Here is a 72,089-nt window from a genome sequence, read left to right on the forward strand (position 1 = left end):
GGTGAAGTCTTGGAAGATTTTCTCTCTTCCCTGGTCTGGGTTAGTCAGGGGTCTTTGTGCTGAAGTGTGTAATCCCTAATGATTAGGGGTCAGATTTAGTATTTCTTCCCCCACTATTTTATTACCTGATGTTCTCCAGCCTGGTCTGGCTGCTGGAAGGTGAACAACAATTGTGTCCAGAGATGAAGATATTCTCATCTACAAAATGGGGATAATAAGAGCTTTTCTTCACTGTGTCTTTAGTAAGATAAGTGTCTTAGTCCATTTGGGTTCCTACAACAGAATACCATTAACTGGGTGCTTCTAAGAAAAAAAAAAAAAATCTTATGTCTGGTGGCCAGAATCCAAGATCAGGTTGTCACCAGATTCGGTGTCTGGTGAGGGTCTCCTTCCTGGTTCTTCTCTCTGTGTCCTCACATGGCGGAAGGGGCAGAGGAGCTCTCTGTGGTCTCTTTTAATCCCACTCATGACCTAACCACTTCCCCAGGGCCCCACTTCCAAACACCAACACATCAGGAATGAGATTTCAACATGTGAATTGATGGGGGAAGGGGCCCAAATCTTCAGTCCATAATGATAAGCCCAGGCACGTTGTAAGATGTAGTTTCCTCAGATGCAAGATGTAAGGCAGTTTGCTACCTCATGATTTTCACATCATCTTGTTTATTTTCATCATAGCATTTATCATCCTCTGAAATTATCTTGCTCAAATTCTGTTTGTTGTTTATTGTCTGCCTTTCTTTCCCCAACACCAATCAAAATATAAAATCTAGAGTTAGGCAATTCTGGATTTCCAGATTCTGACTACGATAGATTAGGTTGTAGTAGACCCGTGCTCTCTCTGAGAACAACTAAAAATGTCACGTTAAAAAAAATCTATTTAAAGGCAGAAATATACTGAGGCATGCAAGACTGGAGGTCCAAAATACCCCAGAAGGAGAAACCTCAGGGATGCGACTCAACATGCTACAGCTCTTTTTCCCCTTAAGGTACTTACTGATTCTGGGCTTAAAACAAGAGGCTGAGAATTCAGATGAAGGTCTTGGGCGGAAGACCAGTGCTAAGATGCACAAAAATAAGCAGCCCTTTTGGCTTTCTTCAGGAGCTGGAGAGACAAACATTAGAAATTTGAGGGACCTGGATCAGAAGAAAGGCTACAGAATTGAGTCTAACATACTTGGCCAGTTTCGATCAAGACATTTGCCAAAATTTGAGATTTCAGGGATGGAGGCTAAGAACCTTAACAGAAAGCCTTTGAAAAACAGAACAGGGTGTTCAGGATGTACCAGTGTGAAAGGTACCTGGTACAAACTTCTGGCTCTCAACTGGGACCTTTGAAGAGCAACCAGAACTAAATTGAGCCTTACTAAAATTGCAATCCCTCCTTAAGGGGATTGTGTTGAGGTATCAGCTCCACACTCTGCCTCACAGAGGAAAGAATAAACCCTCTTAGGAAGAATATAACTTCATTTAGGGCTACTACAACTTATTATTTTTGGTGTCATGCAGCCAGTAAAATATTGTCAGGTATGCCAAAAAACAGGACCGAAAACTGAGAAAAAAAAGTAGAAAATTCCAGTATTCAAATCACTTCTAGGTCTTTCTCAGACAAGATCTTTAAAATAACTAAATAATTAAAATATTTAAAAAAAAAACAGGAAAAGAGCAACAAAAATAAAATTTCAGTAGAGGACTTGGAATTTAACTTTAAAATATCAAATGGTGTGGTAATAGTCATTCAATTCTATACAAGTGATAAAAATTTCCAGAAACATATACATGTGCACACACACACACACACACACACAATCTGAGTAATTTCTTTACTTTATTAATAGTTAATGGTATTGTTCCAACATCATTGTCTGGTTTTGATAATGTGTTTGAGTATGTAAGATATTATTATTAGGTATATAGGAACTCTGTACTATTCTTGCAATGCCTTGTGAATCTTAAACTCTTTTAGAATAAGAAGCTATGACATGAAACAACTGAACAAAATCACATGTAAATTCTAGACTAAAAAATATAATTGCTGAAATTAAGAACTCAATAGATAGTTTTAACATTAGATTTGACACAGCAGAAGAGAAGGATAGAGGTCAGTAGGAAATATCCAGACTGAAGCACTGAGGAAAAATTATTAAAATACAGAGAAGAGATTAAGGAACATATTGAACACAGTAAATCTAAGATAATGTAATTGTAGTCCCAGAAGTAGAAGAGCATTAGAATGACTTATAAAAATATTTGAATATTTGGTAATTTTTATGAGCTGATAAAAAGCAGCAAACCACAAACTCAAGAATCTCTATGAACCCCAGCAGGATAAGTACAGGCACATCTCAGAAATATTGCAAGCTCAGTTCCAGACCACTGCAATAAAGCAAATATTGTAATAAAACAAGTCAAATGAATTTTCTTTTATTTCCCAGTGCATGTAAAAGTTATGTTTACACTATACTGGAGTCTGTTTAGTGTGAATAGCATTATGTCTAAAAAACAATGTATAATCTTTAATTATACCTCAAAATATTCTATTGCTAAAAAATGTTACCTTTCTTCGCCATATCAATTGACTCTTCCTGTCATGAATGATTTCTCTGCAGCATGCGATGCTGTTTGATAACATTTTACTCATAGAACTTCTTTAAAAACTGGAATCAATCTTCTCAAACCCTTCTACTGCTTTATCAACTATGTTTACATAATATTCTAAACCCTTTATCATCATTTCAATAATCTTCATAGTATCTTCACCAGAGGTAGATTCCATCTCAAGAACCATTTTCTTTGCTCATCCATAAGAAGCAATTCCTCATCCATTAAATTTTTATAATGAGATTTCAGCAATTCAATCACATCCTCAGGCTCTACTTCTAATTTTAGTTCTTTTGCTGTTTCCACCAAATCTGCTGTTACTTTCTCCACTGAAGTCTTGAAGCCCTCAATGTCATCCATGATGGTTGGAGTTAATTTTTTCCACACTCCTCTATTAATATTGATATTTTGACATCCTCCCATGAATCATGAATGTTCTTCATAGCATCCAGAGCAGTGAATCCTTTCCAGAAGGTTTTTAGTTTACTTTGCCCAAATAAGAAGAATTATTGTCTTTGGCAAACATAAGCTTAGGAAAAGTTCTTCTTAAATAATAAGACTTGAAAGTAAAAATTAATTCTTGCTTTATGGGCTGCAGAATGGATGTTCTGTTAATAGGGATGAAAATAGCATTCATCTTATTTACATCTCCATCAGAACTCTTGGGCTGCCAAGTGCATTGCCAATGAGCAGTAATATTCAAAAAGAATACTCAAAAAAGAATATATATATGTGTGTGTGTATATATATATATATTTTTTTTTTTTTCTGAACAGTAAGTCTCTACAGTGGGCTTAAAATATTCAGTAAACCATATTGTAAAGAGACATGCTGTCATTCAGGCTTTGTAGTTCCCTTCATAGAGCACAGCAAAATAGATTTAGCAAAATTGGTAAGGCTTTTAGGATTTTGAAAATGGTAAACAACAATTGGCTTCAGCCGAAAGCCAAGAGCTGATAGAGTGTCAACGTTAGTCCTTTGACTCTTTGAAGCCAGACATTGACTCCCTAATTGTGAAAGTCCTAGATGGCATCTTCTTCCAACAGAAGACTACTTGTCTATTCTGAAAATCTGTTTTCTAGTGTAGCCCCCTGCATGAATGATCTTAGCTAGAACCTTTAGATAACTTGCTACAGCTTTCACATTAGCACCTGCTGCTCCACCTTCTACTTTTATGTTATGGAGAAGGCTTCTTTCCTTACAACTCATGAACCAACCTCTGCCATTTTCAGACTTCTTCTGCAGCTTCCTCACTTCTCTCCGCCTTAGAATTCATAGAATTGAAGAGAATTAGGACCTTGCTTTGGAGTAGATTTTGGCTTCCTGGAATGTTGTTGCTGGTTTGATCTTCTATCTAGACCACAATAACTGTCTCCACATCAGCAATAAGGGTGTTACACTTTTAAAAAAATATTTTATTTATTTATTTGAGGGAAAGACAGGGGATGAGTTGGGGGGAGGGGCTGAGAGAGAAGGAGAAGCAGATTCGCCACTGGGCAAGGAGTGTGAAGTGGAGCTTGATCCCAGGACACTGAGATCATGATCTGAGTCAATGGCAGATGCTTAACTGACTGAGCCACCCAGGCACCCCAAGGCTGTTACACTTCCTTACTGTTTGTGTGTTCACTGGAATAGCACTTTTAATTTCCTTCAGGGACTTTCCCTTTGCATTCACAACTTGACTACTCTTTGGTGTGAGAGGCCTAGCTTTCAGCCTATCACAGCTTTTGACATGCCCCCCTCACTAAGCTTTTGATTAAAAGGGAGAGACATATGACTTTTCCTTTCACTTGAACACTTGAGACCATGGTAAGGTTATTAATTGGCTTAATTTCAATATTGTCCTGTTTCAAAGAATGGAGAGCCTAGAGAAAAGGGAGAGATGGGGCAACGGTTGCTCAGTGGAACAGTCAGAACACACATTTATTGATTAAGTTTACCCTCTTATATGAGTGCAGTTCATAGAATCCCAACACAATGAAAATAGTAACCTTAAAGAGCACCAATCAGAGATCACCATAAGAAATATAACAATAATGAAAATGTTTGACATCAAAATGTAACACAGAGATACACAATAGGCAAATGCTTTGGGAAAAATGGTGCCCATAGAATTGCTAAATGCAGGGTTACCACAAACGTTCAATTTGTAAAACAATGCAGTATCTGTGAAGCACGATAAAGCAAAATACAATAAAAGGAGGTATACCTGTATAAAGAAACCTGGGCTCGGGTCGCCTGGGTGCCTCAGTTGGTTAAGCAGCTGCCTTCGGCTCAGGTCATGATCCCAGCGTCCTGGGATCGAGTCCCACATCGGGCTCCTTGCTCGGCAGGGAGCCTGCTTCTCCCTCTGACTCTGCCTGCCACTCTGTCTGCCTGTGCTTGCTCTCCCTCTCTCTCTCTCTGTCAAATAAATAAATAAAATCTTAAAAAAAAAAAAAAAAAAAGAAACCTGGGCTCATTATAGTAAAGCTACATAAAATTAAAAAAAAAAAATGAAAATCTTGAAACCAAAGGCAAGTACATTTTACCTTGAAAGAGCAGCAAAAGACTAACAGCTAACTTTTCAATGTGAAAATGTAAGTCAGAAATTAACAGAACATCTTTAATATGCCAAAATAACAAACAAACTCCAAATAACCCTATTCATCTAGAATGATGTATGTAAAAATTATTCTTCAAAGCTTAAATAAAGACAGTAATAAACAAAATCTAAAACAATTTGTTAACAGCAAAGGTGCACTAAAAAAATTTCTTCATATGAAAGAGAAATAGCCCTAGGCATAAGTAGGCAAATATAAGAAAAAGAACAACAATAAAAAGTGTTAATATGTGAGTAAACATAAATAAATCTTACTTGGACAAAGTAATAATAATGTTTTCTCTTGTGGATTTAAAAATAGATATAGGATTAAAGTGTATATCAATTAAAAATGAAATTTGGGAACAGACATACTAGATTTTAAATATACTAAGTTTCTAGAATTGAAGGGAAGTGTCAGAGCTAATAATTCCTATTAGAATATAATTAAAGATGTATATTTTAATTTCTAGGATCACTTGCAAAAATGTAAAACTAATAAGCTACTAAAGAGAGGTTGTGTAATAATTAACTGTATTAAACAAATAATCAGATATTAATTTAAAAGATAAAAGCAGGAAATAAGAATATAAAAACATAAACAGATTGGTCAAATAGAAATAAACAGTAATCTGCCAGATAGTAATTTACATCTTTTAGTAATTACTTTCAATGTCAATAGACTAAATGTTCCAAGTAAAATACTAAAATTGTCAGACTGAATATATGCTACTATGAAGAATGTGCTTCAAACATAAGAACAGAAAGTCTGAAAGTAAAAGAATATAAAAGAATGAACATACAAACAGAAGATTAAAATAATTATTGGTTTGTATTAAACACTCAATTAATAGTTAGATAAAATACACATTATTTTCAAATATTGATGGTAATGAATAATCTCAAGTATTTTATATGACTTTTTTTTTAAAGATTTTACTTATTTATTTGATGGACTGAGATCGCAAGTAGGCAGAGAGGCAGGCAGAGAGAGAGGAGGAAACAGGCTCCCTGCTGAGCAGAGAGCCCGATGTGGGCTCCATCCCAGAACCCTGGGACCATGACCTGAGCTGAAGGCAGAAGCTTTAACCCACTGAGCCACCCAGGTGCCCCTTTATATAGACTTTTAAAATGACATATTTGATTTTAAAAATAGTGTTTATCAGCTGTATCAGTGATCAGAGATGAACATCCTAATGCAGATATTTTATAAGGTTTATAGTGAAACAAAGTCTTCTTGATAGTCACAGGTTTGTACTATCTAAACATTTAGCTGTTAAAGATGGTAATTAAAAAAAAAAGATGGTAATTTATTTGTTTACTATCACTTCTGGTCCACCTGGCATCGCTGCTTGATTATTAGCTCTGAAAGGCAGAATTAGATTCATACTAGTTCCAGAGACCCTCTACAGCTCATCTAGGGCCAATGTCCATGGGTTGCAGTGAGGATGGTAGTAGACACATAGGAAGTAAAAATGAATGAGGAATCTCTGAAGGAGTGACTGTATGCTGAGGTGGCCTAGAAGAATAAATGTTTCTTGGCTTCTGCAAATATATAAAGCTCAACTAAAATTCCTCTATCTGTAGTGTCATACAAAAATTTTATAGTAATTTAAAAATAGACTTGAAAATGTAGTGATTTTCTGAATGGATTGATTTATGAAATTAATTTATAAAAAGGCAGTTAATTATGATTTTTCTTGTTATCATTAAGAATAATTCATCCACAGGTACCTGGGTGGCTCACTGTATTAAGCATCAGACTCTTGATTTCAGCTCTGGTCATTATCTCAGGGTCCTGAGATCAAGCCCCACCTGGGTCTTCATGCTTAGCAGGGTGTCCGCTTGGGATTTTCTCTCCCTCTACCTCTGCTCCTACCCCTGCTCATGCACTTCTCTTTCAAAATAAATAAATAAAATCCTAAAAAAAAAAAAAAAAAAAAGCAATTCCTTCAGTGAAATTCATCCAGTAAGTTACCTAGAGAAATTTATCTGCTAATTTATCCTTCTTCACAGGAATTTTTCCTTGTTTCTGTTCCTCATTCCCAATCCAGTTCCATCCTATTTATTCAAAATAACCATAGGAATGATGGGAGATGGTTTGGTAGAGGTCAAGAATCACTTGTTCAAAGTCTTAGGTATTAAGATTGAGATTCTAATGTTCAGACACTGAAATACCATGTCTCCCTTTCACCCATCTTACCCTAACCTCTATGTCTTCAGACCTTTTTCTCTTTTTATTTTGTTTCAGTATTAACACAAGCCAGCTACTGTTTTCTTTATTAAGAGCGCTTTGTATCTTTAGGGTAAATGCTGTGTAGACCAACAGTTGGTCATTGAGCAATTATGCATAATGTTTGCAGTGATGAATAGCAGATAATAATATGTAATCTGTGGTTGAGCCAGGGTGTATTTTACTGTACTGTTACTTCATGGATTACTTGTTTGCAACTGACCCTGACATGACCTCGTCTTTAAAATAGATCCAATAGCAAACAAAAGAACAAGGACTGCTATGTAAGCTATCCTAAAATTCACAGATTGAAAAAAAAATTTCTTAGTGGTTTTGAATATTTTGTGGTTAAAATCTGAGGAAAACTATAAAAAAGCACTCCTTAAACATTAATGGGCATATAAGACAAATTATTTATGCAATTTATAAAAATGCAGATTCTATAGATTCAGTGTTTCCAGTAAGTTTCCAGGTGATTCAGATGCTACTGGTTCTCAGGTTGCAATTTAAATAAAAAAGCTTTAGACTAGTGATTCTCAAACTTGGCTGCACATTAGAATCGAATGGAGAACGCTACAAAAAAATCCATGCCCGAATGTCTGAGCATGGGACTTGCCATCTTTTAAAAATCTTTCCATGGTGGATACAGAGTTTGGAACAGAAAATATAGATCCTCTCTCCACAAAAGTTCATATACATGATATTTTTCATGCAACTTCTGGGGCATCGAGGATCACCAGAAACCAGTATATAAAGATATAAGAACCTATGCTTCAGAAGAAAAATCCCTTAAGGAAATTACACAGGGCACACTCTTCCCCATACATTCCTGTTATGGAATGAATTGTTTCCCCCTAATCTTCATATGTTGAAGCCATGACCCTCAATGTGACTGTATGTATTTGGAGTTAGGGACTTTAAAGAGGTAACATTTTAGACGGCGTCTTAAAGTTGGGGCTCTAGTCCTACAGGACTGGTATCCTTATAAGGAGAAGAAAAGATACCAGGGATGTGCAGGCCCAGAAAAAAGGCCATGTGAGTAGTAAGAAGAGAGAAGTGCAGGCCAAGTAGAAAAGCCTCAGGAGAAATGAAACCTGTCAGCACTCTGACATTGGACTTCCAGCCTCCAGAACTATGAGAAAATAAATTTCTGTTGTTCAAACCACCCAGTCTGTGGTATTCTGTTATGGGGGCCCTAGTGGAGCAAGGCAGATTTTGCTAACTAGAAGTGGGGTCCTGGTACAACAAATTACTAAAAATGTGGAAGTGACTTTGAAACTGGCTAATAAGTAGAGTCTAGAAAACCTTTGAAGCACTTGTTAAAAAAGCTGAGATTGCCTTGAAGAGATTGTTGGTAGAAACATGGACATCAAAGATGGTTTTTGTGTGGTCGCACATGGAAATGAGGAACACATCATTGGAAATTGGAGGAAAAGTAATTTTTGCTGTAAAGTGGTGAAGACATTGGGCCAAATTGTTTTCTAGTATTTTTGTGGAAAGTAGAAACTGTAATTAATAACCTGCTATATTTAGCTGAGGAGATTTCTAAGCAAAGTATTGCAAATGGATAGAATTCCCACAGGAATTTTCTCTCCATTTTCCAGACAGATGTCCATATCTACAATTAATTAATTAAGTGTTAAATTAAGTGTTGCATAACTACTGCTAATTTAGGCATTTTGTGAGTAAACTGAATATACAAATTCAGAGATGTAAGAACTTAATGCTATTTCTAAATGGTGTGCAAATAAATAGTGACTTCCTTGACATGCTTTAGAGACTCTGTGAATGAAAGAGAAACCCAAACTTTACCTCAGTTCTGCTTGCATGTCTTACGATGTTGGCCAAAGAGCTGAATCTGTGTCTGCCTGGCCAACTATTGGATAGATAGGGACAGGAAGTTAAAGATGGGACTCAATGAAAAACATTTCCTTAAATTCCTCATTTAATTTCAGAATTTGATTGGCATAGTACAGTGTTTTCCAAACTGGGCTGAGGCTCCTTGGGTGCTACAGCAAATTCACAGGGACACCATGATTTATTTTTAAGGAAATAAAAGTAATTTTGAGGAAAACTACTGGGCATCTATCAGACATTGTAAAAACCACAAGTTCAACATAGTTCACAATGTTAATAGTGTGTCACATTTATTTTAATGATTTAATACCATACAAGTCTTGGGTTTTGGTGATTCCTATGATAAAATAAAACAAATATTGCACAAAAGTTATTGTGGAATAGGAAACACATGTTATGGCATCCAGTGTGTCTAATTTGATTTGAGGTTTGAGAAGTTGTGTAGTGCCCAGGAGGTGTATGTGTACCATGAGTAATTGTACTTATTTAGGAATTAAACAAAAGTATATTTTTTCAATGTATGGGTTTTAAAAAAAATAGTTACTAAAAATTATTAGGAAATAAAAGCTTATCAATTTGTTTGATGTAACTACTTAATAAATGGGCCATTATGGTTTTTTTTTCCCTTTGTTTTTTGTGTATGGTTTATTCTGACCAAGGGACATTGTAAAAATGATACTGAGACACCGTCAGTGCTGTGGACTGAGGAAATGCTGGAACCTCTGGTATGGTAATTTATGTGGACTTCTTAGAAAGATCACTCTGGGAGAAGCCAACCACCATGTAAGAAGCCTAGCTACCCTGAGACTGCTGTGATCTGAGGAGGTGCAGGATAGCCATGTGGAAAATCTGCAGGAAGGGACAGAAACGCCCAAGAAACCAGCCCTCCTAGTTGTTTACACTGAGTACAAGAGTGAAGAAACTCTCAGATAGCTCGGGTTTCAGCTGCTATCTGATCACAGTCATCTGACAGCCAGGTGACAACTATCAAGATGAATCTATCAACTCTCAGAACCATGAGAGTTAATGATATATTATTATTTTAAGTCACTAAAGTTTGGAAATTTTTTTTTTCTTTTTCTTTCTTTCTTTCTTTTTTTTTTTTTTTTTTGCATTGGCTTTAAGTTTTAGAGCAGTTTGAGGTTCACAGCAAAATTGAGAGGAAGGTAGAATGATTTCCTATATGTCCCCTACTTCCAAACAATCACAGCCTGCCCCATTATCAATATCCACCACTAGAGTGGTCCCTTTGTTACAACTGATGAAACTAAGCTGACACACCATAATCAGCCAAAGTCCATAACTTGCAATATGTTTACTCTTGGTATTGTACACTATATAGGTTTGGACAAATTTATAATGGATAAATGTTTGGATAAATGTATAATAGCATCATTTGTCTTTATGGTATCATTTTCACTGTCCTAAAAAAATCCTTTTTGCTCTGCCTATTCATCTCTTCTCCTCCCTAAACCACTGGCAACCACTTATCTTTTTTACTGTCCACCTAGTTTTCCCTTTTCTAGAATGTCATATAGTTGGAATCACACAGTATTTACCTTTTTCAGATTGGTTTCTTTCTTCATGTCTCTTTATGGTTTGATAGCTTATTTATGTTTTAGCACTGAATATTAGTCCATTGTCTGATTATACCACAGTTTATTTATCTATTCACCTACTGAAGGACATCTTGGTTATTTCCAAGTCTTGGCAATTATAACCAAAGCTGCTATAAACATTGGTATGTAGGTTTTTGTGTCGGCCTACATTTTCAGCTTCTTTGGGTAAATACCAAGGAGCATAAGTGTTGCATCTTATGGTAAGAGTATGATTAATTTTGTAAGAAACTGCCAAACTGTCTTCCAAAGGGGCTGTACTATTTTGCATTCCCACCAAGAATGAATGAGAACTCCCGTTGCTCCACACCCGCAAAACCATATGGTATTATCAATGTTCCAGATTTTGGCCCTTTCTAATAGGTGTGTAGTGGTGTCTCATTGTGTTTTAAATTCCATTTCTCTGATGACAAGTGATGTGGAGCATTTTTCAAATGCTTATTTGCCATTTGTATATTTTCTTTGCTGAGGTGTTGGTTAAGGTCTTTGGTGCATTTTTAAATTGAGTTGTTTGCTTTTTTAATTGTTGAGTTTTAAATGTTCTTTGTGTATTTTGGTAACAGTTCTTTGCTGTGGCTTTTGTAAATATTTTCTCCCAGTCTGTGACTTGTCTTCTTACTCTCTTGACAGTGTCTTTCACAGAAGAGAAGATTTTATTTTTAGTGAAGTCCCACTTATCGACTACCTCTTTTGTGGATTAACTTTGGTGTTATATCCAAAAATCATACCTATACCCAAGCTATAACTAGGTTTTCTCCTATGCTACCTTCTAGGAATTTTATAGGTTTTTGTTTTAAATTTTGATCTGTGATCCTTTTTAAAAATTTTTTTTTAAAAAGATTTTATTTACTTATTTGACACACAGAGAGAGAGATCACAAGTAGGCAGAGAGGCAGGCAGAGAGAGAGGGGGAAGCAGGCTCCCTGCTCAGCAGAGAGCCAATGCGGGGCTTGATCCCAGGACCTTGAGATCATGACCTGAGCTGAAGGCAGAGGCTTAACCCACTGAGCCACCCAGGTTCCCCTGATCCTTTTTTTTTTTTTTTTTTTTAACATATAATGTATTATTTGCTTCAGGGGTACAGGTCTGTGAATCATCAGTCTTACACATTTCACAGCACTCACCATAGCATGTACCCTCCCCAATGTCCGTAACCCAGTCACCCTTTCCCTGCCTCCCAGCCCTAGCAACCCTCAGTTTGTGAGTTGATTTTTGTGAAGGGTATTAAATGTGGTTTTTATGAAGGGTATAAATGAATAAGGTATAAATAAGGTCTAGATTCCTTTTTTTTTTTTTTTTTTTTTTTGCTTGTGGGTGGCCGGTTTTTCCACACTATGTGCTGAAAGACTAACTTTGCTTCATCATGTTGCCTTTGCTCCCTTGTCAAAGGTCATCTGACTACATTTATATGGGTCTATTCTGTGATATCTATCCTATTTCACTGACTGATTTTTCTATTCTTTCACCAATACCACACTGTCTTAATTACTATCGCTTTATAACAAGTCTTGAAGTGAAATAAGTTCTGGGATAGTTTTTAAAACAACAGTTGATAACTATCATAAAATTTTGGTACCCCAAAGGGAAGTGCTGCTATATAATAAACTTAGAGCATGTGGCATTTTCTTTCAAACTGGGCATTGAGTGGAAGTTGGAATATCCACAAAGATTCTGATAGTGAAATCTGGAAAGACCTCAAAGGGACTGTTGATGAGGGCTTGAAAGACAGAAAAGAAAATGTTGCTGGAGGTTAGAAAAAAGGGAGAACTTGTTATATATAGGATGGAAATTTGGATGGTACTGTCACCTGTAATAATGTGGAAAAAAGAAAGAGTACCAAATAATCTTATGGATCTGGCCAGAGTGATTTGCAGGCAGAATGTAAAAGGTGCCAAATGGCTTCTTCTAGCTGCGTATTGTAAAATAAGAGTAGAGATGAACTGAAGAAGGAACGATTTAGTTTTAAGCAGAATTTAGAGGAAATGTAAATGAATCCTGCCTTAATGGCTTCAAAAATAAAATTATTTCTCATTCTCATTCTCTCCTAGCAAAACTCCTTCACACTAGAAATGTCCCCAGGGAAAAGATAAAATCCAGGGCATTATGAGTAAGTTATGGTTTCAGAGTAAAAGTTTCAAAGCTAGAAGACCTTTGTTGAGACCTCCTAAAGAGTTAAGGGAATGCTTAGGAGGCCTTCTAAGAATATTAAGTCTCTGCCTCTTAGACTTCCTCCACTAGAAGAGAATGTTAAGGAAATACATTGTAGCCACTTTAAACTTGACAAAAAGCATCTAAGAACCTTCGGAGTACTGTTCCACAGTATTCCTATTCTGAGGCCAAAGGAGAAAAGGGAAAGGGGGATGTCTTGGAAAGAGAAAAGGACTATGGCCTTTGTGTCAGTGAATGGATTGTAATTTGATATAAGGAAGACTGCACATTTTTCTAAAGGAATTATCTCAGCTTGCACTCAAAGGGACAGATACAGTGTAGAGAAAGCATTTAGAGCCCCAATCTTGTTCAAGCAGGAAATAAATGAGGAGGCTGCTCAGTGTCAAAAAGGGCCATTTCTCATGGAAAAGAAAAGAAAATTCAGATGATCGAAACACAAGCCCAGAGGAAAGAATGAAGAATTATTTTCTGGAAGTAAGACTGGTCCTTCACCAAGGAACTAGCAACATGTGCCCTGTAGAATTTCAGAATTCTGACACAATGACTGCTATGGTATGATTTATTGCTCTTCTTTTACAACACTAGGGTACATTGTAGTTTTCCTATGCCTGTCTCATCATTATATGTTTTGGGTGGGTGAGTGGGCAGAGAACTATTTATTGCATAATTTTTCAGATCAAAAGAAAGTATACTCAAGGAACTATTCCAAAGGAGGCTTATTTGCTCTGAACCTAACTTAGATGATATGATTCTGGATTTTGAGTTGTTTCTGTAATGGAATAAAACTTTGTCAGTCTTAGAAGAGAATGAGTGTATTTTGCATGAAGGAGGATCATACATTTTTGGAGCCAGAGGGTAGACTGTGATGCCATGTCTCCAAGAACGCCACATCTTTTCCTTTCTTTCCTGAATGCATTACCCCCATTGAGGTGGGTGTCTGTTTTTACCTTTCCCTACTGGACTTAGAAACTTGTTTAACCAACAGAATATAGTGGAAGTGACATTCTGAGACTTCTGAGCTTAGATCATAAGAAGACTTGCAGCTTCTGCTCAAGCCTCTTAAAAGGCTTGCTCTTAGAAAGCAAAGAAGAATTCAATTGCCTTATAAGATGTTTGATTCCACTAAGATTTTTTTTTTCTGAAAAGAAACAAAAGCTAGCCACAGGGGGAGTCCACATTTAGAGAAAGAGATATAGTTAACCCACTGTCAGCACTTACAGGCGTCCCAGGCCAGGCAGCACACATGGGATGCCTCAGGTCTCAAAACCTAGGACTGTAATGCTAAAACGAATGGATCCAGAATGAGAACTACCAAGCTCAGCTCATCAACCCCCAGAGGAAAGAGAGATATAATAACGCATTGTTGTTTTAAGACATCGAATTTTGTGATGCTTTCTTATAGGGCAGAGGATAACTGGAACAATTGGTAGCATTTCATTTTTCACATAAGTGTATATGTGAAGTCTCCACATTTACAAAAATCTGCAGTGGCTGAGTCCACATTAAATTGTCTAGATATCAAATCGTAAAGCTAGATCACTGCATATTTGATTTACTTATCTTGAAGAGACAGAGCAGTGGAAAAAGACCAGGTTTCCAATTCTAGTTCTACCACTAAATAGTTGTGTTTTTGAGCAAATCAGTATTTAAATACATTGGGTCTCAAATTTCCTCATCTATAAAATGGGACTAATATTTTTTCCCCTTCCTACTCTACAAAATTATGTTAAAATTGAAGTATATACTGGATATGAAAATTCCTAAAGAGCTCTAGAGCATGACAATAATCAAATGTAAGGGCATCTGAAGTGAATCTTTGTAGGAAAGAAATTTGGTCTCAGTGGAATATGTAGTTTGAATGGGGAAAAAAAAGTGTTCAGTCAGTGGAAGTCATGGTATAAGTTATGAAAATCTATACCAGAGATAACTGTACAGATTTTGGGATCCTAATGTGATATGGATAATGAATCAATATGGAATGGCCTCTTACCAAGAGGCCAAAACATATGATGGGAGATTGTATTAGTGTAACAAATTCCCCCCAAACTTAATGGCTTAAAACAATGTGCCCTTATTATCACACAATTTTTCCAAGTCAGGAATCTAAGTGTGGGGCTTAGCTAGGTGGTTCTGGCTTGGAACATCTTTTTTTTTTTTTTTTTTTAATTTTTTAAAAATGTTTATTTATTTATTTATTTTTTATGAACATGTATTTTTATCCCCAGGGGTACAGGTCCGTGAATCGCAAGGTTTACACACTTCACAGCACTCACCAAAGCACATACCCTCCCCAATGTCTATAACCCCACCCCACCCCTTCTCCCAACCCCCCTCCCCCCAGCAACCCTCAGTTGTTTTGTAAGATTAAGAGTCACTTATGGTTTGTCTCCCTCCCAATTCCATCTTGTTTCATTGATTCTTCTTCTACCCACTTAAGCCCCCATGTTGCATCACCACTTCCTCATATCAGGGAGATCATATGATAGTTGTCTTTCTCTGCTTGACTTATTTCACTGAGCATGAAAAGATCTAGTTCCATCCATGTTGTCGCAAAAGGCAAGATTTCATTTCTTTTGATGGCTGCATAGTATTCCATTGTGTATATATACCACATCTTCTTGATCCATTCATCTGTTGATGGACATCTAGGTTCTTTCCATAGTTTGGCTATTGTGGACATTGCTGCTATAAACATTCGGGTGCACGTGCCCCTTTGGATCACTATGTTTGTATCTTTAGGGTAAATACCCAGTAGTGCAATTGCTGGGTCATAGGGCAGTTCTATTTTCAACATTTTGAGGAACCTCCATGCTGTTTTCCAGAGTGGCTGCACCAGCTTGCATTCCCACCAACAGTGTAGGAGGGTTCCCCTTTCTCCGCATCCTCGCCAGCATCTGTCATTTCCTGACTTGTTGATTTTAGCCATTCTGACTGGTGTGAGGTGATATCTCATTGTGGTTTTGATTTGTATTTCCCTGATCTGGCTTGGAACATCTTTATGAGATTGCAGTTAAGCTGTAGGCTAGAGCATAGTCATCACCTGAAGGCTTGATCAAGGCTAGAGATCCATTTCCAAGGTGATTTACTCACATAAACTGTTCATAGGAAGGCTCAGTTCCTTGCCATATGGACCTCTCCATAGTGTTGCTTCATGAATGTGCTCATCACATGTCAGCTGGATTCCCCCCAGGGTATGTGATCTGAGAGAGAACGAGTGAAAGTCTCCCAGCTTTCATGACCTAGCCTCAGAAATCACATGCCATCATGCTTGCAATATTTTATTTGATAGGTCCACCCTATTCTTTTTGGAAGGGACAGGAGTACATAAAGATAATAATACTAGGTAGGGTCATTTCAGAGGCAGGCCACCACGAGAGCATAGAGTGTACAAAATAAAAGAAGAGGAAGATTATGAGGAGGGGATAAAGAGAGAAAGGACATGTCAGCATTGCAATGTCATAAAACCAAAGGTGAAAATCAGCACATGGAAAAAAGTCTGTAGGAAAAGCAGAATTAAGAAAGGGATGGTGATACAGGTGAATTTGCCACCTTCCCTGTGTCTTCTGTCTTTCAACACTACGGTTTTATGAAGTCTCTTCCATAAGTCATTCCATAAGTCATACTCAGTGCAGAGACATAAATCTGGGAATTGGCCTCAGCTGCTGTGAGCCAATCATTTCCTACATCGTGATACCATCATGGGAATTCTGAAATTATAGAGCATGGGTGGCAAAGGGTCTTATGCATACAGTGGGCAAGCAGTAGGGGTTGTGTTCAAACTGGAGCTTGTCTGACGCTTCTGCTCTTATTCATCCCCTCATACTGTCATCTTGTATTCCAGCGCTGAGAGAACCCGAGTATCCTAACTTTTGGTGTCTTTATCCCATGAGCTTTCTTGATCATTTTCAGGGGCTGAAATTCTCTGATTCAATATTGAGATCAGAGCCTTCTTGGTCATTTTTGTCAACTGCTGTCACCTTTTACATATTCTTATCTCACTGGCTTGCCATCTTCTTTCATATCTCAGCCTCATACTTCTTTGTGTATCTTTTCCTCTGTTGCTATTTGTCTCTGTTAACAGGCTTATTTATCCTCATAAAACATTTCAAGAGACAAGGATTGAAGGATGCTACTGCCAAGTCATGAAGTGTTAAGGACACTTGGAGGGAAACAGTGCAGAGGCATCTTTTCATCTGACCTAAGTAAAAGCTAGACCACACAACAGGAGAGGTGTATTTTAAACTTCCTTTTCCATGGGGGGAAATGAGCTTAGACAAGAAGAAATTCAGAGGAACAGGCAGGTGATACAAATGTCCACGTTTCTGAGTGTTAAATTGAGAATGATAGACTTTTGATTGACATTATTCTGATCTTGGATCCTTTTGAAGAATTATATCCATTTTACAGGAGAGGAAAAAGAGATGAGGGAAATTTTGGGACTCTCAATCGGATCCAGAATACCAGGAATCATCACTCTGCGCACGGGAACAAACTTCTCAACCTTACTGCTTCTTTTTAACCCCAGAAAGATCTTGTTTCATCATATACACATATATATGCAGAGTCACATAAAAAAAATACTTCTGGTTAGTTTGTTTTAGTTTCTTGGCCGCTTTCAACCTCTAACTCTCTGCATTCTCATTGTTTAGCAGGCTCTGGCCTTCTGCTAAAGCAAAGTAATGCAAGGCTTGACATTCTGAGGGGTTGGTTGTTTGCTGTGCCATCCAGAAGAAATAAAGGAGCTTCAATATGAGTTGTCGTAAGGGCTTTATTGGGGTGTCAGCATTTCATGGGTTTCTTTATGGCAGCATTCAATGAGTTGACATACCATAAACTGTCCCACAAAGCGGGGCAGCTGAAAAGTAAAACAAAACAAAACCAAACCCAAAAAACTATCCTGGACACAATCAAGCTATCATTTCCCTAAATTGCTAACCCTCAGGTCAGGTTGCTTCTCTTCCCTTCTATATGCTAGGATGGATGTGGGCTCCAAAAGCAATCAAGTTCTGAAAATATTAGAAAGCAAAACACCTGGGTGGCTACAATTTCTACCAAACTGGAAAGAGTGTCAGAATACCCTTTGAGAAACCACCAACATAATGGCCAAGGGCTCTCCATTCTTGGAAATTTTTAGGAATCAAGCAGATCCCTTAAATATTTTGTAACTTTTGTAATACAGGATTCTCTCTGGAAGCAGATGACTGGATTGATCAATTTGGTTAATACTGTGCTAATCTGCATGTCAAGGAAAACCTATATTTATGCTGGTGGTATCCTCTCTCTTTGTACCCCCTTTCCCCATGCTTGGTGAATTGTTAGAGGACAGTGACTGGGTGGGAGAACCACTGCCCAGGCCACTTGTCTCACTTTGACAGAAATGGGAATTATACTATTTGCCACTTGAGGGAGGGCTGTTGAGATTTTTGAGTGTGTCCTAACAGCAAACTGGGTTGCATAGTGTTTTAATTGGACGCACAGTCTGATAGGAAGGATCTTTGGAGAAAGGGTTAATTTCTAATGCTGCACAGTGGGAGGAGAGCACTCACCAGACACAGACCCCATGATTTTCATCCCCTCAAACCCTTGGACTGTACAGCTCTTCATGCTGAGAAGCTTCTCAACATAGCAGAGCATTGTTGGCAAGATAATGACCTAGGAGGGAGCAGGTGGAGGAACTCCTGGCCCTCAGGCCCAGATGAGCACCATCTGGGTGTAAAGGTGTACATGAGGGTGAAAAGAAGGGTCATTTTGGAGGCCTGGATCCTGTCCTCTCATCTCCGGGTAATCTACTAAGTTTAGACTCTGTGAAGAACTCAAAGCCTGTAACTTGAGGTACTGAAGCTCCTGGACTGCATATCAAATACTTGTTGAGGAGTGCTGGACAAGAAGAGGAAGTAGCCAAGTGGACTGTACCATTCACTCAGCACAGAGTGTTTAAGGAAAGGCTGTTGATCTTCTGACCATCCACACTCTGTGTTTGCCCAGAAAGGGCATCTTGCTGGTGAGTCTTATTTTTCTGTATCCCAAGAATGAGTTTCATCTGCTAGGTTGAATTAAAAAAAGACCAGGACATCCCTCCTTGAGTCACAGAGATGACAACAGTGGTACATTCTGATGAAAGAGAGAGGGAGGGAAGGGCTGAGTAAAAGGGCCAGTCCTTGACTCCAGAAAGAGCCCAAGTTCACGCTGGAGTGTGTCAAAGTCAGGCACTCAAGAATGTGCTTCTCCACCCCACTACAGAGGCTCCCTGGTCAAGGACCTGCAAGCTGGCAGTGGGTGAGTTAATTTTCTCTTTGTCACTGAGGCCACTGGAATTTGCACTTGTGTCTGTTCTGTCTGACTAGAGGATGGCCTTCATTTTATTCCTTGAAGTGTTCTGCCTTGTGTAAGGGCCAACTTTGATATCCAAGATCACAAGGTTCTCTTCCACGCGGCAGATGAAATGGAGACTTTTTCCCTTTCTTCAAGGCACAGTGAGGGGGCAAGATTTATTCATAGATCTTTCTAGCTTCTTCATGTGTGAATTTATACAAACCTCTCAAGGTATATGTGAACAAATGTACATATGTGGACACAAATGCCTCCTCTCGAGAGGTAGAATGGTGCAGGGGCTGCTTGCATGGACTCTGGCACAGACTGGTTTGAATACAGATTTTACCACTTACTAGCTCTGTGCAGTCTTTAGCTCAGGGTGTCTTAGTTTACCCTTCTGCAAAATGGGATAACTAATAATATAGACCTCATAGTGTTGTTGTGGAGATTAAGCAAGCTAATACATATAAAGCTTTTAGGACTGTACATGGCATAAAAATAAGTTCTATATGTTAGCTATTACTATTTTACTGTCATCTCTTCCTTTACTCCAGAAAAGTGAGCTTTAATTCAGGAACTGTTGGCGTCTCAAAACCAAGGCAGGTTCTCTTATGAATTTCTCAGCATTTGGAAGTTTGTGTGTTTGACCCACCCTCTCCAGCCAGGGTACTGTGGTGTGACAAGTTAGGACTTCTCATGAAGGCACAACTGTACTTGACCTTGTCTTCATCTAGCCCCAAATTTGTGTTGCCCCAGATAGTTTGCTAACTATCTCTTCCCCTGAAGTAAGAGAACCAGAAGAAAAAGTGGGTAAGCATGTCAAAGTCTGACAAGGCTTTTTGCCTTGTTCAAGTTGATATACAGATCTGTTAGAGATATGCTATAATCCTATTAGTTTACGTATGCATGTGCAAAAGCTCCCCTATTTACAGATACTTTAGTATGTAAATCCAATGTGGTATTTATAAGCAATAAGTACCTATCCATCAGTTTAAATCTAAATTTCATTTCATTGTACCCACTTGCCTCTTTTTAGTACCATATTCAATATGCTTATTATTTTTTGCACTAGGAAGGCAGTATGAAATTGATAATGATCATAAAACACCTCAGAAGTAAGTCAAACATAACTTAAAGTGGATGTATTTGTAGCTGGGGATTTTTATAAGTTGAAGTTTCCTTCTGTATAAATTATAACCTGCATTACCATGTAAGTGAGGCTTGTTTCTATAGAAGCATGCTCATTTTTTTTTTTTTTTTTTTGACCAGTGTAATTAGCATCATAATGTAGCTGAAGAGGCACTGGGACTGGTATGAGAGGCGAGGTCCTCAGGCGTGGTTGTGTTCTGCACAAGGGCCTTCTTGGGGAGAGTGGGAGGTGTGGTAAGGAGTTGAAATCCAGCCTGTCCTCCGCCTGGCTCAGCACCCCATCAGCCACAGAAGTGTCATGTGCCCAGCACAGATGTCTGGGTCTAATTGTCATTTTTTTCTTAATTTGTAGTAAATGCTAAAAATAGCCCTTAGCAAGTATGAGTTCAAGTCCCGGAAAATCAAATTACTAGATAACAGTGTGAACTTGGGAAAGTCAATCTTCTGAAAGGCACATACAGCTATGTGACAGGGATGTCACGAGCACTGGGAAAAGATACATACCAAAGAAGATATGCTATTAATTCCCCAATTTACATTTCTCTCTCCATGTCCGTGTCTGTTGTAGGCACTGGGAGCACAATGGTGAAGAAGACAAAACCCTCTGGAGGCCTCCAGACACATCCATTCGATGTCCCCATGATTACCTCAAGTTCACCATGTCCACACTAAGAATGAACATCTGTCTCCCAACCTTGCTCTTCTTCCTGTATTTCCTATCTCACAGACCTGCGTTACACTGACCACAGAAGTGTGTTAGACCCATTCTCATTCACCCCACATTTAATCATGAAGACCTGTTACTTCTATGTCTTTAATATTTCTTCTCTACAATTGTTACTGCTTCGGTTCTATTTCTTGTATCTTTTTGCAGAAATGAGGATGATAAAGAGGATGTTAATGGTGACATTGATGTATTAATGCAACAAATATTTACTGAACACCCATTGTGTGCCAGACCAATGTTTGCAGTCAAAAAATAGTCACTACTCGACCCAACATCGTCAGTCATTAGGAAAATGCAAAGTAAAACCACAATGAGATACAAGTATGTTCTTATTACTTTGCCTAAAAACAACAACAACAAGCTGTTAATTCCAAGTTTGGCAAGGATGCAGAGCAACTGGAACTGTCACACATTGTTGGTAGGAATGGAAAATAGTACAGTCACTTTGGAAAAAAGCTTGGCAGTTTTTTATAAAATGAAATGTACATTTACCATGCAACCTGGCAATCCCGCTCCTAGGTATTTGCCCACGTTAGAAAGAAAGATATGTTCACATAAAAACTGTATGTGAATATTTATAGTTTCTTCACTTACAATCTTCAAAATATTGGAAACAACCCAAGTGTCCTTCAGCCAGGGAATGAATAAACTGTGTTATACCCATACAACGGAGTCCTACTCAACAATAAAAAGGAAAGAGCTATTGATACACACAACAGCGTGGATGAATCACAAATGCATTAAGCTACGTGAAAAGTCAGACTCAAAAAGCCTGTGACTGTATCATTTCATTTACATGACTTTCTGGAAAAGGCAATTCTTTAGGGATAGACAACGAGGGTTGACAAAGAAAGGGACATGGAGGATTAAATCCTGGTCTGTGGGTTTGTCACACTAACTTGCCCTGTAGCCTCACCACACAACTTCATGCCTGGGTTCCCTGCCCAGCTGGAGTTCCACCTCCTCCAGGTTGCTCGGGTGCCCTTTTTAATACAAACCAGTGTTAGGACTCTGGTGTGGAAAGGTCTCAATGACTTGCTGTTGCTTAATATTCAAATACCTTCGGAGACAAGATTCGAGGCCTTAACTCTTCGGGCAGGAGGCCCCTCCCAAACTTGTCCTGCTGGCCCCTCGCCCTCCCTGCCTTCCTGTCCCTTCCTGCCTCCACACACTTACTCTTTTAGGTCTTCAGAAGTACTTGACGTTTCCGCTATTAGCACCTCTAAGACACCCAAATGATCTTTTCTTTGTTTGGATTTCTCCTCCTTTATTTCTTAGCCTAAGCAGCTCCTACTCCTCCTTTAAAAGCCAGCTGGTGTGTCACCTACTCCAGGAAGTCATCTGGTGTTCACTGTGCATGCTTGTATCACAGTTTCATCGAACCAATACATGGACTATCTTGGAGTCGACCTGCCTAGGTGATGAATTCTTCTTCTTATTATTTTTATTTTTAAGTAGGGTCCATGCCCAGCTTAGAGCCCAACATGGAGCTTGAACTCACGACCCTGAGATCAAGACCTGAGCTGAGATCAAGAGTCTTACACTTAACTGACTGAGCCAATCAGGCACTCTGTAGACAGTGAATTCTTAGAGTTGGGGACCAGGACAGGCACCTAATAAGTATGAATAGAGTCTCCTTCTAATTATAAACAGCTGTTGTTACCTTAGAGTTAAGTCTCTATTATCTCAGCATGGAAACATGTGTATATGATATATCTGCTCCAATTTAATATGATTTATTTGGTCTTTTCTCATATCTTGGCAACCAGTGGCTTATGAACAAGAACTGAGGTGGGAAGAGTGAATGAGGGGCAGTCACATATACAGGCACCTTTTCTGGGGGTCATCTTGTTCTTTCCTAGTTGTATTAATTTTCAATGGGACAGGTGAATGCTAGTGACAAAGATAAACATAAGGGAAGTCCTTGCTGTTTGAAAAATATGGCTGGTTGAAGAATGTGTAACTCAGTGTGAAGTATGGGGTGTGAGCCTAAATGACTCAGGTGCAGTGGTTTGCCTGGAAAGTAATTAAGGGAGGTAGTCAGTCATCTGTGTCTTGGCATGGGCCAGCTGGCATCCGTGTGGGCTGCGTTGTGGTTAATAAGGATGAGGTCTGTAGCACTGGGACATCTGACTTCAGCAGCAGTAATAACTATTAGGTGGACTTTGGCTCTGCAAGTGTTTAGGAGGCCTGGAGGGACAGGCCTGTGAGTCTAAGCTGTTCTTTGTAATTCCCTCAACTGCCCTTGGCTGACCTAGTTATTAAGAAATCCTAATTCCCCAATCTTGTTAGCTAAACAATCACTCTTGCTTCACATGTAAACATACATATGTGCTTTTATCTTAATCTCTCGTGGTCCTAAGTTTCATTTAACAAAAGTGAATCTTCAAACTTGAAGGGTCTTTTGATATTCTCAGAGTCAACATCCATTACTAATGTTACAAGGTAAAATCTCTGACAGCATGCACGTCTGGGAGGGGAGAAACAGGGGAAGGGGCCCGAGGAAAGCTGGGAAGTCGGAGGGCTCCGTTCATATGCCACTGTCTGTAAGTGGCTTCTGTATGCTCCTACCCCTCCTGAGGAGGACCCTGCAGAGGCAGCATGCTCCCCTGATCATCTATGGAGCTCTTCAGATGAGCTCTCCTGACTGCCATGTTGAAAATGTCAGCCCCAGATGGTCTGATGGTTACATTTTCTCAAAACAGTTGGGAGCCTCTGCCAACTTCTTTAAGAAATGGAAAAGATAATTTTTTAAAATGCTGATTAACAGAGCAAAATGTACTTGAGCTGGTAACAGCTTTTTCTCCTCCTCCCTTCATCCACTTGCTGCAAAACAACCTATGGTGATTCAAAACTTGAGAAAGAAGCTCATGGCTTTACCGAGAGGCAATACTTTAAGGAAGGTAAAAATGTGGTAGAAAAGTGGGAGAAACAACCTCAGGGATTGTGGAGTATCAGAGGCTTCTTGCCGTTCACATCCGCCCACACCACAAGGCTCTGAGGGGTCCATACCTCACTTGCCAGCCAGTGATTCAGATGCCGGTCCTGTGGCTCACAACTCAGCAAGTCTGCCAGAACTCCATGCATCTTTGTCCTGCTGTGCCTACCTCTGGGATTTAAAATTTACATCTGCCCAGAGACTTCCTGAGAAATGAACTGGAGCATGGTAAGGTAGGATTGAACACACTGAACGCACTTCTGTTCTTCTTGACCCTGCTGTCAAGTTTCCTCTTACTCCTTGACGAGCCTTGAGGAGGCCTGAACCAACATTCTAGCCCATCCTCATAGAAGGCAACCAGCTGGCCCATGCTTCTTTGAGGTAATCAGAAGCCTGATTATGAACTGGCAGTTGGGTACAGGTTATTTTTCTTTCATCATGCCTGAGCCCTTGTGTTTCTGACAGTGCCTGGTGACTGGATTCCAGCCCCTGTTCTGGGATTTGAAGAATTTCACCATCTACTGTTCCTGACCCTGAAAATGTCAAGATCTCCAGCTGCATTCCTATGGAGGGGAGCTGAACAACCTTCAGTCCTGAACCTACTATCTAATTTTAATTTTTCACTAGATATATCAAGTATGGAGCAAAAGCAAGAGGACGGATGTGGGAGTGTAGCAGACATTTAAGAGAGATCACACAGACTCCCCCTGGATCTTTTTCTGGGTGGAAAAGTAATCCAAGGTGTTTGGGCATGTGATCTTGCAAGATGATTAATCTAAATGAGAGGAAGTTAATCTTTCCTTCCCCTGAAACCTTCCAGATTTGGATCTCAGAGCCAGAAGAGTCCACCATCAAGGAAAAGCAGGAGCTGTAGGGGTTCTGCTAATTTCAGGTCCTTACTCCACAGAGTGAAGGGGTGTTGCACTCTAGGCTTCTGCTTGGTCAAGTGATCACCGACACATCTTCCCACTTCAAAGGCCCTTGAGGGTCTGCAGACCAGGTACTCACTTATTCTGAGAGGGGTCCTCCCTGCACTGAGGTTGCTCACATAAGAGGGCAGGTGTTCTGTGACATTCTCAGCTAGCCTTCTTTTCCCTCTGAGGTCTAGGAGTCTTCCCTGGGTTTATTCTGAAGTCCCTAGCCTTTATCCCTTCAGAGGGGAGAGAGCTGTTTGGTTCATGCAGAGGTTTCTGAATCTAACCTTGTTTTTTGGCTCTGCCCTCTTACTCGCTGCTTCTCTTTTGTCCTGGTGTGCTCAGCTGGCTTCTCTGCAGTATGTCTGGTACACATAGAGTCGATGTTTACCTATTGATCTGTCATCTGCCAACAGTTGTGGGCAGAATGTAAGTGGATCTAGTACCTTAGGAGCTATGTGACATCTGAACAGCTAGATTAGTCTTTCTCAAATCCCCTCGCTGACCTGCTAGTAACAGGAGATGGTTGAAGTTGCATTAGCTCCTCCAGTATATTAAGCCAGTAATTAATGATGGAAGTGAACTCAGTGGAGTTGAGTTCAAGGCCCTGATTTATCTTAATCCCAGGGCCTCTTAATAATTTTTTACCTATATACTTAGACTCTTAGTTCACACTATACTAATTAGCATTTATTTACATGTTGGTTTCTTAAACTTTCCTGTAGTATTATGGCTCTGACTACCTAACACACACTCATGCATGCAAGGAAGCATATCTGCAGGTATATTCTTTCAGTTTGTAAGGTCAGTTGCAGACTCCCTAGCAGACTCCCTATATGTACTTAAATACATATATTAAGTAGTCTCCATGCCCAGAGTGGAGCCTAATGTGGGACTGGAACTCACAACCATGAGATGAAAACCTGAGCAGAGATCAAGAGTTGGATACTTAAGCAACTCCACCCAAGTGCCCCCCATCCACCAGCAATACTTTTTAATTTTCTTTATTAAAGATACATCTAGGATATTTGTTCAAAATACCATAATTAAAAGCAGGTATGATCTTTACCTTTAAGAAACATTCAAATACCCAGAAATTCCACTACTAGGTATATTCTATTTTTTTTTTTTTTTAAGAAATATAGAGAGACACAGACAGAGTAGGAACAGCAGGGAGGGTCAGAGGGAGAAGAAGAGAGAAAACCGTAAGCAGACACCACAGCCAGTGCAGTGCCATCATTGGGTCTCAATCTCATTACACTGAGATTATGACCTGAGCCAAAATGACATTTAACCAACTAAGTCACCAGGCACCCCCTAGGCATGTTCTTAAGAGAAATAAAACATAAATCCAAAAATACTTGCGCAAGAATATTAATGGAAGCTTTATTCATAATGGTCAATAAGTGGAAATAATCCAAATATCTGTGAACTGATGGGTGTTAATTAATTAATTATTCCCAAGTTTTTATTTAAATTCCAGTTAGTTAACATACCATGTAATATTAGTTTCAGTTATAGAATTTAGTGATTCATTACTTATATATAACACCCTGTGCACTCCTTAATACCCATCACCCATTTAGCTCATATGCTATTTTTCTTTCTCTTATTTCACTTAGTATAATACTGAGGAGTGACTAATTTAAATGTGGTATTTCCACACAATAGAATATTATTTGGCTGTTAAAAAAAGAAGTACTGACAGATGACATAAGATAGGTGAACTTTGAAAACATTATACCAAATGAAAGAAGCCAGACACTAAATACCACATAATGTATAACTTCATTTACATAAAATATACAGCATGTGTAGATCTATAGACACAAAAAGTATGTTAGTAATTGCCTGGGGCTAGTGAAGGGAGGGATTGGGGATAAATGAGGAGTGCCAGGTAATGAATATTGAATTTCTTTGGGGAGTGTTGAACATAACCTAATACTGATTGTGGTGATGATTGCAGAACTCTGTGAACATACTAAAAACTACTGAATTATATATTTTAAATGGTGAATTGTATGGTATGTGGATTACGGCATTTTTTTTTTTAAATATTCAAACAAGTCAACACAATTTTTTCTACCTAAAATTCAAAATATATTCTGCAGGGTTATTTCTCCCTTCATCCTTCACACAAAAATTCTTGTATCTCATAGGGACATAGTCTAGCAAGTTGGTCAAATGAATGCTCTCCCATCCTCTATGGGAGGCAAAGCACAGGTGTTAGGTCTAACCAGAAACAAATTGGAAACCCTAATGTTGGAAGAAATCTATCTCCTGACATTTTCTGCTTTTTATATAACAAGTTGGGAGATTTTTATCTCCAGGTTTTACTGTACAAAAATAGCATTAATGCTGCAATATTCTATCCTTTGGGTTGCCTGCACTCATTTCTTTGATGAGCTAAGAAGAGAGATGGAGACAGCATATTGGGGAGATGTGGAGGAGGAAGAGTTGCTCTTGCCAGAAACTTGGGAATCATCCTTGACACCTCCCTTTCTCCTGCCCTCCAGAGTCTAACCAATTGCCAAATTGTGTGATCTATCACCTGAATATCTCTGTTTCTCTCCATCTCCACTACTGTTACATGAGCTGTCATCCTCCTCCTTCTTCATCAGGAACATCTTCATCACTCTCTTTCCCCTGAACTACCATAATAACCTCTTTAACTGTTTTCCTGTATCATATACACCTTCACTTCCACCTCACCTGCCACCCTTCCAAGCTGTACTTCAATATCTGATCAAAGAGAGCATTTAAAAATGCAAACATGACATGGAAATTCTCTATTTTAAAACACATTTCTTCCTCCAAAATTCTTAAGAAGTCCAGAATCCTTCAAAGTTTTAGAAGATCTGCCTGTCTTTGTAACTCATTCTTCTCCAGCCACATTGGTGTCTCAGATCCTTGGACTAACCCGTGAAACTCCTTTATGCCTGAGAATTGTGTGCATGCTATTTCTTCCACCACACCACTCTCCCAGCCTCTCCTACTCTTAATGAATTTCTCCTTGTCTCTCATGTTTCATCCTAAATATCATTTTCTCGGCAAAGCCTCTGCTCTTCCCCTCCCAGTGCCTCATTACATGTTCTCTTATTCCCAGTGCTTCCCCTTTGGAGGTTTGGAGCACTCATTGCAGTTATAATGAATTGTTTGTGCAATTATTTGTTTTATGCCTTGTCCCTAAAACTAGTCTACAAGCTTCTGAAGATTATTCCCTAATGTGCCTCCAGTGTCTGATCCAGTTCTGGCCAAACAGTTTATCCTCAATCACTATCAGAAAATGAAGGCAGAATCGAAATCAGGGAAGAAGGAGGATGAATGGGAAAGCTTAGCAGGAAGCAGAGTTAGTGGTCAGTGAGTGAGGCCTCCTGGCCACACCAAGTGGTTTTGGCCAAAGCCACTGCGGAAGAATTGGTGTGAGTGGGGATGCTGGTGGCGCTGGGTGAGGAAGAACTTCCAGAGGTTGCTCCATGGTCAGTGGACTCTGGCAAAGTCAAGGCCTATGGGAAGGGAATGTTGTGAGGGCAGCGGGCTGTGGAGTCGGAAAAAGGTTTCAAATGACCCTATCACTGTAAGATGTCCCCTGAACTTAATGAGAATGGGAGGAGGTCTTTGTCACCTCCAGAAGAAAGCTGCCATTTATAGCTGCTCTCTGAAAAGTACCATCTGTTTTGCTCTGGGCCATCATTGGTGACAGAGGCTGGTGTTCTTAGAATCATGAGTTTATTTTATAACTACTTGTTGTTACTGGATAGTCAGGGTTTTCACTCAAAGAAGGGTCATATTCTACACTGCCTTGCCACCAGCACACATGGACATGTATCTGCTCTGCCCTTACACATCCTCCAGAGTAGAAACCACAGCTGCCCAAGAGGCAGCAGTTTTTATGTGACTGGAGTCAGACACAGATTCAAATTCCTACCCAGTCACTTACAAAGTGTATAACCTGGGCATGGCCTATTACTCGGAATCCACAAAGACTGGTAATCCTCATTTGCAGACTGGGCATAATAATAGAACCTACACCCATAAAGTTGCCATAAGAATACAATAAAATATTCCATGTAAAACCCTTAGTACTTGGAAGAAAAATTAAATACATATTACATATTTTATTAGAAATTTGTCCTGGTGCCTTACTACCCTTCACACAAAGATCTGTTGTATTATTAATTTATGAACTGACATTCTTACAGATCTACTTTATGCCAATGTTCTCCTGCTGCACTTCAGGTGAGTGTAGGGAACAGATGGCTGTCATCCTCCTGATGGTGACTTTGGGGTGTTCATGAGGTCAAGGACTGGGAGTTTGTCACTATAGAGATCAAGTGGCCTTTCCTTTAAGCCTCAGGTTGCCCTGCTAACTCTAGCCAGTTTCTGGCTTATGCAGAAGATGGCTATAAAGAAATCTGAATTCAAATAAAAATCTGCTTTGCTACTCACGAGAGCTGGAACCTTAGGCAAGCCACTCAATTTCTTCAAATCTCACTTTCCTTGTTTATAAAATCAATATCAACCTCTTCCTCTCTGGGTTATTGAGAGGATTAAGCAAAATCACATGTATTTAGAAGCCTAGAACACAGCCTGAAGCATAGCTGTCATGTTAAACAGTTTCTTAAATTTGGATCTGATTGTTATTGGTCAATGTCAATCTATCTCCAAGTTAGGAAAGCACATTTCGAGCCATATCGCCTACCCACCGGAGGCTCAGCAACACTGCTGTCTGAGTGGATGAGGCATATTTTTCCATTTATGTACATCAACCTGTTCCAGTTCCTTTAGTATCTGTGTAGAGGTTCTTTCTCCTTACCAAAAACGTATAGTTTCAACTTGTTTTAGTTCTATTCTATTTTTTCTCAATGGTCTCCCTAAGTTCCCTTTTCTCTCCATACTACTACATTAGTGATCTTTCGAAAATGTAGATCTGATTATGTCCCTCTGCAGTTTAAAATTCTTGGTTGTCTCCCTGTCACTTTGAGGATTATGACTGTTCCGGCCATCTGCCACACCCAAGCCACCCCAAAGTGTGCAGTTTTCAGAGTGCTCCAGCCTCGTTCACACCCTTTTCCCTTTCTTCTGTGTTATTTCAAAAGTTTTGGAATGACTTTCAACATAACTCCACAACTCAATTTTACTTCTTCTTATCTCTCAAAACTCAGCTGTAAGTGAAAGGACAAGCCGCAGATGGAGAAAATATTTGCAAATCATATATCTGATGAAGGACGTGTATATAGATTATATAAAGGACTCTCAAAACTCAGTAAGAAAAAACACCACAGAAAAAATTGACACAAGATTTGAAGGGACACTTCACCGAAGAAGATATACAGATGGCAAACATATGAAAAGTTGTTCAACATGCTTAGTCAATGGCGATATACAAGTTAATACCACAGTGAGATATCACTACACATCAATTAGAATGGTTCAAATTGAAAAGACTGACCACATCAAGTGTCAGTGAGGATGTTGAACAGCTGGAACTCTTCCACATTATTACTGGGAATACAAAGTGTATGACCACCTTGAAAAAATATTTTGGCAGTTTCTTTTTTTCTTTCTTTCTCTCTCTCTTTCTTTCTTTCTTTTTTCTAATATATAATGTATTATTTGTTTCAGGGGTACAGGTCTGTGAATCATCAGTCTTACACAATTCACAGCACTCACCATAGCACATACCCTCCCCAATGTCCATCACCCAGCCACCCTATCCCTCCCATGCCCTTCCACTCCAGCAATTTTCAGTTTGTTTCCTGAGTTTAAGAGTCTCTTATGGTTTGTCTCCTTCTCTAGTTTTATCTTGTTTCATTTTCCCCTCCCTTCCCCTATGATCCTCTGTCTTGTTTCTCAAATTCCTTATATCACTGATATCATATAATTGTCTTTCTCTGATTGACTTATTTTGCATAGCATAATATCCTCCTGTTCCATCCACATCATTGCAAATGGCAAGATTTTGATTTTTTGATGGCTGCATAGTATTGTATTCCATTGTGTATATACCAATCTTATACCACATCTTCTTTATCCATTCATCTGTTGATGGACTTCAAGGTTTTTTTCATAGTTTGGCTATTGTGGACATTGCTGCTATAAACATTGGGGTGCACATGCCCTTTTGGATCACTACATTTGTATTTTTGGGGTAAATACCCAGTAGTGCAATTGCTGGGTCATAGGGTAGCTTGGCAGTTAACCCTACTGTATGATCCAGCCATTACCTCTAGGCAATTCAATCAAGAGAAATGAAAGCATAGATTCACAAGAAGAATTACATATGAATATTCATAGGGTTTGCTTATAGTAGCCAAAACCTAAAAACACCATCAGATGCCCATCTTCAGGTAGAGTCGTACAATGGAGTGCTACTAGTGACAAACAGGGATGAGCTATTCATACATGCTACAACATATGAATCTCAGAATAATTATGCTGGTGAATTAGGACAGACCAAAAAAACCCCAGCATGTGCCATATGATTCCATTTATATAAAATTCTAGGAAATGAAAAGTAATGTATAGTGACAGAAAGTAGATCAGAGTCTACTTGAGGAGTGGAGGTAAAAGGTGGGGAGAAGGAAAGGTTATAAAGAGGCATGAGGAAACTTTGGGCTAATGAATATGTTCATTCTTTTGATCATGGTGTGGTTTCATGAGTATACATATACATCAAAACATATCAAATTGAACACCTTAAGTATGTTCTGTGTATGTCACATATATCTTAACAAAGCTGTTACAATATTTAAAATTAAAAAAAAAAAAACAGCAAAGAAAAAAAACACACCAAACTTAGCTCTAGTGTCCCATCTTTAAGGATACCTTCCCTGGTCACTCCACCCTCAAAACTCGACCTTAGCACTCTGTACGAGCATCTGCCATAACACTCACTGTACTGGACTGGAGTTTCTAATGCACTGGCTGTCTCTGTCACTAGATTGTAAGTGACTCAAAGCCTGGGGCTCTGACATTTCTGCCTGTATAATATTATTGAAGTTCTCGGTGCCTGAAAGTTAAATACAAGTGATCACTTAATTCTTTGAAACTATAACTTAACATTTTTTTTTTAACGTGGAAGTCATATCTCATAAGCAAAATCTACCTTTTCGGTGAAATTGTTTCTAATTGAAACATATGAAGCTTCTGCATGTGGGTGTGGCTGAGGAGACGATATTCAGGACTGGAAACCATTCAAGGTACTTTATTTCCGAAAGAAGCAAACTCTGGCCAATGGTACTTTTAAAATGATTCATGGAGGGATTTTTCATTTTGGAAAACAGGTTTATTAGTGAAATTATTACACATATTAATATCTAGAATGCTATTTTCTTGCTAATGATGCTGTAATGGGTTGCACTGGGATAATATAACTGCTCTGAGTGCATAACTTACCAACGCTGCCTACCTCCATGATGAGTTATGGGTTTTAGTCCTCATTAGTCCTGTGTTTGCACTGGCTGCTGTGGAAAGTCACACTGAGAGTCTTGTGCAAGTTTGGGAAAACCTCAAGTTTAATGTCATAAATGCCTATAGACTGAAATAGTCATTGCTTTTTACAGAAACCCAATACCTCTGGCTTTTTTAGACAGAGGTAAAGCATCCGTACCCCCAATACAAGGGATGCAAGCTTGACACCTGCCAGTGTTGGGACCACTTTTAGTCTGCCACTCCACACGTGATAAGGTTGCCTTCAAAGAAGTCTCTCACTGGTATAGGCCATTTTTTCCCACCTGGAAGATGGTGAGATGATCAAGTCTTGCAAATCTCATTTAAAAGAGTGGTACATCATGTCTAAGTACCCTGGATTAATCATGATGTCATTGGCAAATAATTTCTTTTCTGGCTCTTATATGCAGGGGATTTCATACCAGTCTGTGAATACTGCAGAGTGTAATGCCATATTATTGTGTTTCCTGAAAGGATGCTGCTCTCAAAGCAGGCCACATGGTCAAAGCCATGGAACTGTTGTGTTGTACAAAGACTGGTACTTGGTACCATGAGACAGTCCTGAAGAAAGACAACACAGGAAGGAAAAAATGAAACAAGTTGTGATTGGGAGGGAGACAAACCGTAAGAGACTCTTAACCTCACAAAACAAACTGAGGGTTGCTGAGGGATGGGGGTAGGGAGTGGGTGGTTGGGTAATGGGTTGTGCTATGTGTGGTTGGGGAGGGTATCTGCTATGGTGAGTGCTGTGAAATGTGTAAGCCTGATGATTCACAGACCTGTACCTGTGGGGGCAAATAATACACTGTATGTTAATAAAAATAATTTAATTTAAACAAGAAAGACAAAAAAAAAAAGAAAGAAAGACAACACAGAGGATGTTTTTTGTAGAAGCAGTTTTTACATAATTATCCTGATGTAGGCAGGGTCCTGTGTTATTTTGGGTAAACCAATGGAATGAGGATAATGGGTAGAAGGTCACTTAATACTTGAGTGACTTGGGGCCAATGCATATATATCTTCTTCCTCTGCACATGCTCATTTTTTTAAAATTTTGAGGTAAATTATTTGTTTCCAATGGTCTTAACAATGTGACCAAGTTGTCAGTGTACAACTCTGCTATCTCCTAGGTAGAATATAACTCATTTGAGATCATGAGGAGAATAGGAAGAAAGATGCTGAGGGAAGAGGATGGACTTCAGAAAGGCATGGAAATATTAGGGCAGTAGAACACAGATAAATGGGATATCAGTTTTGAGGAGGCAGCAGAGAATGATGTAAGAAGCAGGGATAGTGGTATCAGATTGATTTGTGTTCTAACTAGCTCAGCCACATAGTGGCTGTGTGTCCACAGGCAAGTTGCTCATCTTGGTTTCCTTATCCATATAGTGGAGATAAGAATATTGACCCTCATATCTTATATATGAAAATAATATTGACCCTCATATCTCATATCTCCTATCTTCGTATCAGAAAACATGAAGATAGGAGAGTAGGAACTGACACATAATGATGCCAAATAGGTATGGATATTCCTTCAGTCTTTCTATCCTTTTCTGCTCAGCCACCCTGAAATGACTATCAGACGTCCTCTTCTTCCTTCACAACAATAGCAGAAATTCAGAGTTACGGCTCTGTGTGCAAAGCAGTTTGCACAGCAGATTGTGAGTATTTGAGTGAGGGTCCGAGACATGACCATCGGAAGGACATCACCTCTTCCTCAGATGACACTAGACCCTAGAAAATGAAGAGAACAACAAAAAAGCCCATTTAAATTACACTTGAATTGAAGTACTAAAAGTGGAGATGTGGAACACCATCGGCCCCAGTGTTCATTCCATGTTGCGTGGAATTTCCATTTCAGTGGTGGACAGGCCACTTAACATATTGGGAAGAGAACTGGAAGAGGAGTGGGAATATTCAGATACTAACCATGCTGACATGGCAGCAATGGAGGATCCCAGTTTAGCCAGAGACTAGAGGTGTCAGGGAACCAGAAACTGTTACCCTTGAACTTAATTTGAAAGATCAGTAGGAGCTCGTGAGTGGGAAGAGAAAATGTTGCTTTGATAAACCTAGTATCTATGTGAACTTGAGCAAGTCATTTACTCACCATGGTGACAGTCACCTCAAATGACAAATTAGGAAGTGGTCATAGCCTTTATAGTCTTCCTTGGGTCTAATATTTTATGATCCCATGTTTGTTCTAGAAAGCGGCTTGCCCTTTTCTCAAACTGGTGCTTCACTCGGATAGAACCTCCTCATCCCTGCATGCTGACTCTCAGGGCAGAGGATTGAATCTCAATGATTCTTTGTACCTTATGTTTCCCATCATATGTATCAGGTGTCTGGATTTCATTTCCTCCAAGATTCAGCCTCTTGTTTAGGGAGGTTTATCATCAGGGTCTGTTCATACATTTCCTAGCCAACCATAGGACAGCAGCCAGCAAAAATGAAAGTCTCTGAAGGTGTTTGGGAAGATTGGAGATTAAGGGTTTGGTGCTAGGAGAATATAAGTAGAAGAGAATATCCTGAGATGGGTTGGCCCTGTGGGAACTTCTCCAAAAATCCCTGCTTTGGGGCTTTCGGATAAAGTATCTAACAGTAAAAGCAGCAGCTTTACCTCTAGAAACAAAAGCCCATGTTTCACAACTCATTGCAGACACCTGGCTGCTGATAAACCTGTCAGAACAATTGTGCCCCAGTGCAGATAGGCTGTCAGACTCCTGTCTGCTGGGAATTTCAAACTTTAAGATTGCTCCCTTGCCTGACATCAGGATTGAGGGAGAGGTGTACTCTGTTTCCTTCTTTTTCTTCTTTGGTAGCTCTTGGATCTCAGAACCTGCCACCAAAGTGACACAATAATGGAAGCCAGGGCCACAGGGCCTTAAAAAGTGAGCAAGTGGCCTCCAGAGGCAGCCCAGAGTGGTGGCATTGTGGTGAAGAGCTTGGCTTGGAGCCAGAAAGACCTGAACGTTGTAATCGGGTCTTTTACCATTTACTAAGTGCAGTCTTGGGCATAATTGAGCCTTAATTTCTTTCCACTTCTAACATGGAGATTTTAAGGGCATCTTACCCCCTTCTCTGGGTATTTTGGAGGATGCAGTGAGATAAATGGTGACTGCATAGCATTTACCATTGTAGCATAGCATTTACCATTGAGGTAACATTTGTGGCATTGTAAAACCACAAATGTTAACTCATCATTACTGTCAGCATTATCACCATCCTCACTGTCTTCAAGAGAGTAGGCTGAGTTGGACCACAGCCTAACATAATAGTAAAGAGGGGCAGGGAAGGGAAACAGGCATCAGGAACTTTAACTGCCACAATACTGCTCAGAGTACTCCTACTCAAGTCATAGGAAATGCGCAAATTCCTGGGAAATACTTTTGCTGCTGGTAGAATTTAGCAGCAGTACTTTGTGTCCTACTTCAGTGTTTGGAATCATCTTTGGAGTGGTAATGAGAAACAAGGCAAGAAATGGAGTTTCTCCAAAATTGCTAGATGCCAACATCCGATGTCTCCATTCAGAATAGGAACCACCCCCAGCACCCACCATTATTTGTGTCATTTGCAGAATGAACTGGATCTCACTTCTTTCTGGAGGTGGGCCCAGCTGTGGAATGTTTTCTTTCTCGAGGCTCTCCTCCTTTTCCTCCTCCAGTCCCTTTTTTCTGATTCTTCGTCCATCCCCTGAATGACACTGAATGTGACAAATAGAGATTTGGATACTGCATATTGTTTTCTCTGGCATTCCAAACCCGAGACCAAAGGGATGTGTGAGACCAAATGGAGTACCCTTGATGCTTGAAATAGGGGTGATCCAAGCTTCCTACCATCACCCACAGACAGCTCAGGTGGTAATGGGCCAGCCTTAGAAAGCTGTTTGTTTATTGCTAAAACCTGGGAATTGAATAGGGAGAAAAATGGTTTCTTGGGGCAAAAGAACCAGAAGTTCTGTTTATAAAGACATCATTCCTCAATTAAAAAAAAGTAAAAGCTATCCTTTCAGGGTTTTAAGGTAATTGGAAAGAGTATTCTTTTTCTCTCTCTTCCCCCTCCCACAGTTCAGACTGGCTCCCTCACATCCATGAAATACTCTGCCTCGCCTCACCATTCTTTTTGTTGTACTTTTACCTGTTTGTGGCAGAAACTCTTAGTACACAACAATATTCATGGGATTCTATTTTTTCTCAACCTCCATTTTTATTTGTTTGGTCCTGCCCAGCGGGCTGTGGAAGGTAGCAAGTGCATTAACTTCAGGCTTGGTCCCTAAATCAATGCACATCTCTGCCTCCATCCCCTCTTCCTCTTTCTCCCTTTAACTAGCCCCACTATTCTCTCTCTGTCTCTCCCTGCCTTTCTTTCTATGTTTCTTCCTCTCTCCCTGTGCTCTATTGGCTAGCTAAATGCAGGGGATTCTGAGGAGACCCTAGGAACTACTGAGTCACAATCAGGAAGGACATTGGGCCCTGGGATCATGAAAAAAGTGAGAAATGAACCACTGAGTTGTGAGGTTGTTTGTTACAGCAGCTAGCATTACTTACATTGACTTATACTCTGTTGTTTTCCTGCAGAACAAGGAACTCAAATGGCACTAAAATAGTATGAATATAGACATTTCCTTCTCCCTCTCTGGAATAAAAAAAGCTTCATGAAGAGAAGAACATTTTCATTGTTTATGTCTTTATTCCCAACACTTACTCTAATCATTGGCACCTAGTCTGTTCTACAAATATTGTTCAAGTAAATGAGCAAGTCTAGCAGTACTTTTCTTGCTAGAGAGTACTGGTTCTTTCTATAAAGTGATCGTGGGCTGTTGCTGCCGTTGGACTGAATACCCCAGGACTATCCTTTATTTTCCCTTGACACTAGTCCCAAACCAACCCATTCTTTTGGGCTAAAAGTAAGTGTGGAAGCCTTTATGAATTCCTGTGAGCTAGACTCCACCATTCTTGTCCACATTCTCACTATAGACCCAAGAAGATCAAAGCTGAGGGAGGTGTCAGCTCCAGCATGGAAAAGCTCTCATCCTGGGGCTATTGACTGACCATGAGCTGCTTGCAGAGGTGTCATCAAAGCTTCTGCACTCAGAATAGAGCAGAAGGGAAAAAGAAGAAGGGGAGGGAGGAGTGGCCGGCACAGTCAGCTAACTCCTACCTCACAGTCCCCATTTTTCTACCTCTAAAAGTTATTGACCCTAAGGAAAAAAGAATTGGAATCTAAAATGACCTCACTTGATGAGATCTTAAGATTAGTGTCTGCATCTCTAGATAAAAGTTGCTTTCTTGAATTCAGTCTCCCATATTTTTGAAGAAATGCATTAATTCTCTATCTGGGAAGTGTATTTAAGTCACTGGGAAATCTCTGTAAAATCACAGGTTCCTGAACCTCAGCAACTACTTAGAAAGTTTTTCTGAGGAAAGGATCTGGGAATCTTTGTTTTAGAATGCTCCGTAAAATCCTATCACACTTCTCTGGTTGTTAAAGCCATTTTTATTCAATACTTGCTAATGCTAGGCTCTCATGTGAGTATCTTTCTTCTATTAACTCTTTAAATACTTAGGGTCATGTTATGATCTTGATGCTATTATTGCTCTGAATTTTAATGAGTGAACAGACTGGAGTAAACATTTTACCCAAGAAGGTAAATGGCCCAGACGACCACACTCTTACCATTTCCTCTAACATAGTGGGAAAAAAAGCATAGGACTTGAAACCAGAAAACCCAAACTCCATATCTGGTTAGGATCTTTCCCATATCACCTAAAGGATTGTTTTTCTCAGGTAAAAACATAATGTGAATAATGCTTGTGGATTTTAGGGGACTATCCAAATGGCATGTTTATTTGTTGCCATCATTGCTCTTTGGTTTGAATTAGTGGGTTGTATATTCTCTTAGGTGGATCCTTATCCACAGAGCACTGGTAGGCTTGGTGCATTTGCCTCCCACCTGCTAGCATGCTCCCTCAATTCATGGTCCAGGAGCTTTGTTCCACTGAGGAAACAACTCTGCATAGCTTGAGGTTTTACTTGACGTTCACAGAATATGGAAATGGAATACGAGTGACCCATGGAGATAGTAAACTGATGGCAGGAGGGAAAGCTATTGAGAAAAGCGGCTCTTTGGATCAGAGGAAAATGCACCAAGTAGAATCCTTCAACAAACGAAAAAAATGACTCAATTCTCCCTGAGTCTTGCTCCAGATTCTCTTACCCTCCAAATGAGGAGCATGAGAAAGGTGTTCCAAAGATCAACATGTACTCTTTCAATTCTTTTGAACATTGCTATCTCCTTAGTCTGGAATATCCACCCCCGCCCCCCACTGCTTTTTTCTTTTCTCTCCCAGATCCCCTTTGACCTGACTAACTCTAATAATCATTTCAGTCTCAGCTTAAATGCAACTTCCTTCCAGAAGCCTCCCCTGGGGGTATAGCTCAGTGGCAGAGCATTTGACTGCAGAAGCCTCCCCTGACCAGTAGTTCTCTTCTCAGAGCATATATTACACAGTTATTGCAATTGCTTAAGAGTCTCACTTCCCTGTTAGACTGTCCTGCTCACCTTCTCTCTCTATAATGTCAGCATGGTGCCTGGTACATAGAAGATACTTAAATTTTGTTAAATTATTGAAAAGCATCTTATTTTCATATCTAGTCTGTGCTTATTTTTACCTTCCTTACTCTTTCACCCAACTGACTTATAGATGGATGTCTCTAATTTAAAGAACCAAAAGCCCAAAACCCCTTCAAACTCAGCATGTTCCAAATGATCTCATCACTTTGTTCATTCCCTACTGTGTGTTATCATATACGCAGGTGACACGGCTAAACGATATTCAAATCCGACCAGATTCCTTGGGTTCTAGCATCTCAATATCTCTTATCCATTGTTGTCTCTCCATCTCAGCTGTCTCTGGGGTATAACAGACCCATGTCTTTTCTCTTCAGAATGATCAGAACAACCTCTACAAACACATCTCCTTCCTTCAAATCCACCCTCTGTCAAAATATCAGGGTGTTTTATCTTAAGAATGTGAATCTGGCCATGATGTCATCCTTAAAGCATCAGTAATTCCTCACAGCTGACAGGACAAGATCCTGTCCCATAGTGAGGCCCAAATAATCTGTGTTCGTGAGTTAGCTTTGAGGTCAGTCTTGCCTCTTGCTATTCTGTTCCTGATAACCTAAACTGTAGACACATTCAATTTTCAGTTTTCAAAGTATTTCCTCTCATTCATGCTTCAAACGCTATGTCCTGATCTTCAGTCCTACAGAATCCTCAGTGACCAGTTCACTTGAGAGATGTTTCTTCACCTTTCCAGATTCTGCTCCAGGACCACATGCTTGCTGATAAAACTGTTCCTTGGCACCTGTCCCGCTCTAAACCACATATAACAAACACCTTTCCCGTTAAGTCCACTCCATCCTATGAATAATTTTGTCACAGACATTTATTACCTCCTTGCACTATTTGTTTACATATTTGCTTCCTCCTACCAGATTGCAAATTCCATATGATCAAGGACAGCCTCTAACTCTTTTTTCTCACTTTTAGTGCATAGCATACAACTTGGCACTTAGTAAATGCTCAGTAAATGTTGGTAGAATTACTGAATCCCAAATGTGTGCCAAAAATGTAAAAATCAACTGAAACTAGATAAATGCAAATGATGGCTGTACAGAGTCTGGAGAAAGAGGAAAGAAGGGATTTCGCACTTATGCGGGGGCCCTGTGGTCGGCACGAAAGTGGCCCTCTCAGATCTCCTCCTTGGGGAGAACAGTGACTGACTGATGGCCCCAGCTGCTGTGCTCTGAAACCCATTACCACTTCCGTGCGCGGCTTGCTTTTCATGCTGCTCCTGCCAGTGAGTGAGTACAACAGGGAAACTGAGGCAGGCCTCTTCCTGGAAGAGACAAGAGTCTTTAGATATGTGATTTTCACCCAAGGACTCCCTGTTCACCTTGTTGAAACTTTCTTAGAACTGCTATGCAGTCTATGCAGTCTATGAGCTTTCTTCCCTTTCTTCCCTTTTTCCCCTTTCCCTGTCACAGGAGACCTGTATCAAGGTCTGGCAAGTCCGCCAGACTCCTTCATATCCTAACCCATCTTTCTGCACAGCTATTCCCCAATATTTTTTTTAAAATCTAATCACGTCTTTGTAGCTGTTTCTTGGGGAACCCAAATTAACATAAGCTATACCCCAAATGGGCTTAATCCAACTATCAAACATACAAAAAATATTCTGATTATGTATTTAGAGCTGAGAAAACGGTCATTGGATGGATCTGTGGACCCACAGGACCATTGTAAGCCAAATTTCAGCCACAGTCCCTTTATTACCTGGCTCCTATAAATTCTCAGTTTAATAGGCAAACCTAGGGTTTCTGAAAATCAATGTCAACTTAGACCCTGTGTCCACTTCTCCTCAATGCCTGGATCTTTCTTTCTTTCTAGTATACAATCACCTGATTAAATGGTTATAACTCTCTTTGAGAAAGGACTGGGGGGATCTTCACTGGGGATTCATATACTGGTCATAGCATTGCAATGTCCTACTACCTAGTCACCCAGCCAACTCTATTTAGTGAATTCTGGATCTGAAAATTAACAAGAGAATGACTGGTAACTAAACAAGGAATTGTGGCTGTTTTGGTGCTATCCCATTCAGCCTCCTGCTCCTCCATTCTTGTGTTTTTGTTGTTGCTATTATAAATGTTAGGCAGCTCACTGTTGGCTGCCCATCTATTTTGTCCCTTGGCACACCATAATCTATTAACCATCTCCATGACTTCCTGTGAGTCAGGACCCCTTGGCTGGTCCACTGGCCTTTGCAAATGTATAGTAATTGTTGTCTCCTGGCTTTCTAGCAGTTAAGTACCTCCACCTGGCCTCTAGTACTCTGGGCCCCATATCCTCATTGAAATTAACCAGCTCAGTTCTGTGAGCATCACGCCTACCATTGATCTTGACCTGCAGAGGTGAATCACCACTGAACATCTTGGGGATGCTAAGTGACCTTCTCACTAGCACATTCCTAATAGGTCTTAGTGAATGGTTGTCCTTAGCCCCTTTGCAGTACATACATTTCTACTTGGTCTTTCAGCCTCACATAAATCATCCATTCCAGCATGCCCACTTCCCTCAGCTTTGTTATACCTTTTTCCATCATGTGCCAGAACAACCTAGGCATTCCCATCTCATTGAGAGCTGGCCATCTCTTTTGCAGGCCTCTAAAAACCAGTCCAGAAGTGAGTTTGGTCTATTCCCAGGTACTTGTGAGGGTTAGAAGTCTCATATCCTGAGAAAGTGCCCCACACCAATGAATTCCTGCTTCATCATATTACCTATAAGCCTCTTTGACAGGTAACTCCGACCAAAAGGCCTTTCTCATGGCTGAAAATCATAGCACTTTATTGCAGCCCACAACCTTTTTCATTTCTCCCTTCCCTCATGCACAGGTTCAGACCTGCACTGTGGTCTGACAACCCCTTCTGCCTCCTATGTGCCAACCCCATTTTCCCTAAGGCCTCCTTGGCATCTGGCTTTTTGGAAGACCCAGACTAAATGGGACTAAGACATAATGGAAGGAAGACTTTTTTTTTTTTTTAAGATTTTATTTATTTATTTGACAGAGATCACAAGTAGGCAGGCAGGCAGAGAGAGAGGAAGGGGAAGCAGGCTCCCTGCTGAGCAGAGAGTCCGATGCAGAGCTCAATCCTGGGACCCTGGGATCATGACCTGAGTTGAAGGCAGAGGCTTTAACCCACTGAGCCACCCAGATGCCCCTGGAAGCAAGATTTTATCTTAATAGCTAGCAAGGAAGAAATAAGGAACAAAGACAGGAATAAGCAAGTTTACATGTCTCTGTATATGTGTGGTTGGTTTCCATACATGCATGAGAAAACCATGTGCATATATGCACAAACATACATACATATATATCTGTATCAGGATCACCTAAGATGCACACTCAAAATGAGTGCAGGCCACATGCAGGTCAGGAACACAAAAAAAAAGAAAAAAAAATCTTTGATAACCTTCTCCATAATTTTGCAATTTACAAATTTCAGAACAAAGCTATTTTAATTTTAATGCACATTTAAGTTTTCTTTTATAGCTTAGTATTAAATTTGTGATCAATTTTTTATCAAGGGTCACCCTCATCTTCTCTGTGCTTAGAGCCTTTATAGGTGTCCATCCTTTCTTGATAGGAGGGTGAGAAAAGATTAAGGGTAGCTTTGTGTTTACTCTGGGGACAGAGACCACTTACATGAAACCATTAAACCCAAGACAGGAAGGAGTGGACCTAGGAAGGGACTTGGGAGATGACCTCGTCTTTGAGTAAGGTGATAATTCTTTTCTTGCCTCCTGCTGTCCTCCTCCTCCTCTCTCCTATTGGCTGGGGGCTGCCTCCTCAGAGGATTCCAGGTGGAAGCAGAGATCACTGAGCAGAGAAAGCAAAAATAAAGAGTCCCCTTGTCTGTGACTGTTTCTGTCACATCCAAGAGAGACCCTGCAATCTCCGGAAGAAAAGAGACGAGCTGAGAGAGCAACAGAGCCTCTCCTGCCTTTGCTCTGTTCCTGCTCTGAGCATGCAGGCATGGCCTCGTGCTGCCAGGCCCCAGCAGCCTTGGCTGGGTGTGCAGGGAGCTGGGGAAGCTGGCAACTCACAGAGCACGTGAGGGGTGGGAGCCAGGGTGGGCGAGGGGGAGAGGTGTCTTCACTCCATATGCAAGTCACTTAATGAGAAAGTGTGCATCTGCTGCGCAGCCCCCACCCTGGGGAATGCTGCCAGCTCTCCTTGTGGGTGGCTGTAGTAAGTCGGGCCTAAACACAGACTAATTCTCAGAGGCATCCCTGAGCACATCAGAGGCACTGGGAATCAGTCCAGAAGGAGGGCAGTCCCGGTGGAATGGGTTCTCTCTGGGTTTGTACTTGCCCTCTGGGCCTGGGCCTGGATTCCAGCCCTGTCAAGCTCTTGGGGAACTTTATCCCACTGCTATCCCATAGTATCTAACATTGTCAACCACCTCCCACCACAACCACACCACCATTTTCACTGTTTCCTTCTTTTTGTTCTACCAATAGCATCAGTTTGGTATCTTGAACCAATATACACCGACCCAGGCTGTACTTCAGTGATGCTCATGTTCCCATATTGCTCCTACTTGCCTTCATAGTTAAAGTGTCTGAACCAGTAGTCTTCTGGTCTATACCACCCCAACAGTTATTCCATGCTTGTGCTTTGATGGGGTTCCTCTCTTGCAAAATATGCACTCATTGCCTCATGAGCCCGCATGTCTCTTCCTGGGTCATTTCCTTTCTCGATCCCCATTCCAAGTGATCAAACCCCTCTTTCCTGCATCTACCTCTTCCTCAGGTTCTGTGGCCTTCAAGGGCCTATAGCTCTTCTGCTGTGAGTTTCTGCATCTTGGTAGGGTCCCTCACAGAACCCTCCCTCTGTATGTGCTATTCTAAGGCCTGACTCTCTGCCTTTCTTTTACTGTTTTTTTCTTCTTTTTCTCATGAAGCTTTTTAGATGACATCCAGAACATCTGTTCAAAGAGCATTTATAATTTTTTCAAGATTTAAAAATATAGAAAAGTATAATGAATACTATAACTTACATGTAAAGCTATGCCATTCAAAATCAACAGCTATTAGCATTTGTCTCCTTGGTATCTAGTACTCTTTTGTTCTTTCTGAAGAAATACAGCATTACAGAGAAATTCAAGTTAAAGATCCCTTCGATCAACATCCCATTTCCTGTTCCTGTCCAAGAGTTCTCAGAGGCAAGTGCTGTAGTTCATGATTTTGGCTTTTAGTGTTAAATACCCATGAATGATAGAGGCATCACACTACATTCGTCTTTGTCCCTAGTCGTTTGATGTATTTACAGAGATCCATATTTATTCCTTTTAATTGCCATGTACAATATTCCATTATTAAATATATTAAACATTGAATTATTTTGTGATACAGTCCCCTACTACAGGTATTTTATGTTCTTTCCAGCGTTTTGCTAACCAACAAACCAAAAATGCTCAGTCAACATCTTTGCACGTTTCCTTGTACACATTGGCAGGAGTTTCTCCAACGTGTATACGCAGCAGTAGAACTGCTGGGTTATCAAACAGGCTTATTTTCAATTTTAGAAAATATGCCATTTTTTTTTCTCCAAAGTAGATACACTAATTTACATTCCCACTCACAGTTTTTGAGTATCATTTCACCCAAATCCTTGTCAACACTTGATATTGTCACACTTTAAAGTTTTTGACAGTCTGTGGGTGACAAATTATATCTCATTGTTATTTTAATTTGTATTTCTCTATTATTAATAATAGCTAACAATTACATAGCACTTATCCTGTGCCAGACATTTTTCTAAGCAGTTTACATATATTAACTTACTCTTCACCACAGTGCTTTCAGATAGTTTCTATTGTTCTCACTCACATTTTACAGATGATAAAATGAGTTTTAATATCGTGTCCAAGCTTTCACACTCCATAAGGAGTGGCGGAGGCACCCCGGCTTGGCCCCAGTCTGCACTGTTCACCACCCTGCTGTCCTGGGTCCCACATTCTGCTGAGGCCCAGTGTTCTTCAAGTGCTTTGGGCCATTTGTAATTTCTCTTCTATCAAATGCCCTAATTCTATCCTTAGCTAATTTTTAATTAGGTAATTAGTGTCTGCCTGTCTTCCTCCTCCTCCTCCTCCTCCCTCCCTTCCTCTTTCTTTTCTTTTCTTTCCTTTTCTTTCTTTCTTTCTCTCTCTCTCTCTCTCTCTCTCTCTCTCTTTCTTTCTTTCTTTCCTTTCTTCTTTCTCTCTTTCAGAAATTATTTTTATAGCCTGGATATCAGCCTATTAGATGTGATGCAGTAACCTTTTCTAAGATGGAACTTGCCTTTTAAAGTTCCTTATTTTCTGCTTGTAATTTTGTTTTTGCCATACCCTTCTTTAAAACGTGTTTTTCCCCCCCCCCCCCCCCCAATTTTGAGCCGGTGTTTGAACTGGTTTGAACTCTCTTCACTGTTGTCCATGTCCTGGTGACTTTTGTTGCTCGATGTTTACATCTCAGTTCTCATATAAGTTCAAGATGTGATTCACCAATTGCTTCAGAGACATCTCCTCTTGAATCTCCCTCTGTTCCCTGACACTTCAGGCATCTTACATAACTCCATCTTCTCAAATATAGATACAGATCATCACTGTTCCAACAGCCACTGTCTCACCTAAGTACATGATCACTTAGAACTGTACCACTCTAGTAGATTCCAAATCACTGTCCTAAAAATTCAAAAGCTTTCAGTGATCCCCCATTTTCTCTTAGTGCTTTCTTTTTATTCCCTCATGACCTGGCTCCATCAATAACTTGGGCTTTCCTGCCATTCTCCAAACATCTTTGTTCTAGTCAGCTGCAGCCACCTGTCCTTGACACAGGAACCTGCTCCTTCCTTGTTCTAAGACTTAGCTCACACTGCCTCCCCAACCTGGGCTTTTTATTTCCTGTCCTCTGCTACTTATGTGCCAAGGTCCATCTGCATCCAGCTGTAGCCCTGCTTCTTTGCTGAGGTCTTCTCCATTGCTCCAGCCTGCATTTTCTCCATCTCTGTCATCTTTGTGCACAGACCACGGTTTGGATAACTCCTGTAACACTTAGTCACATGTTGCCTTGAATTGTTATTCAATGGTTTCATTAAGCTCTATTGTTGGATCCTGTAGGGAAGGGACTGTGTTTTAAATTTCTTTTGTGTAATCTACAACACCTCGCACAGCATGAAACACATAAGGTGTTAGTACTTTTTTTGTGTTTGAGATGGCTAGGGCATGGAAACCTTTTACTCACAATGATATTGGCACACCTCTTTGCAAATAAATTTATTCTCCAGTCTCAGCTCTCTAATTTGGTAAGAAGCAGAGTTTCCAAGGCTATGTGTGAGTGGACCCATCTAACTCCTGCTTCTCAAAGTGTAAGCTTTATCTTTGCATTTTCACACTATCAATCATTAAAGAAACAAGGTGTTTTTTTGTTTTCCTGTTACCTCAGAATCTATGATGACCACTTTGATCCCCACCATTGTAGACCTTCACCAAAGGCTCATACACATGTGTCACACAAGGCAAAGGAGAAAGAGGAAGTGGCAGAGCTATCACATAACCTGTAATGGTAAAGGAATATAAGCACCTCTTTAAATAGTTAAAAAATAAATAAATAAATGAAGAAGAAGAATGCCAGTAGGTTTTTAGTTAATACTTGCTGAAAGAGCGAGATTTCTAGCAGCAGCTGCAAAATTACATTATTTCAATCAATTTGTGTAGGAAGAAAAAAAGATTAAGATCTCTGTCTCTTTGCTGACCCTGAAAGTGAATCTCATAGATGTTCAGTAGGGAGGAAGATTTCTGAAGTAGTCTGGGGCCTTCCTAGGACTGGCCTCTATCTGTATTGGAGCCCAAGTGCTCTGAGAAAGCACCTGGCTGCATCTTGCTTCGCAGGAAGTGATAGGAAGCTCTTGTTTCTCACTCTTTCACCTAGGCAGTAGGCTCTGGTGTCCCTGGTCTCTATCTCCCTATTTCAGTCTTGAATTTTTTTCTCTCTGCCCGGCATCCGTGGATTCAGCTTTCATTATGCCTCTTAGACACAGTGAAACTTGTGCATCTCTTTTGAATATCTTTAAACTTGCTGTTGGCTGACTTTTTCTTGGACCAGCCCTGGTAATAGCAACTCTAGATCTTGGTTGTCCAGAATGTGAGTTCAGACCAAGAGGAGTATTTGTTAATTGATTTTTTTCATTTCCCCCCGATGTGTTCATATGTATGTACCCCTTCAAACCTAGATACTAGGATAATTAGGTTTCCAAACAATAAACAAGATATAGAGGAAACCCAACCTCATCCTGGGGTCTCTTTCTGCATTTTTTCTGTCCTGTTGAAATCACCCACTTACCATCCAGTGAGCTCAGTGACTAGACACTAAAATAGAATGGGTTGAGACCCCCTTCCCCTCCAGCTGCTAAGCCAGCACCTCTGGAAGGAAGAAGAGAAGGGTCCAGTGACATGAGGGTGGCAGCTTGGGGAAGAGCCATTGATCTGGCAGTTTCTGCAGGAGGTACATAACTAGGAGGCTGAGCTGTCTGCTGGAGCTACAGGACAAAGGAGGGGCCTAAGGGTCAGGAGCGGAGCATTCTCCTTACTGTCTTTCTGCCCTACTTTCACTGTCCTTTCTTGTAGGAGAAAATGCTATCAGCATATTTTATAGTTAAAGAAAAACTTTTTCAGCATCTTTTTGTGCATATTTTGACACCAAATGTTTTGCATTTTGGTCATCCCGAAAGATGGCAAATTTATTCATATACAATAAAATGTGGAAATGGTGTAATCAAATAATAAAGATGTGAATAAGCTGAAAGGCATGTACAGGGAGTACAGTTAGGGTGGGCTGGTTGTAGGAGCCAGGGTTAGTAAATAGTAGGGATCCAGAGGAGAGAAGTGGGATGGTCAAACACACTTGGATGCTATTGCTTGGGGAAAGCCATTTCCCCTCGGTTAGCACCTAACCTCTCAAGTCAAAGGTGAGCCAGAATCTGGCTTGGCCCCTATAACTTGATTACAGAACTTAGATAAAGACCAGTTCACCTGAGAAATCACCTCTACTTCCTGAAACTGTACTGTTTATCCCTTCTGTCTAGCCAGCATAGTGCTTTCCACAGAGTACATGCTGAATAAATACTTAATGTTTAATGAATGAACAAATAAATAGAAACATAAGGAACTTGTGTTGCTTTCATATTAGAGACAGGTAAAGAGGATGATTTGAATTCTGGCTACCTACTTTACTCAACTGGGATATTGTCAAATCTCTGGAGGGTTATTCTAAGGTAGTATTACATTTCTAGGAGAAGAATATGCTGAAGTGTGAATTAAACTCATGTTTAATAATCTCAGTTTAGAAGTTTTTTTCCCTCACCCCTCTATTCCTTTAAGAAATAAAGGAACACAAAGAAGATTGTGACAGAGTCTACAAGCTGATAAACAGGCCCCTAGTTTCTTCCCGAGTATAACTATGTTTCCTGCAGTTAGGGCAGCCAGGTAACTCAGTTCTGGACAATAGAAAATGAATGGAAATAATTTATGCCATTTTCAGGACAACTCCTTTAAAAAAAGAGAATTTCAGGGAAACCTGGGTGGTTCAGTCAGGTAAGTGTCTGGCTCTTGGTTTCAGCTCAGGTCATGATCTCAGGGTCCCGGGCTCAAGCCCCAGGTTGGGGTCCATGCTCATTGTGGAATCTGCTTGAGATTCTCTCTCTCCAGTTCTCTCTTCCCATTCCCTCACTCACATGCTCTCTCTTTCTCTCAAATAGGTAAATAAATCTTAAAAAAAAAAAATTATACTCAGTCCTCCATGTTTTTTTTCCTTTGACTTGATGGTAATGAATATGGTGGTTTTGGGTCGCGAACTGGGGAACAGAGAGCCACTATTTAATAGAAATATGGGGTCCTGACTCCCCCTGAAAGAGCCTCAAACTGAGTAGGAACTTGTGTTTCCTACTTTATGTGATAAGAAATAAACTCCACTGAGATTTGAGAGCTTGTCATAGCATACCAGAAATAATTCAGGGATATAGTTATGCTATGTTATGAAGAAGAAGCCTGTTCCCTACTATTCTTCAGTGTAAATAAAACCAAATTGTTCTGAGTGCTTCAGGCCAAAGTGGATTAATTATTGAAACTTTTATTAAAGACTGCTCAAAAGGTTTTTGTTTTTGTTTGTTTTCTCCCTCCTAAGGACAGTGCTTGGAGTAGAAGAGAGATGTAAGGATGAATGAGATATGGACCTATTCTTATGGAGATCTTGACTGATTTTGATGCTTCTGATATTAATTTGCTGACTTGATTTGGAGTAGAATATCTTGTGTTCATGTCTTGGTTTGAAAACTGGATTCAGAGCTCTCATTTACATAGCCTGCTCCCACTCATACCATTTACTTCAAGATCCCAATCTACATTATTTTCAGTCTTACCCCAGCAACCTGAAATAGATTGGTAAACTTAGTTGAGCTGATTTTGATGCTCCTGACCCTGGATTTGATCTTGACTTGATTTAGGGCAGCCATAATGATTAACCTGGAGAAGTCATTTCTCTTTTCATGGTGAAATTTGCGTTTGTGTTGGTTCCCTAAGCAAAGATGCAAAACAATTTATGTTGACTAAGGAGGGATCAAACAGTAAAGCAAGTCATAACAGAAGTGTACTTTGTGCTACATTCACTATTTCTGCAATTTGATTAATTCTAAATATATAAGATGAAAGCCTCTAATTATAATAATGACATCTTATCCATTGTTAATAGGTTCCAGGTGCTTTCTTCTTGCCTCCTTAATAGGATGTGCTTTGCTGTTCTAAAGCCATAGTTCCCAGGAAGAACCCCAATCAGAGGAATCAGCTGTAATCTGATTTCTGGATGGGATCAAAATGTTTACACTTGAATAACAGCTGGAACACAGGCATGCAGTCACTTATGCATGTATTGATAGACAAGAAGAGTCATAGAAGGAGCAAGCTTAAGCTACCAAGCACCTACATTAAGTACCTATTGTGCGCAAGGCACTGAATTGCGTGTGTTTGGGGAGGGTACCTAGTAAGGGTGAGCAAGAAAGAGTGAGGACATGTCCCTATCTTGAAGGACTTCAATACCAAATCTGGAAGAAGGATACCCAGATGCTTTTAAATGAAGGTGGTAAATTCAGCAATAGAGACATGAAGAAGACTACTAAGGAGGAGAATTGGGGGAGACTTTCTGAAGGGGGTGACATATGAACTTGGTAAATTGAGTAGGAGTTTTACCAGTCAAAGGTTGAGAATTGGTTGGGGAGGAAGTGCTGTGCAACTTTCCAACACAAGGCCAAGCTTAGCAAAGACATGAACTTTAGTACATATATTAAATTATATACATATTAATATGTTACCTACTTATAGAAATATGTTCAGAATTTTTGTGGGGGTGTAATTATCTCATTTTAAAAAGTTGTTTTCTTATAGAGTGATTTATTAAATAGTTAAGTGATTTTTTTTTTTTTTTTTTTTTTTTTTTTAATTGTTTAGTGTTTTTTTTTTTTTCTTTTTTTTTTTTTTTTTTTAGTTAAGTGATTTTATTATGCTTTTCTATGATTTTTCTTGTTGGTACTTTCAAATAGGAAAAAAAATACAATCCTTTGCCAGTTTACATAGTCCGATTTGAGTTCAGATATCATATATTGAATATGTTCCCCAGTCTTATTGAAAAATAATTGACATACATCACTGTGTAAGTTAGAATTATAATTTGATTTCTATATGTTGTGAAATGATTACTAAAATAGGTTCAGTTGACATTCATCTTCTCCTAAGGATACAATAAAAAGGGAAAACATCTCCTTGTGATGAGAACTGTTATGATTTATTCTCTTAACTTTACTACATATCTAACAGCAGCATTAGCTATAATTATTATGTATGGTACACTGCTGGTACTTATTTATGTCAGAACTGGAAATTTGTCCCTTTTGACCACCACGTCTAGTTCTCCTTCTACCTCTGGTAAACACGAGTCTCGTCTCTTTCTGTATGATTTTTTTTTCTTTAGATTCCACATATAAGTGAAATCATACAGTATCTTTCTTTCTCTACATGACTTATTTTACTTCACGTCTTCAAGGTCCATCCTTGTCACAAATGTAAGACTTCATCAATGCTTTATGGATAAATAATATTACATGTTTATAAGCAACACAACTTCCTTGTCCATTCATCTATCAGTGGACCCTTGTCTCTGCTATTGTAAATAATGCTGCTATGAATCCGGAGGTGCAGATATCATTTTGAAATAGTGTCTCCCCACCTCCCCCAATAGATATATTCCCAGAAGTAGAATTGTTGGATCATGTGGTAGTTCTATTTTTATTTTTTTGAGTCTGCTCCATACACTTTGCCATAGTGGCTGCACCAATTCACAATTCCAACAGTGTGCAAAGATTCGTCATTCTACCGGGGCATGAGGTGATATCTCATTGTGGTTTTAATGGTCATTTCACTAATGAATAGGGATGTTGAGCATCTTTTCATATACCTATTGGCCTTTTGTATATCTTCTTTGGAGAAATGTCTATTCAGGTCCTTTGCCCATTTTTAAAATAATTTTAAAATCATTATTATTTGATATTGAGTTTATAAGTTCTTCATATATTTTGGATATTAACCCTTTATCAGGTATATGGTTGCAAACATTTTTTTTCCCATTTTGTAAAGGTTGTATTTTCACTTTGCTGATGGTTTCTTTGTGCAGAAAGTTTTTAGTTTAGTCCCACTTTTTTTTTTTTTTTAATTTTGTTGCATGCTCTTTAGGTATCATATCCAAAAAACCATTACCAAATTCCACTTCAAAACTTGTTATTCTAATGTTTTCTTCTAGGGATTTCATGGTTTCGGTCTTATATTTAAGTTTTTATTTTTAGTTGATTTTTGTGACTGGTGTAAGATAAGGTCCAGTTTCATTGTTTCATTCTTTTATAGATAAATATTCAATTTTCCCAGCACAGTTTATTGAAAAGTTTGTTTTTTCTCCTTTGAACATTCTTGGCTCCTTTGTCAAATATTAGATGATCTGTATACGCTTGGGCTTCTTTCTGGGCTCTCAATTTTTTCCATTGGTCTGTTTGTTTTTATGGCAGTACCATACTGATTTGATGAGTATGACTTTAGTATAGCTTGAAATCAGGCAGTGTGATGCCTCCTGCTTTGTTCTTCTCAGAGTTTCTTTTGCTATTTGGGGTCTGTTCTGTATAAATTTTAGGAGTATTTTTTTCTGCTTCTGTAAAAAAAAAAAAAAAATTGCCATTGGAATCTTGCCAGGGATTGCACTGAATCTGTAGATTGCTTTTCATAGTATTGACATTTTAACAGTATTAATTCTTCCAAGCCAGGAACACTGGCTTTCCATTTATTTGTATCTTCTTTGATATTTTTCATCAATGTCTTGTAGTCTTCTGGGTAAAGAAATTTCACCTATTTTAGTTAATTCATTCCAAAAATTATATATTTAATTTTATTTTTTAAGTAATTTCTGCACCCAGTGTGGAGCTTGGACTCATAACCTCAAGATCGAGAGTTGTACTCCTCTACTGTTTGAGCCAGCTAAGGACCCCAATATTATATTGTTTTTGACACTATTAAAATGGAATCAATTTTTCTTTTTTTCCAAATAATCACCTTTAGTATATAGAAATGTTACTGATTTTTGTATGTTAGTTTAGTATCTTACAACTTTACTGAATTTATTGACTAGCTGTCACAGTTTTTTGGTTGAGTCTTTAGGATTTTCTATATATAAAATCTTGTCATCCACAATAGAGACAATTTTACTTCTTATTTTCAAATTCTGATGTCTTTTATTTCTTTTACTTGCCTGATTGCTGTAGGTATCAGCTATCAGAAGAAAGGAGATAATAAAGATAATAAAGTTATATCAGTTAAAATAATAAAATTAATCAGTACTGTGCTGAGTAGGAGCAGAGAGGTAGACAATCTTGTCTTATTCCTGATTTTAAAGGAAAAGCTTTCACCATTGAGTATGTTAACTGTGGGGTTGTCCTATATGGCTTTTATTATGTTGAGATATGTTCCTCCTATCTTAATTTGTTAATAGTTTTTATCAGGAATGGATGTTGAATTTTGTCAAATGCTTTATATGTGTCTATTGAGACAATCATATGATTCTTTATTCCATTTTATTAATGTAATTTATCAGATTGATTGATTTGCCTATGTTGAACATCCTTGCATCCCAGGGATAAATACAACTTAATCATGGTGAATAATCATTTTAATGTGCTGATGAATTCGATTTGCTAGTATTTTATTGAGAATTTTTCCACCTATATTCACCAGGGATATTGGATTTTAGTTTTCTTTTCTAGTAGTGTCCTCTTCTTGTTTTGGTATCAGGATAATGCTGGACTCATAAAATGAGTTGGAAAGTGTTCCCTCCTCTTGAATTTTTTGGAAGTTTTGAGAATGATTAGTGTTAATTTTTCTTTAAATGTTTGGTAAAATTCACCAGTGAAACCATATGGTCCTTAGTTGTACTCATTGGGAATTTTTTTTTTTTTTTCTGATGCAGTCACTCTATTAGTAACTGTTCTATTCAGATTTTCTGTTTCTTCCTGATTTAGTCTTGGTAAATTGCATATTTCTAAGAATTTTTTTTTCATTTTCTCAATGTTCAATTTTTTGGTGTGTATTTGTTCATCTTATAATCCTTTGAATTTCTCTGTTATCAGTTATAATTTCTCCTTTTTTCATTTATAATTTTGTTAATTTGGATCCTTTCTCTTTTTTCCTTGGTTAGTCTGGCTAAGAGTTTACAATTTTGTCTTTTCGAAGAATCAACTCTTAGTGTGGTTAATCTTTTTTTAAAGAATCATTTTCTTGTTTTCTATTTCATTTATTTCTGTTCTAATCTTTATTATTTCCTTTCTTTTGCTAACCTTAGGATCACTTTGCTCTTCTTTTTTTCTAGTTCCTTAACACATACAGTTAGATTGTTAATTTGGTGTCTGACTTGCTTCTTAATGTAGAGGTTTATTAGTAATGACTTCCCTCTTAGACCTGCTTTTGCTGTATCCCACAAGCTCTTGTATATTGTGTTTCTATTTTCATTTGTTTCAAGAAAGCTTTTTATTTCCCTTTTATTTTTTAAAATTAAATTTTATTTTTTCAGTGTTCCAGGATTCATTGTTTATGTACTACACCCAGCACTCCATGAAATACATGCCTTCCTTAATACCTGCCACCAGGCTCACCCATCCTCCCACCCCCGCCCCTCCAAAAAATAAAAAATTATATTAAAAACAAACAAACAAACAAACAAAACCCATAGTCTCTCATGCTTCATCTCCCCCTCTGATTTCCCCCTGTTCACTTCTCCTCTCCATCTCCCAAGGTCCTCCGTGTTATTCCTTATGCTCCACAAGTAAGTGAAATCATATGATAATTGACTGTCTCTGCTTGACTTATTTCACTCAGCATAATCTCTTCCAGTCCCGTCCATGTTGATGCAAAAGTTGGGTGTTTATCCTTTCTGATAAACAGAAAGGATACTGGGGTACAGTTGGCTCTTCTTTTCACTACATCTGTATCTTTGGAGTAAATACCCAGTAGTGCAATTAATTACAGGCTCGTAGGATAGCTCTATTATTAATTCTTTGAGGAATATCCATCCTGTTTTCCAAAGTGGCTGCACCAACTTGCATTCCCATCAACAGTGTAAGAGGGTTCCCCTTTCCCCACATCCTCTCCAACACTTGTTTCCTGTCCTGTTAAATTTTGGCCATTCTAACTGGTGTAAGGTGGTATCTCAATGTGGTTTTGATTTGAATCTCCCTGATGGTTAATGATGATGAACATTTTTTCATGTGCCTGTTAACCATTTGTATGTCTTCTTTGGAGAAGTGTCCATTCATGTCTTCTGCCCATTTTTTGACATGATTATCTGTTTTTGGAGTGTCGAGTTTGAGGAGTTCTTTATAGATCTTGGATATCAGCTCTTTGTCTGTAGTTTTCATTTGTGAATATATTCTCCCATTTCCTGGGTTGCCTCTTTGTTTTGTTGACTTTTTCCTTTGCTGTGCAGAAGCTTTTGACCTTGATGAAATCCCAAAAGTTCATTTTTGCTCTTGTTTCCTTTGCTTTTGGATACATGTCTTGAAAGAAGTTGCTGTGGCCAATGTTGAAGAAGTTACTGCCTATGTTCTCTAGGATTTTGATGGATTCCTGCCTCATGTTCAGGCCTTTCATCCATTTTGAGTTTATCTTTGTATATGGTATAAGAGAATGGTTCAGTTTCATTCTTCTGTATATAGCTATCCAATTTTTCCAGCATCATTTATTGAAGAGACTGCTCTCGCCACTGTTGTTCAACATAATACTAGAAGTCCTAGCCAGAGCAGACAACAAAAAGAAATAAAAGGTATTCAAATTGGCAAAGAAGAAGTCAAACTTTCTCTGTTTGCAGATTACATGATACTTTATATGGAAAACCCAAAAGACTCCAACCCCAAACTACTAGAACTCATACAGCAATTCAGTAATGTGGCAGGATAAAAAATCAATGCACAGAAATCAGTTGCTTTCTTATACACTAACAATGAAAATATAGAAAGGGAAACCAGAGAATCAATTCCATTTACTATAGCACCAAAAACCATAAGATACCTTGGAATAAACCTAACCAAAGAAATAAAAGATGGAACTACAGAACACTCATGAAATAAATTGAAGAAGACACAAGAAGATGGACAAGCATTCCATGTTCATGGATTGGAAGAATAAACATTGTTAAAATGTCTATACTGCCCAGAGCAATCTATACTTTCAATGCCATCCTGACCAAAATTCCACTGGTATTTTTCAAAGCGCTGGAACAAATAATCCTAAAATTTGTATGGAACCAGTAAAGACCCCAAATCTTTAAGGAAATGTTGAAAAAGAAAAACAAAGCTGGGACACATCATGTTATCTGATTTACTAGACAACATGATACATAAAAAACCAAGACAACATGATACATAAAAAACAAAAACAGACACATAAACCAATGGAACAGAGTAGAGAGCCCAGATATGGACCCTTAATTCTGTGGTCAAATAATCTTCAATAAGGCAGGAAAAAATACAGTGGAAAAATACCAGTTGGAAAGGAGACAGTCTCTTTATTTCCCCTTTAATTTATCCTTTGATACATTGGTTGTTCAGAAGAATGTTTTTAATTTCCTTCTGTTTGTGAATTTTCCAGTTTTTTTCCTTACTATTTATTTCTAGTTTTTTTTGGCATTGTGGTCAAAGAAGATGGTGTGATTTCAATCTTCTTGAATTGCTAAAACTTATTTTGTGGCCTGACATATGGTCTTTCCTAGAAAATTTTTCGTGTGTGCTTAAGAAGAATGTGTATTTTGCTGTTTATGGATAGAATGTCTATATATGTCTGTTAGGTCCATTTCATCTATATTGTTGTTCAAATCTGCTGTTTCTTTATCAATTTCTCTGGATAATCTATCCATTATTGAGAGTGGCATATTAAAATTCCTATGTAAGATTGTATTATAATTTATTTCTTTTTAATTGTTAGGATTTTGCCTTATATATTTAGATGCTTCAATTTTGGACACAGGTATTTATAATTGTTACATCTCTCTCTCTCTCTTTTTTTAATTCTTTTTTTTTTTTTTTTTTTTTTTTTTTAATTTGAGAGATAGGCAGGGAGAGAGACAGAGGGAGAGGGAGAAGCAGTCACACCACCTAACAGGGAGCCAGATGCAGGGCTTGATCCCAGGACCCTGGGTTCATGACCTGAGCTAAAGGCAGATGCTTAACTGACTGAGCCACCCAAACCCCCCTAATTGTTACATCTTCTTGAAGTATTGACACCTTTATCATTACATAATAATATTCTTTGGTTTTGTTTGTTTTTACAATATTTAGTTTGAGGCCTATCTTGTCAGACATAAGTATAACCACCCTACTTATTTTTGTTTGTTTTTGTTTTTGTGTTACTATTCCCTGAGAGGTCTTTTCCATTCCTTCATTCTTAGTTTATGTATGTCTTTAAGGCCAAAATGAGCAACATATTGTTGAATCTTGTTTTTTAATCCATTTAACCATTCTATGTCTTTTGAAGAATTTAATCCTTTTATGTTTAAACTTATTATCAGTAGATAAGAATCTATAATTGCCCTTTTTTACTGTTTTCTAGTTTTGTAGATCTATTGTTCCTTGTTTCTTATCTTACTGTCCTTTTTTGTGTGTGTTTTGATGTGTTTTGGTATCAGTATGCTTTGAGTACTTTATCCTGTTCCTTTGCATAATTACTCCAGGATTTTCTCCTGTGGTTACCATGGCACTTACATGAAATATCTTAAAATTATAGCAACCTATTTTAAACTGATAACAACTTAACTTCAATAGAATTCATAAACCTTACATTTTTACTTATCTTTCCCCCTCACATTTAATTTTTTTATTTTTAAATTTAATCTTATTTTTTTAGTGTTCCAAGATTTATTGTTTATGTACCACACCTAGTCCTCCATGCAATATGTGCCCTCCTTAATACCCACCACCAGGCTCACCCATCCACCAACCCCTACCCCTCCAAAACCCTCAGTTTGTTTCTCAGCATCCACAGTCTCTCATGCTTCTTTTCCTCTTCCGATTTACCACAATTTACTTTTCCCTTCCTTCTTCTAATGTCCTCCATGTTATTCTTTATGCTCCACAAGTAAGTGAAACCATATGATAATTGACTTTCTCTGCTTGACTTATTTCACCTCAGCATAATCTCCTCCAGTTCCATCCATTTTGATTAAAAAGTTGAGTATTCATCCTTTCTGGTGGCTGAGTAATATTTCATTGCATATATGGACCACATCTTCTTTATCTATTCATCTGTTGAAGGACATCTTGGCTCTTTCCACAGTTTGGCGATTGTGGACGTTGTTACTATGAACATTTCCCCTCACATTTTAAATAATTGTTACAACTTATATGTTTTTATGTGTATAAATAATAACAGATTGTTGTTGTTATGGTTTTTAGTATTTTTTAAACTAGTTTTAAGTGAATTATGCATCACTATTACATATTGCATAATGTAAATATTTTTCCCATTGTGTCCCACAGATCCTATAGCCATTCCTCACTCTTTTTCATTCTTTTTTCTTTTTATCTACTCATTCTTTCCCAATGTTCTTGCCATCAGGTCATGGATTCTTTCTTCTGCATGGTCAAGTCTACTTTTGAAACTCTCTATTGAATTCTTCACTTTAGTTACTGAATTTTTCAACTCTATATTGTTTGTTTGTTTTTGTTCTCTTAATTCTGCATACATTATAAACCCTACCTTGCAGTGTTGTATTTGTTTTAAATATGGGTAGTCCTAGCTTTGCACAGTTTTGATAAATATAAATTTCAGTTGTCACATTTTTAAACTAATATCAGTCTCCTTTTTTTTAAGATTTTATTTATTTATTTGTCAGACAGAGATCACAAGTAGGCAGAGAGGCAGGCAGAGAGAGAAAAAGGGAAGCAGGCTCCCCACTGAGCAGAGAGCCCGATGTGGGGCTCGATCCCAGGACCCTGGGATCATGACCTGAGCCAAAGGCAGAGACTTTAACCCACTGAGCCACCCAGGCGCCCCTAATATCAGTCTCCTATTAATAGAACTTATATTTCAGTTACCACAATGAGTAATTATGTAAAATCCAAAGTTGACTGCTAGCTTTTCAGTCAACAAATCACAACAAAAATAGTAGGGGGTGTATCATAATTAGTAACCAAGTATGGCTCTTCTTGCTAAGTTTGTTCATGACTATGTCACCTGTACTTGTTATTTAGTTAACTCACAGACAGCGAAGTATGTAGGTATGTCACTTCTTTGTCTCCTAGTGAGAGACCCACACAATATTGTACAAAAATGGATAATCAAAATTGTGCAGAAATTGGCCAGCAAAGATGGAAGTGCAACAAAGAAATGAAAAGTATTAAGGCAATAAGTAAAACTTCATTGGAACTTCAGCAGAGTTACCGAAGAAAATGCTTGACCATTGGGAAATGTTGATCCTCCTAGCATGTGAGAGATCTAGATATTCAGCCAAAGGATTTAGTGAAGGCAAAATTACAATCATAAATGAAGAACGTAGTTGTGATTTAAAAAGGATGATGGTGTCTTCAAAGAAATAATGCCATCCCAAAAATAAATGAATCACATTTCAAAAACTCTCAGAGATACTTCATGACATTGAAAGTGCAAAGTCTTAATCAGTCAAAAATGTAATCTGTTAGGAACTGATCCAAACTTTAAAAAGGAGTTAAAATTTTTCAAGGCATAGAAAAAATGTTCACTCTGTATCATAAGTTAAATGAAGAGAAGGCAAACACTCTTCAAGCTACTCCTGATATTTGTTTTTGCAATGAAAATATTTCAATTCTCAATGTTTCTAATGTTCTCAATTACAGTATACTGAATAAATAGTAATTTTGCTATTTACCCCACTTTCTTATGCATTTACATAATCAATAATAAGGGAGTTAATATTTTGACAAAGAATTTCAAAAAAGATTGAGGAACATCATAATTTTCTCATCAATTATTAATATCACTTTGTATGGTTTCAAGGGGCTTAGTCATTTTTATAATTCCACACTATCATGATAAGTAAGAACTATTTGGAGCTAGATGTCTTTTTTAAGGAAATAATAAACAAGAAAAAATATAGTATATTCTATTTACTTACTTATTCACCATTTCTGCTGCTCTTCTTGCCTCCCTATAGAACTGAGCATCCAACTGGTATTATTCTTCAGCACTCTTTGCATTATATATCTGGTGTTGAAAAATTATTTCAGCCTTCATTTATTTAAATATTTCTGTATTTCATCCTCATTTTTGAGGGATATTTTTACTAGATACAGAGTTCAAGATTGAGAGCTGACTGATGTTCTCTGAGCCCTTAATATTGTTACATTGTCTTCTGGTGACAATTGTTTCTAAGTTGGAAATAAATCTGATAATCCATGTGACTCTTTCCCTATCTGTAATATTTACCTTCCTACTACCACAGTAAGCTGCTTCAAGATTTTCTGTCTCTCTCTCTGTCTCTCGTTTTTTTGTTTGTTTGTTTGTTTTTTTAACAGTTTGCCTATGTTGTGACTAGCTACGATTTTTCTTATATTTATCTTGTGTGGGTTTGTTGAACTTCTTGAATTTAAAAGTCGGTATTTTTCACCAAATTTGGCAAATATTCAACTATTGTACTTCAAATATGTTTTCTGTTGCATTCCCATTCTTTTCTCTAGTAACTATTATTTACATGGTAAACTGTTTAAATTTGCCCCATGGATCCCTAAGGCCATATTCACTTTGATTAAAATTAGACACTTGTGGGGCACCTGGGTGGCTCAGTGGGTTAAGCCTCTGCCTTCAGCGCAGGTCATGATCCTAGGACCCTGGGATCAAGCCCCGCAGCGGCCTCTCTGCTCAGCAGGGAGCCTGCTTCCCTTCCTCCTCTCTCTCTGCCTCTCTGTCCACTTGTGATCTCTGTCAAATAAATAAATAAAATTTAAAAAAAAATTAGACACTTCTTTAAAATTTTACTTATTTATTTATTTATTGCATAGGAACATAATTGACATATAACACTGCATAAGTTTAAGGTGTACAGCATAATGACTTGACATACATACATTAAAAAATAATTGCCTCAAAATGTTTAGTTACCCTCCATCACCTTATATACTTAAAATTCTTTTTCTTTTGTGTTGAGATTGGATAGTTTTTATTGATATCTGTCAAGCTTACTGACTACTCTGCTACCTCCAATCTACTGTTAAGACTGGAAATTTTTGAAATTTTAACTATTGTCATTTTTTTCTCATAGAATTTTCCTCTGGTTCTTTGTTGTTACTGTTGCTTACAATGTTCATTTTTCTTTTGATAGTTTCTGTTTTCTCATTAAGATCACATCTTCCTTAAAGTAAAAAAATAATTCGAACATATTTATAAAAACTATTTTAAATCATTATCTGCTAAAGCCAATCTGGGTAATTTGAGGATATGTTTCTATTAACTACTTTTTTTCATTATTATGGGTCATATTTTCCTATTCTTTACATACTAGTGATTTTTTTATAATTTGGTGGGCTTTGTTGATGATACACAGCAGATACTGGATTCTGTGATTTTTCTGTGAAAAGTGATACTTTTTTACCTAGAATGTAGTTCAGTTACTGACTTGTGGCCTTGTTTTACTGGAATGATCTGTGGAAAGACTGTGGTGTTTCCAAAGTTCCTCTAACAACAATACTCAACTTTAAACTCTAGTTACCAGGAAGACTTAGGCAGTGCTTGCCATTAAACTTTATTAGGATGCTTTGCTCTAGGCCTTGGTCCTTAATCCTAATTAATGATCTCTCTGGTGTCTCAGCTAGATTCTTGAGGGAGAACTGAGATGTTAATGAGATCTATCCACTTGAATGGAGCAATACTCCCAATGTTCATCAAGAACTGCTTGAACTTGAAAATCATTCTTTTGTTCCCAGCCTGTAGAATTCAATCTGTGGTAAGTTTTGTCTAGTCCCACCCTGGGCACCTGGAACTTGGGCTTTGGCTGAGGGTGTAGACTCATGGCAACAGAAATGTGTTTCTCCTTTTCTCTGTTTTTTTTGTTTTTTTTTTTTTTTTTTTTCTTTAAGAATCCCAGCCTCTTAAACTACCCCAAAGTGAACTCCACATTTTTAGGGTAGTAGAGCTAATGTGTCATGTTTAGACTTCACCTTGTGGTGCTAACGTCAGCAAATTATCTGCAGGCACATGTATGGTAATCATGGGTTCATCTCACGAGTTTTCCCTGTCTCAAAGTTTGAGGTTTGGGGACTGCCTATAGCCTATGCCTGAAAAAACAATTGCCTAATGTTTTCATTCAGTTTTATGGTTATTTCAGGTGGAGTTAGTCTACTGCCCATTAATATGTCTTATTCAGAGTGGCAAGCTCACATTTTATTTTGAATCGATCACTGCCTAAAAGCCAGAGGCCAAGTGCCTGGAAAAACAAACAAACGAAAAAAACCTTTAATTTGGCACAGTCCTCATCCCTGAAACATCTACAAGAGAGCATCTGACACCTTGTCATTCATTTTCTACTCAGTCTGACTTTTTCTCTATTGATATGACATTAAGACTGAGAAAATTTTTTTTGGAGATACTTATGAATATATGTAAAGTTCATCCAGTGTTTCATGAACCCAGGAATAAGTCTTGGTTGTCATATTCTATATAGTCACTGCATAGTCACTTTCATGAGAATATTAGCATGATAAAACAATGAAATAAACAAAAACAAACAAACCATATTTTCTTGATTCTAAGGTGCGCATTGCCCTCATTTTAATGGTTATGAGATGTTAATGTATCGTACAAGAGAAGTTCAGATTTTTTTTGATGCCATAAGAAGCTAAAATAAAACTGATGATTTGTCTTAAAAACAATGGATTTTATATTCAAGGAAATATATTTGTTGGCATCTAGTAATTTGTACTCTACTTCAGTTGCCGTTTCATTTGGTTCCAAATTTCCAAATATTTTCCCATATAGTCTCAGTAGAAATTGCCTCTTTTCTTCATAGAAGATAAAACAATAGGAAATGGATTCTTTTTTTTTTTTTTTTTTTTTTTTTTGGTGGTAGTGGTAGATTTAAAGAAAACATTAGGAGAAATAGCCTGACTTCAACATGGTTCTGAGATGTTGAAATGTATCTGTAGGTGAAAAATTTAAAAAAAAAATAGGTTTCATGACATATAGGACAAAACAAATAAATGAAAATGATCACGATGATGAATGATGCTGGATTAAGTGGGATCTTACCTGGGAATAAGAAAATTGACCTGAAGACCCAGATGGTGCTTGTTTTGAGCTCTAGAATTCTATTCCCAAAGTCATGATTTTAATTCTTCCTATAGCTAGGTATCTCCTGACCAATACAGATTAGCACAAATTATAAGAGTTTACTATGGAAGAATGACTATGAGCATATTGTTCACCTACCATAGAATAACATTTCCCATCACATCCTCATTTCTTGTTTAAGAAAATAAATGCTTCTCTTATCTTGACATGTTTATTATTGCATGCCTGAGCTAATTATCTCTATGGGCTCAGTGTAACTCCTAAAACTGATAAATTATTATCATGTCCTCTGGAAATGATGCATGCCACACATGTATAGCTGTGTGCCAGAAGAAAAGCATTTTTTGTAATCTTCATCTGCATAGTTTACTGGAAATTGCATATTGCATTAAAGACCACTTGCATACATGACAGCATATGCTAAAACTATATACATATAGACAGAGTTTTATATGTATGATAGGATATGTAGTGTTACATGTATTATATGTAGTCTTAGATGTATAAATGCAAAATATGTATGTGTAATATATATGTGTGTGTATTGAATTTGCTTTTTTTATACAGCTGAAACTTAGTGATGATCTCATTAACTTAGCTGAGATGTAAGATATTCTATTTCTCATCTGTTTATTTCTAATTTTTCTCTGTGTCAGGTTAAAATTTAATAACTCTTCTCTCTTTCTGTCTATGTCTTCTAATCTAAACCCTTAAGGCATCTTAGCAGCTAACAGGAGAGATAAGCAGCATTCTTTCTGTAATTGGCAAAGTTAGGGTACTCCATTTTCATTATGACTTTAAAACTGCCAAAACTACTGTGCTGGCATGGAAACCCAGGACAAAACATTATCAGAGAGGATTTCATCTGAACCACAAGCTTTGTCATTCATCTCTTTCACATAGGGCCTAGACTGGCCATTCAGAGTTGGAGCTACCAATGAGAAAATGACAGGGTTGGAACAACCTTCCACAAATGTTCCTTGGTCTTCAGGTCCCCTTGAGTATTATCTCTTTTCCTGTCTCCAAGAATTATGCCCATACCTTGGTCCAGTTGATATATTGAATGAGTGATTGATGATATTTCCAGGCTGGCATGAATACAAGCTGAGTGAATTGGGGACTATCTACATGGCAAATGGCCCTTCTGAACATGTTTTAAGCTCTATTTCTCTGAAAAATACTACCAGCCCTGAGAAATGTAAGATTATTGATGTTTTAGAAAAATGGAATGTGGTATTTATGACATGAAAAATTGGTTGTATAAAGAAGGGGGCTACACAGGAGGCCTGTGAAGCCAACTACAACCCACAGTTCTAATATCCTGTTGCTTAGATTCCAAGGCCTATGTATTATTTTTTTTCAGTCTCAGAGACCTTTAAATCTCCATGGTTCCTAGTTACTTATATGCAGTGTATTCTCTTAATTCCCCTGGCAGACATTTTCTCACACACTTGGAGGTTAAAGGAAGGGGAAAAAATTCTCCAAAACATAAACCCCAAACTAAAAAACACAAGACAGAAATGTTGAAGCTGGAAGCCCAGTTACTGTGGCAACTTGAGTTTGCCAAGTTCCCCTCTCAGAGAGCTGGACCTTGCTTGAATTGGTTGCTTTTCGGATGGGCCTCAACCACTAGGTATATGACTCCAGCCAAGTGCATTGAAAAGGAAAACTGGATTTGGCATGGTCCCATCTCCTGGGAACATCATCTACATGAGAGCTACTGATTCCTTTGTTTGAGCCCATCTCCAACCCACATCCTCTCTCTGGGGAGTGTGGAGAAGGCCAGAAGCTTCCTGGCTGTCGTTGTTGAGAAAAGAATTAGGAAAAAGGTAAGGAATTATCTGCTTTCTACAAGGAGAAGACTCTGTAGGGCCTTGGTAAAGCGTTTTTGTGCTGCTAATATTCTTTTCAACAAACATTTCTGGCATTTTTTCCTAGGAAAAGGGAAGCATTCTAGTTGTTAGGAATAAAAATAGGACCAAGATGGACCCTGTACTTGAATTTCTGAAAAAAAGCGTGGCAGATATACGGTAGCAAATGATACGTACAGATAATATTTTCAGAGTAGCTGAAAGACACTGAAGGCAGGTGCCTGGGCAATCAAAGAAGATACCAAAGAGAAAATGGAACAGGAGCTGGGTGTAGAAGAGAAGCAATGATGAGCCTAGATGTGATTGCTGATCATGAATGCAGGTTGGAGCTAGTAGGCTTGGATAAGACCTGGGTGTTGCCAAGTTTTTATAGTGGCATAAGGGAAATAAGTTAGGAATATCATTTGAAGTTCAATTCTGGAGTGCTTTTAGAGTAAGACTAAAGAATTAATGAAACTACCATGAAGGTTTTCTTAGCAAAGAATTCGACTGATGAAAATAAACTTTTAGGAAACCTGGGTGGTAAACTATTAGAAATAAAGGTATTGGAAAGAGAAGAACCAAAAAAGGGAGCTCATAGGATATTCTGTTAGTTTGGTTTTATTTACTCTTTTTTGAAAGCTTTTTATATTCTGGGATCTTCACAGAAAAGGTAAAATCATTTTTGATTCAAGGTTTCACTAGCTCTTTCTTTCTCTTTTATGAAACGAACCAGAGTCTATCAGATGTGTCTTTGGTTTGCACAGCTCAAGGTCCACCATCAGTCTGCAAAAAAAAAAAAAAAAAAAAATTCTATACTTACATCAACATTATTTATCTCAGAAAATAGAAGTTTGGCATTTTCTCTAGAGGAAATTACATCTGTAATTCCATCAACCCATTCCTCCTCACTAGCCATTCAGATTGGTCTGTTTCTCACTGGGAGATGGACCCCTGTGCTCTCCCTTTGTGAAATAACTTTACAAGTGAGGACTGCAGGATCCCACTTTCATTATTCAAGACAAGAAATATGAGTTTTCCAGTCATAAGCCTTTTAAAGATTTTATGCAAAAGAAATATGTTATCATTATTTTATTACTCTTACTACTATTGAGTTCTATGATACTTTTTATTTTCTAAGTACTTCTAAATAAATAATAAAATTCTCTAAACATCTACCAACTGTGGTAAACACCAGTATGAATTAATGGAACATCTGAATTCTAAAATACATGTTTAAAAAAGAAATGCCATTAACAGGATAAATCGATTCAAGCAGTAGTTGTTGGGGGATGCTACCTGCTGGTGCAGAGTATCAGCCCTTCTCTTATTTTTAGAGAAGTGTTGATATAAGGCCACCCAAATAAATAATAGTTTTCATCTCAGCTGATACAAGTGGCAGGAACAAACAGGGTGAGCTGCACAGGCTGGCATGTGAGATACTGTCCTTGAACAACATCAAGTGTGCCAGTGGGATGGTCCAGCGTTTCTTTTCCTTTGCCACAATTCTAATTATCCTATAGCTGATATTCCGTGTAATGTGAACATGTCAGCTGTTACAATAGAAGGAAAACAGAGACATAGGAGGGTGAAGTATCAGAACAGGGCAGGAGAGGCATTTCATTGTTTAACAAGGAATCAGTACCGATACCTCATATTTATCCCAACCTAAAAAACAAATGTGTATGGCTATGACCCAACCATAAGGTTTCCTAGGGGAAGGAAGGTACTAAAAAATAATAATAACTTTTATGACCCCTATTTCAGTTAATTATTACAAGAACCCAATGAGGTAGATATTATTATCCCAGTATTACAGATAAAGGAACTGATGCTCAAAGATATCAAGTAATTTTCTGAGATCACCCCGCTAGGTGGGGATGGGTTTAAGGATTCAAATGCATATTTGACTGCACACCATGTGGCCCAGCCTATTCAATGAAAAGTTCCCTGGAAAAGAATTTGTAATTAACATAGAAAATGTACTTAAGTTAATGCTTCTTCAGAGCTTGTGGAGGCCTGGATACATTATGCTCTCGCAGGAAGTAAAACACTTTCTCAGTGATCCCTTATATGGCTTCCAGTGTCCAGACAGAAAATAGAAATATGTGACTAGGGCTGAGTGAAAGATCCTGAGAAGCCATAGGGTTTGAAAGGGACTGGAGCATCCTGCCTGCTAAAGATAGCAAAATTGTCATTTTTATACACACTGTGCGGTTAAATAAAATTTCAGTTTAAAATTCAGTAACTTCACTTTTCCACTAATGAATGTACAGAATTATTACATGTACTCTTCCATCATACATGTTAAAAAGGACCAGAGCCTTGTATAAGTATGAATTTAATGGGACCAAATCAGAGAAGGCTTTTTTTTTTTTTTTCTCCTTTTTCCCTAGAACAATGAAACTGGAAGTACCAGAGAAAGTGTTATAAGACCCACTGAAATGTTAGGTCAACTTACAGATGAGACATGTCATGCCAAACTACACAGCTCATGAGTCATAAAACTCATGCTCAGGTTCAGAATGGCTGAAGTCCAGCTGCAAAGGGAGACCTCCAGTAAGCTGCAATAATACAGTGAGATGCTGGTCGACTGGCTAGAAGTTGGACAAGCTTTGGAAGCCAAGACACACAGCCATATTGAAGAAGGTAGAACAATTGCATATAATATTCTGAATAAGGAGAAAAACTTTCTTAAAGGATTCTAACATAATATTTTTACATGTGAAGAATTGTCTACATCTTTATGAAATTAAAAAGACATTAGTCTGATAGGAATTTAAAATGATGCAGTCACTGTGGAAAACAATCTGGTGGTTCCTCAAAAAGTTAAACAAAACATTATCATAAGACCCAGCTCCATTCTTAGGTATATACCCCAAAGAATTAAAAAATGGTTGTTCAAATAAAAGCTTGTGTATACACTTTCATAACAGCTCTACTCACAATAGCAAAATGGTGGAGACAACTCAAATATCCATCAGCAAATGAATGGATAAACAAAATATGGTGTATATATATAGTGAATGTTATAGAATAAAATATTATTTGACTACCATAAGGTATAAAATACTGACACATGCTACAACATAGATGAACCTTCAAAACATTATGCTAAGTGAAAGGAGTCAGTCACAAAAAACCACATATTATATGATTCCCTTCATATGAACTCTTCAGAATAGGCAATTCCACAGAGACAGAAAGCAGATCTGTGGTTGCTTAAGGCTGGGGATGATGTGGGAATAGGAAGGTGGTAGCTAAAAGGCATGTTCTCTCTGTAGTGATAAAAATGTTCCAAAATTGACTGTAATGATGGTTGCACACAGCTGTGAATACACTAAAACCATTGAAACCTACAATTTCAGTAAGTACATTCTATGGTAGGTGGATTATATCTCAATAAAAAAATTTTTTTTTTTAAGACACCAGTGTCATGTGACTCCCTGCCATCCATCCCATTTCAGGCAGTTCTGCATTCCATGTTTCAGGCATGCGTGGCATCAGGTGATTATAATGGTCTGTGATAGGGTGGCACCTTTCAAGGCTGCCAAGCAGTCTGCAAACACTAATTAAGCCTGTACTAATGGCAGATTGGTAAACATTGTTTTACCTCTCAGACAAACATTCTAGGAAAACTGCTCTGAGTGTCTCTGCGTTGGTGAAACTGAGGTAATACTTCTCCTGCTGGTTGACTTTTAGAGCATTTTTAAGGATTAAGGATGCAGGAAGGGAAATCATATTTAGCAAACATCTACTTAATATTTCCTATAGTATAGAACCTGGTATGAAAACTGTATGTTGTTTATCTTTGACATCAATTTAGGAAGTAAGAATTGTCCCTACATCTCATGTAATGAAGCTGAGCTCCAGAGAAGTTGAGTGTACCAGTCAGGGTACAAGTAATAGAAATCCACCCTGATTAAGCTGAAGCCCAAAAGGTTTATTTTAGGACACCTGACAGAATCAATAGGAAGGTGGGAGCACAAAGAGGAGCTAAGAGGGAATGTGGAGGCCGAGAGGACAAGAGGTTTTCCCACTGGTATCCCCAACCCCAGTACCCTCCACACTGCCACAGCAGGTGTTGCCAACCCTGGATGCTTGGGGTCAATTACTTAGAGTCTCAATTAAACTACTGCTTCTGTCATTAATCTCTGTTACTATATTTTATTACAAATGTTTAAGACTCTAAGTTCTAAGCTCATGCTTAAGTTGCACTGCTTCACTCAATGGCTGAAGTGCAGAAAGAGGGAATGTCATTCCAATTTACCTTTTGTAGGGGAAGGAGGGCCCATCCAGGCATGCCCAAAGAGGCTGAAGTTCAGGAGCTGGGTAGCCAAAATGACATAGAAGATGTGAACCTCTGATTCTATGTCTAGTGTTCTTCCTGTTGCACAGCTTGACCTCTCTCTCAATGTCATTCCACTCAAGTGCATTTACTATGCATTGGATAACTGTAGGTGCTGACCATGTGGAGAAAGGAGCCATACTCTCTCTCTCTCATTCAGGTTTAGACCAGTGGGGGAGATGATGAAAGGAAGGCAAAATGAAAAGTGTGATGTGCCATATGGAAGTATTCCCACAAGCCTGTGGGAGCATCTAGGAGGGTTTCATATCCCAGACACCAAGGAATCAGGGAAGACATCCTGAAAGGAGGTATAGACCAGTTTAGGAGAATTTGTTGGTCCCAAATTTTGGCTTTTGACTAAATTTCTCCCCTGCAGATTTTATGGTTTCCTCTTTCCTGTTAAGTATTTCCTGAAAGCATAAATAACCATCCTAGCCACCTGTCATTTAAATCATTTAAATGAGAGTCGATTTATTATTCTTAATGAAAAGAATTCTTATTATGGTGAAAATACTATAAAAGTCACCAGGGATAGGTTCCTGCTTATAGTGTCTTCATCAGACTTTCAGCACTTCACCTTGATATCCATTCACTCATGTATTCAACAGATATCACTGGGCATCTGCTTTTTGCCCAGCCCAGTTCTAGGCACTGAGGATGCATAGTAAATAAGAAAAAGTGCCCACCAATACCCTCATGGGGAAGGCACACACTAGACAAACAGGTATATAACATTGCATCAGGTGCTGATGATAAATGCTGTGATGAACAGTGAAACAAGGTGAAGTGTTAGAGATTAACAAGACTGGATGGTCTATTATTCTAGAGAGAGGAGTCAGGAGCCAAATGGTTGGTGTTCATGAGCCGAGACCAGAAAATACTTTTTGTATCTCAGTAGAGTGGGGGGAGGCCAGAGTGTGGCGCTCTGGAAGGGGGGGGTGACATGCATGGCAGTTTTTTAAATTAAGTTAGATTGAAATTTTTTTTAAAGTGGGAGACTTTTTTTTTTTTTTTTTACAAATGGCCATGTATGCATTTGTTATTCCATGGAGTGTTCAAGGAGCTCAGTTGGACAGGAGTATAGAAAGGCAAGTAATGAGAAGTGAGAAGTAATGTTGAAGAGGTAGGTGAGGACCACCCAGCAGAATGCCTTGTGCATTGTGCCAAAGAATTTGGAATTCTACGCTAACGCCTGCCTCAGGGTAGGCATAAATATTTGTTGGATTCATACAAATGAAAAGCCCTGGGAAACACTAAGCAGGTTGAAGTGGGAGGGTACAGATGTGATCAGATTTGTGTAATAAAAAAGTTTAATCCAGTGGCAAGATGGAGACATTATTTGAAGAGGCAGCAAAAGTAGAGTCAGGAATACCCGTCAGCATGCTAGTGCCCAAATCCAGATTGGTGCTGGTGGTGGTGGTGGGGCATCTGGGACTCAGTTGGTTAAACATCTGACTTTGGCTCAAGTCATGATCCCAAGCTCCTAGGGTTGAGCCTCACATAGACTTCATGCTCAGACGAGAGTCTGCTTGTTCCTCTGCCCCTTCTCTACCTCGTACTCTCCTTCTGTCAGATAATTAAATAAAATCTTAAAAAAATAAAAAAAATTAAAAGAGAAGAAAGAAATCCAAATGAAGGATGCTGAGGGCTAGGCTAGAGCACTCAAGACAGCTGGAAAGGAGGTGCAGATTTTTGTTTTCTCTCTGTTGTTAGCATCAGGCATGCCCTGTGTACAGAGAGAATTGGGTCAATGGTATCATTGTATTTACACCATTTATTGAAAACTCCTATGAGACAATATATTGAAGAGTGGAGATAACATTTATTTCTCAATGTAGAGTTTGTGAAGCCCTTAGATATATTCATATACTCAGTAACAGTTTTAAAAACTAAACTTCGTTAATTTAATTTTACGAGTTTCTCATTTACGAGTCTGAGCTGGGTATGCGGTAAGATTCAAGGATTTTTGGTTCTCAGTTTGCTCTTTCATTGCTTGTTGGATTCTAACAGGAATTCTGTGAGAAGACAGGAACTTCATAAATACTTTCCTTTTTATTACTGCCTCTCTGGGTTTCCTTCATCCCTAAGGCAGTAGAAACTAGCATCGGATCAAATCACTCTACAGTGTTCTGTCCTCTTGGAGTCAGAGATATTTCATTCAAAACTCTGGTTCCTCTCCTTGAAGCTACAGTTGTAGCATAATGACAGTGATTTACTGGTGTTCAATAGTCCAGCTCATACTGGAAAAGCAGCTGTCACCGAGTTGCATGCTACTTGTCACCCAAAGCCCAGGGTTTGGTGTTGTAGGTGGGCATCCTTCTCCCTTCCCCCATTATCATTAGAGATCAGACAAGCAAAGTGGGGGGGAAGGGAGGAGTTTTGTCTCCTTTTTGCGCTGACAAGGGAATGTATTGCTTTGTATTTGGGACCCAACGCAATCAGGGGACTTTTAGACTGGGATCTTTGAGAATAGAATCTCTTGTAGACTCAATCTGGCTCATAACTTCTGGCTTTGCTAACACTTTCCTACTTTGCTTTCTTCCATAGATTATGGTCTACTAGGTGCCAAACATTGTTACAGACACTGGTATGCAAAGAAGAATTGGCTCCTGCTCTAAAATTGCTCAGTTTATGGTAAAGAATGATAAATAAACAGATGACTAAACTAACAGTATAAGAGCTGTAGTGCAGATATATCTTTTCACTTTTAGAAGGTTTAAAAAAAAATCCAGAGGCCTATGAAGTTTACTTTAATTTCCTGTTAGAGAGTTTACAGATATTTTTTAATGTTTCCCCAACCCTACATTGGGAAACAAAACAAAACAACAACCAAAAAAAACCTTACCT

This window comes from Mustela nigripes, chromosome 1 (assembly GCF_022355385.1).
Source record: "Mustela nigripes isolate SB6536 chromosome 1, MUSNIG.SB6536, whole genome shotgun sequence".
Lineage (NCBI taxonomy): Eukaryota > Metazoa > Chordata > Mammalia > Carnivora > Mustelidae > Mustela > Mustela nigripes.